Source organism: Gobio gobio, assembly GCF_949357685.1.
Source record: "Gobio gobio genome assembly, chromosome: 15".
NCBI classification, from domain to species: domain Eukaryota; kingdom Metazoa; phylum Chordata; class Actinopteri; order Cypriniformes; family Gobionidae; genus Gobio; species Gobio gobio.
This window is the reverse complement of record NC_137108.1, coordinates 16,619,416-16,691,504: the sequence shown is the minus strand read 5'-3', so window position 1 is coordinate 16,691,504 and position 72,089 is coordinate 16,619,416. Positions and strand designations below refer to the sequence as shown.

Here is a 72,089-nt window from a genome sequence, read left to right as displayed (position 1 = left end):
CACCGTTTCCGTTTAAAAAACGTTTTGCAGCGTTTTGTCGGGGCTGAACACATAACTCTCTGACACGCACACTTCTACTCCTGCCACAACAGCCACAAGGTGGCGCGAGTTTCGAATCCGAAGCGACACTCAGACCGAACCGACGACATATTCCACACAAACCGAGGCCTCGTTTGTCATTGGTCATGTGATTTCTCCATTAACAACACAAGCCTCGAATCGGAGGTTCATCTGGCATGCCCATTTATTTAAAAAAAAATGTAAAAAAAAATGTGCATGCCTCGAATTCAAAAAGACCCAGATTTAACCCTTAAAAAGACAATAGCTATTGCAAGACAAATTGAAAAGATGTGAATGCACAAAAATAAAACAAGGATTAAGTCAATGGAGGATAAGCGTGTGAAGGGACAGCAGCAGTTTTACCGCTGTGGTTCTGCTAAACACTTCGCAAATGATAAGTGTCACAATTCACCAGTGTGAGTGCCCGTGATCACCACCAGAGGGCACTCCAACCCAGACTGTCATTCTATCACAAACTACATTACCCATAATACTCTCTGCCCGGACTCATCATCCCTGATTACATCCACCTGTGTCTCATTACCCTGTTCACCTCACCCTCTATAAGCCTGGTTATCTCAGTCATTCATTGCGAAGTCTTGCTTGTTGTAAACGGCATTTCTGAGCTTTTTCCCTGGTTTCATGTCTTTAGTTTTGGATTAGGCTACTCGCCTGTTCCGTGGATTACCCATTTGCCTGTCTCTCCTGTCTTGTTTGCCTGATTGGACTGATTACCTGTTATGACCTCTTGCCTGTTTGTTGACTACGAGTGTGGATTACCCTTTAATAAAGCTGCGTTTGGATCCTCAACCAGTTAAGTCTCAGAGCAGTACATTACACTATATTTGTGTAATGAAGAAAATATAGAATCCATTCCGGTTAAATCTGTAGAGAAATACCTTTAACAATATCTAAAGATTCAAATACAAGAGAACTAGTAAATATAGAAGAGAGAATAGGATGAAAAAAATATCTGACTTATGAGAGATCTGTCTATTATGGGCAGAATCATTTTGACCCAAGCAGAAGGCATATCTAAAGTAATCTCATTATAATCTAAAACTCATTATATATATATATATATATATATATATATATATATATATATATATATATATATATATATATATATATATATATATATATATATATATATATATATATATATATATATATATATACAACCCAGATGTTTAAAGACTATAAAAATGGAGGACTGAAAGCCACTGAATTTGAATCAATGATTGGAGTACTCAAACTGAATTGGATAAAATCATATTCAACACAGCCTAATTCAATTTGATTTCATATACCAAAGTGTATATTCAAGAAAGTTGGAGGATTAGAATTTTTTATTACATTTTTTATGAAATTTGATGTGATTTTGAGATGTCTAAATTGCCTATTAAGCTTTCAAATTTCCACAAGCAGATATTGCATTACTGGAAAATGATATTCCCCCACAACTTCACACCTCACAGCTCCACCCTAGTAGTTTGAGAAAAATGTTGTATATGAAGCTGGTCAATTTATTCGATATAAGAAATTTGCGATAATATGTACTTTTAGAGAATGTAATAGTTTAAAGCAACCCCTCTTTCATTTAAACAACTAATACATAATACTCTTACATATTCAAATGTAATTGTTAAATAAGTTGAAAATTGGAGAAGTGTACATTGGGGACAAAAAGTGTAACAACAAATTAATTGGAAATACTAAAATTTTTATTATTTTATGATTTCAACACCCCAGCAAAAGTTTAAATATTTGATAACGAAACATTTAGAAACAATTATTGTTATTATCTTAAATGGCCAGTTGTACCTGAAATAAAGACATTCAGTTTAGAATTTTCAATAATGTTTATCCTGCTGCTAAAACGTTACGAAAAGATTCCGTTTTGAAGTAGAGTGTTGCAGATTCTGCTCAGAAGAGCCTGAAACCATTGAACATTTATATTTTGCTTGCTCGGTCACATTTCAGTTCTGGCAGGATATTAACAGCTGGATAAATATTGGTCTGAAAGGTTCAGGTTTTGATTTATGTAGACGGTCTCTCAAAAAAAGATGTCAATGATGTTAAATATCATTATTAATATGGGTAAATATTATATACATAAAAGCAAATGGAATAACAGTAAACCCTCTTTTACTTGTTTTAAAAATGAATTTAAAAATTATTTAGCATCCATAAAATACTTATCCAAAGATAACCAATCTCCTGGTGAACTGTATGAAGTTATGATTTAAGTATTTTTATCTGTTTCCTTCTTGCACCCCCCATAAATGTTTGAAGTTTATGCATTTGTTTGTTGTACTAAATATGTTGTTGTTTATTTTTTTTACACATGAACCTATCTAAGCATAGGCTTACATGCACAGATATTTGAATGTAGATTATTTAATTACATGTTATTTTGTATATTTTCATAAAACGTAACTCTTTCATAACTCTGGTGCTTTCAGTTTGGTAAACTGTCGAGGTTGCTGTGGCCACTGACTGTGTACAAGGTTTCTTTGACAACAGTAGAGAAGCTGGAAGCTTTAATCAGTTCATACATCAGGAAATGGTTGGGAGTTCCACGCAAAGGAATACTACAGCTACCAGTCTCCGCTCTAACCGAGGAGTTTAAATGCGCCAAGGTCAGACTGGAAATTACATTAGTAGAGTCACGCAACAAATGCGTAAGGGAGGCAGCACCTGTGTTGTAAACTGAAAAGAAAGCGGTGGAAGATGCAAAGGCTGCCCTTCGAATTGGTGATATCATGGGGCAAGTTCAGCATGGAAGAGGGGGTCTTGGTCTCAGTTCAGCTCCTCCTATATGGCACAAGGCAGCCCCAGCTCAAAGGAGGAAGCTGGTAGTCAACGAGGTGCAAAAGCAGGAGGAGAGGATGAGGTGTATAAAGGCCATTTCCCAGGCCAAGCAGGGAGAATGGATGAGATGGGAGAGTGTGGAACAACGCAAGATTGGCTGGCAAGACCTATGGTCAATGGAACAGAGCAGGATCAGTTTCCTCATCAGGTCAACATATGATGTTCTCCCATCACCACAGAACCTAAACCTCTGGGTAGGAGAGGATCCCTCATGTCCTTTGTGTTCATCACCTGCAACATTAAGGCACATTTTGACAGGATCTAAGGTGCCTCTTAGCTCTTAGGTGCTGCGATGTTTGGTCTTAGCATTGGAAGACAAGCGTAACATGACCAATAAGTTGCCACCTGTCCCATTAAAACATTACACACAAAAGACAACATTCCTCCGCCCAGGAGAGCAACCACCAAGAAAAGGTGTTAAAACCAATCCTCGCCCAGGACAAATGGAAGCTGCTAGAGACTGGAAAATGCTGGCAGATGTTGGTCAACGGCTTATTTTTCCACCTGAGATTGCCACCACTAACCTTCAACCAGATATTGTCTTGAGGTCTGGATCAGCACGCCTTGTTCACCTGATAGAGTTAACAGTGCCATGGGAGGATGCTGTAGATGAGGTGTATGAGAGGAAGAAACTGCGGTATGCTGAACTAGCCACTGAAGCGGAACAGCGAGGATGGAGAGTCCAGGTTTACCCAGTGGAAGTGGGTTGTCGAGGATTTGTGGCACACTCCACAACCCGGTTTCTCAGAGACGTCGGATTCAGTGGCCAAGAGTTGCGTCGCACAGTGAAGAACTTATCTGAAGCAGCAGAGAGGAGCAGCAACTGGCTGTGGTTGAGACGGAAAGATTCTGCCTGGGGATCTCAAGCACAATAGAAAGAAACACTGATGTACAGATAAGTAAGCTGGGCTGAGTTGAGTGGGGGACGGAGGGGGGTGCCGTACCGTCGAGCCTTCTTGAGGTGTCGTGGGCTAGTCGATGAAACACTGAGGATGGAAGGTGCCCACCTGAAGACCCCAGAGATGTACCCTACTTAGCTCAATCCAGACGCTTGTCATGCTGATGCGCTGGGGAGGCCGCACTATCGTTGATCCCTGGAGCCAGCATCGCAGCCATTGTGTGTGCTGATGCGCCAGGGAGGCAAAATAAGCTGATCCCTGGAGCCAGCATTACACTTCAGCCATTAACACCAGACAGAAGGATATCTACAACATCATATGGAAGGAAATGTAAATGGATGGAGACACATATGGATTACATTAGTTTACTGTAAAGCTACGTCTTAGTTGGTGCTTATCTTGGCGAGAGCCGAGTTCAAATCAGCATGAAGTTTTAACATCTACTCTCGTGTAATGGAAATCATATGCACAATAACATGTAATTAAATGATCTACAATCTAAATTCTCTAAAAGAACATGTTAACGCAAGCCAATTGAATAAATTGACCAGCTTCATATACAACCTTTTTCTCAAACCACTCTTGTTTGAATGTCTTCCTATTTATTGTAATGGTCCTATTATTCCACAGGGTGTCTCTATTTGTACAAATCACTGCACATTCATGTAATTATGTATTTTGCACACACAAGTTGATAGGCATTTGTTAGTGGATAGTAAAAAAATATCAGCAAAATTTATCAAGTTCATGGATAATTGTGCGTGCATTTATTACTTATTTTGAGACTAAAATCATCCCATAAGAATCTCATTCTCATCTCTTATCTCTATTTAGCTTTGCCTTATGAGTTTGTTAAACCATTTTGTTAAGCTTTTGTTAAATCACATATTCAATTAAATGCAACACCACAAGGCGCCTTTGTTTTCACTTTTAATTAGTGTTAATACTGTAGGTCAATCACTTTTATTTAATTGGGCATAAAGTGGTAAAAAAACAAAAAAACACGTGACTTTAAATGACTGAAACAGTTGTTATTTAATTTCAAGTATTAAAAGGGTATTTTGTACTACAGCTTGATTTGAAGGCCTGTTGCCCTGTTGATTACAATAAATAGGTCTAACAAATTATGTTTAGTGTGCTTAACTGTTCATATTTACATTTAAAAAGTAGACATAAAAAGTAATGTAAAAGTTATTTTCCCTAGTAACTAATTACTTTTGATATACAGTAATTGGTAAATTAATCCAATTACTTTTTAAAGAAGTAACTAGTAACTGTAACTAATTACTAATTTTCAGTAACTTGCCCAACACTGATCATCACTGGTATCAGTTTGTTTGTTTATTTATTTTAGAAACCATATAACCATGGTAACGAGGAGCATGGTTTTACCCGTGACTACCATGATCTTACTAATTCTAGTCAACAGTTAGACTAAAATCTGAGTTCTATGCAAGAACTATGGCAATTTCATAAGAGCAACTACAAGGGATGATTTAAAGCATGGATCCCATGAATTAAAGACGAAGCTTTCTTCTTTTTAAATATGTTCTGGATTAATTTATATAGTTAATAATGAATTTTAATTTAAGTCAAAGGTTATTTCAATAAGAGCCTGTTGAACGTATCAGTGTCTTGCTGTTACGACCCCATTATGGGTCATATTGTATGGGTTTGGTTCTTCTCTGTTTTTCTTGTCTCTTAGGTTGGCGTTAGAGTGAGTGACGTCATGATGACTGATTGTTTACACCTGTGCTAGAGCTGATGCCTGCAGATTAAAGCAGCTCCCTTCAGTCGGAAAGGGCGCTCTCCCCTCGTGCCATTTTGTCGTCGTTCCAGTTATTGTTTTGTTTCCATTTTGGTCTTTTCTCTTACTTTATTGTTCTTACTTTAAATAAATGTTATTCCTTTTTGCATTTCACGCAACGTGTCATCTCCTTCTTTGTCGCGGCTTGCGAGCCGGCCGTGACAAATGGGGGCTCGTCTGCTCGTCCGCTAACTTTTGAAAACTGGTTGAAACATGATTTGGAAGCGTTTTCGTTGCGTTCGGTTATTTTGTAATGAATTTGGCACGTTCATTAACTGAATGTAAACCGGAAGAATTTGGTTAACGCTATTGTTTGGGATGTTTTATACGTCATTTGGAAGGAAATGCGCGTTGAGGTTATTTGTTTTGAGGACGTGTGGCTGTATCCATAGTGAGCTGTTCTATTCTGTTTCTAAGAGGTAAGTGACTTTACAAATCTTCTCGTGGTGAGAATTGTGTTGGTGTTCCCTTGTTAGGTGTAGCTGCTTGGTCCCTTTTGGAACAAGTGGGTAATGTAATTTTGTTATTTTTGTGTGGTGACCGTGAGTAGAGCAGTTGTCTCGGGAGCATTGCCGTGGTATGAGTGAGTCGCCGGCGTGCCGGTTGCTTTTCTTGTACCAGCGGGAGTTGGTGCTAAAATACCCCTCGCCAGTAACCACACGAAGATTAGGAGTGAGTTACACTGCATGAAAAGTGGGATTTTCGTCAGTATGTGGCACTGTAGATTGCCGTGGAACTTCAGGTTTACGACTGTGCACGGCAATTTGCAGGCAACACCGAAAACTGCCGTAAATTGTCTGAAATTGACGTGGGCCTTGCTTGGCAGTTGTCCCCCCATGACCCCCCCTCCCTTAATTCTAGGGGAGGCTTTATCATGTAAATGAACATGCTGTGAGCTACACAAATGCAAATCGGAGTAGCAGCAGGGGGAGTTTTATCTAGGTTCTGAATTTTTTTAACTAAAACAAGTTTAAAGTTTAAGTTAAAATGTTAACTTAAATTTAAGTTAAATGTACTCGTTTTAGTTCACATTACTAAATTTTTAGGGCAACCAGTTTGCTCCAATTTTTTAAGTAGATTCAACTTGTCCGGGCTCACAGTGTAGATTAATTACTCTGTATGTCATTAGCAATAACCAATGTTATGTAAAAAAAAAAAAATACAGGACAGCAGTTCATGTCTTCAACCTTTAGAGAGGTTATGTGATGCAACAAGACAATGAACCAAAGCACACAAATAAATCAAGTAAAGCATACAGTTTACATACCAAAATAAATTTTTCCACCCTGCACTGTGAATGATTTTTTAAATGGCTATTAATCATAAATGTGAAAAGTACAAGTTTGTGTGTTTATAGTTAAGTCAGATTGTGTTTTTCTGTAATTGTCATTATGGTTTCCTGGTTTAAATTATGCCAAGAGTAGGCCTAATCTAGTAAATCGCGAGTTAAAAAATTGTTGCCTGGAACAAAGATTAAGCACAGATTACTAACACCTGGACTATGAGTCCTGAACTAAAATAAACTGGATTCATTTACAGTTTTATCTAATTGCTTACACACAATTTCTGAATATACGGCTCCATTTCTTGTAACTCTACACACAAAACACACAACATGCAAAACATCAGACATCGCTTGCAAAAGCAACACTTTGTGCAAAACTATTTTAACTCTTCCAAAAATGTTGTTTTTGCATATATCTAACTACACACAAATATGCACAACTGAGGAATTTACAGTTGAACTGAAATCAGCTGAACTGAATCAACACTGAAGTCACTTGAGCTGAATATTGACACTATATTGGCTTGTTAGAGCCGGTTTACAGCAGAATTTGTTTTGAACTTGTTACTGAAGCTGCTATGAAACAATATATTTTGTTGTATGCATATTCTTTATTTCTCAAACCTTAGTTTTGATTTCTAAGGCTGCGTTCACACTGCAGGGCTTAATGCTCAATTCCGATTTTTTGAAAAAATTCGATTTTTTTGCAAGGCCGTTCACATTTCCAATTAAATGCGACCTTTTGTGATCTCCTGTGTGAACGTGAAATGACCCAGAAGTGACCCGCATGCGCAGAAGAGTACTCAACGGTCAACGACGTCACTTGTTGTTTACGGCCATTTCGCTGGAAATGTTTTCAAAAACCGCCCGGTTCCGATAAGAGCCCTCGAGTTTGGCCTGAATAGAGCTGTCCCTCCAAATATTAATTAACTCCGAAATCTCGCTTCCCTTCCACTGACTGGTCTCAGCATCGTCCGCCATAGTTGTTTATCTTCTCATTCCCGCCTACTTCAACGTACAATGATGACGTTTGTCGCGTATCAACGACGTGCGGGTCGGATACATGTGACCTGGCAGTTCAGACTGAAGACGCATTTCAAAAGATCGGATATGTATCGGATTTGGACCACATACCCAAGTGGCCTGGGTCGCATTTGAAAAGATCGGATCTGTGTCGTTCAGACTGTCATGAAAAGATCAGATACAGGTCGCATAAGGGCAAAAAAATCGGAATTGGGTCGTTTCAGCCTGCAGTGTGAACGCAGCCTAAGTGATCAATTTATGTATAAGTGTTTTCACACATGATCATTGGCTGTATAGGTCCTCAGTAAATTAATGTGGCATTTAAATGGCAAAAGTTATTCTTGTCTCTATAACTTATGGCTTCCTAAAGACACGTTTATGGGTAAATAAAATATTAATAATATAAATAAAATGTATATCAAAACATATTTTAAATATAATGAAGTCATTTTATTATAGCACTCATCAGATGTTCCTGGAAACAAAACAGAGACAGAACAGTATAAACAAACTATACAACAAACTAAACACCAAATTACAAAAACATTATTATGTGAAAGTGAATAAAGTTGTGTGTGTGTGTGTGTGTGTGTGTGTTTTCAGTTATAAATATGTGCTGTGTAAATTAGCCTATATATACTTTTAGAAACAAACAATAACCCATATAGATAAATTATAATAATTGTATAATATTAAGCACTTACTTAATATACATTGTAACATTAGGCTACTTTACTCTAGCACAGTAGTCAGTTAAGCAATTAATTAATATCTTATATTAATATGTATGTAGCCTAGGCTACATCTAAAGGTAAGTCTGCTTTAAAAAAATATATATATTACACTTCGACATGTACAGAATGTGCACGTTAAGAAACACGTTCAAATGTGTCTTCTTAACATGTTAAAACTGTGCGTCGACTGTGCGTGTATGCCTGTTACACGACCAGAATGTGCGTGTCTACACATACAGAAGAAACACGTAAAAAATTGCTGCGTTGACGCGGAAAACAGTGCGTGTTGAAACCATAGACCATAAAAAACAGTCATAAGTCACGTGTTTTGTATAAAGAGATTTGGCCCCGGGCGCGTTCCATAGTAGAGCCCTAGTCCAATGACGTGCGAGGTCGAGGTCATGGCCATGACGCGTAGAAGACGAGCTTTAAACTTTTTTTTTTTACATTTCCTATGTTTTTTGCTGCTTTCCTTTTTCGCGATCAACTATGACAGGACGCCGTCTTCAACTCTGCATGGATGCGACCAACTTTTTCGACTAATTTTCAGGAGGCTGTCTTCGTCTTCACAACTCTGTGAGCTCTTATCTGCTTGGAGCGATTTCCGCGAGTCCAGATTTAACCGCTGATCACGACGAAATTGTGTGTAAGTAACTTCTAATGTGTTTCTCATTCCTTGTTTAATTTTACCGTGACTGTTTTTATTAATACCAGTCTCATGCAATTGTTTTCGAGCTGCCTGTAAGACGTATTATGAATCGACACGCCGCAGCTTCAGATACAAACAACCTGAACTTACATAGCAGGCGGAAACTGCGAAGTTTAGCTCGGAGTCGATCAAGAAGAAAAAGGGTAAGATTTATTATATTAGATCCGTTTTTTGTCAATGTGAGTATTTTTCAGGTTGCTTATTGTCTTTATGGATTGTATTACAGTTGCTGGAAGCGAGAGTGTGCTGGATGAGGTGGACATTTGGAAGTCCGCGACCATTGAACTCATATCTGACGAGGAAGACGCATTGTTGACGGGGTGTCTGGATGGATTGTGCGGCCACCGCCCTCTCGCAGCCTGGAGCACGCCGAACTTTACATTACATTACGAGACATTACTGCTGCACTGTACATAGTTGTGTGTTTAACAATAAAGCTCTTTCTTTGAATAAACAGCTGTGTTTTTTTAAATGAAGCCCTTTCTTTGAATGAACAGCTGTATGCTTATAAATGAAGCTCTTTCTTTGAATAAACGGCACGGTCCGTATAATTTTCCCATATATTCCTTGATGGTATGAATACTTCATAGCACAATAACATTAATATAAAACAAATTATTACAACATAAATTATATATTTATTATTATTATTGGGGTTTACATTTATAATGAGCCAGGGGGACCAATAATGATTGGTTTGCAGTGATCTGCCAACCAATCACGAGGGATTTTTCTTTTTTAAATGTAGTGGCTTCAGCCAATAGTGAGTGAGTAAATGCAAGTCTGGCCGTTGACTCTCTGGTTTCGCTGCTATTCATATGCAAATTAGAGGCGTCGCACCTCCGCGGGCTCTCTCAGCGGGGGGCTCTCCACCTACGTCATGGTTCGTTTACGACAATTTGTGGCACAGACGAACGCGACGTTCGCTGCCTCTAAATTGTCGAAAACTGCCGAAAATTAGGGAGATTTCCGGGAGTATACAGGCGTTTACGGGGTCGAAAATCCCACTTTTCATGCAGTGTTAGTTAGTTGTTTTCCTATAGATAGGAAAGGGAATTTTTTTATTTCTCCCACGTGAGGTTTGTGAATCACCAGTAATTGTAACGTGTATATTTTAGGGGAAGTATGTCTAATCTCGTAGAAGATTTTATTATTTCTCCTTCTGAAGCGTTACTTGAGTTGTCTACAAAAGATCAGTTGTTTAAAATCGCGAATCATTATGAAATCGAACTTGGGGATAAGAGATTAAAGGATAGTACAATTAGAGAAACGCTTAAAACAAAATCGATAGAACAAGCTATATTGGTTGAAATGTCTGATACAGCTACCGCTAGTCAAATTAAACCACATGTTGGCTCTTTAACTTTTGAACAACAAGAGAAGTTATTGATGTTACAACTTGAACAGGAACGTCTAAAATTAGAAATAGAGCGGGAGAGAACTAGAAATGAACAGACAAATATAGAACTGCAAAGATACCGTTTAGACATGATAAGAGAAGGCAGAATAAATGATGGCTCAGATAATGCTGTACATGGTCCTTCTAAAATGTTTGACACTGCGGGAAACTTACGATTAATGCCTACATTTAATGAACGAGATCCAGATACATTTTTTACATTGTTTGAACGGATTGCGGAAGCGAGAAGTTGGCCCAGTGAGGAACGTACACTGCTCTTACAGTGCGTGCTTACTGGCAGGGCTCAGGAAGTCTATTCTGCTCTTCCACACTCAGACTGTAATAATTATGACATCGTAAAAGCTGCAGTTTTGAAATCGTACGAGTTGGTACCAGAAGCGTACAGACAAAAATTTAGAACGTTAACCAGAGGTGTTAATGTTGCTCATGTTGAGTTTGCTAGAGAGCTCAGTACTGCATTCAATCGTTAGTGTATGGCATCTGAGGTAACCACGTTTGAAGAGTTGACTGACTTAATTGTGCTCGAACAGTTTAAGAACTCTGTTCCTGCTTGCATTGCAACATATATAAATGAGCAGAAAGCTGACACAGCTGCTAAAGCTGCTGAATTAGCTGATGATTATGTTTTAACGCACAAGAGTTTTGAGTTTCGGAAAAGGGACGAATATTTCGAAGATAAAGGAGATTGTATGTCGAGAAATTCATCTCTGATCTGTAATTACTGCCATGGTAGAGGGCACTGGAAAAATGAATGCCCTGTGCTTAAAAGCAAAAATAAAGGGGGAAAAGCTCCTCGCGTTAAACCAGCTGCTCTTGTGGCACCTGTGTTAAGTCCTGTTAGTTCATCTTGTGAAGGATTTCCTACGGCGGATAACCTTTTAAAAAATGGTGACTATGCACCTTTTATCACCTACGGACATGTGTCAATGGTTGGTACAGGGACAAAAGTTCCAGTTACACTATTAAGAGATACGGGAGCTTCTGAATCTTTTATATTGCAGGACGTGTTACCGTTTTCATCTTTGAGTGACACTGGTACAAGTGTTCTTGTTAGAGGAATTGGTTTGGATGTGTTGTCTGTTCCTTTACACAGAGTATCGTTGTCATCTGAGCTTGTGAGTGGTGAAGTGGTGATTGGAGTACGTCCATCATTACCCGTGGAGGGGGTGGATATAATCATGGGGAATAATTTAGCTGGGGATAGGGTTTGGCCTGATACCTTTTCACCTCCTGTGGTTTTATCTGTTCCTCTTCCAGGTCCTGATGAGAGTCACAAGAACTATCCAGAAGTGTTTACTGCATGTGCGGTAACTCGTTCCATGTCCTCTACTCAGCCAAGGGTAACCTCTGACTCTGCTGTAGTCAAGCCATTCTCTTTGCCTGATGACTTTGCTGTTTCTGCTTCAGAATTGATTCAGGAGCAGAAGCTTGATTCTTCTCTCCATCAATTGTTTGAGAAAGTGATGTCCTCTGATGAAATTAGGAATGTTGCTCATGGTTATTTCTTGCAGGATGGAATGTTAGTAAGGAAATGGATTCCTCATGGGAGTGATTTTGCTGGAGATCCTATCGTGCAGGTGGTAGTTCCAGAGAAATATCGTTCACTGGTATTGCAGATGGCCCATGATAAACTTGCAGGTCATCTAGGGGTAAAAAAGACCTATCACAGAATCCATCGTCCTTTTTTTTGGCCAAAATTGAAGAAGGATGTGTCATAGTATATCAAGACACGTCATACTTGTCAACAAACAGGCAAACCAAATCAGAAGATTAAACCTGCCCCATTGTTTCCTATTCCTGCTGTCAGTACGCCATTTGAGCACCTGATTATTGATTGTGTAGGCCCATTGCCTAGATCAAAGTCGGGTAGCATTTATTTGCTCACGGTGATGTGTGCCTCAACTCGATACCCTGCAGCCTATCCCCTCCGTACGATCACTGCGAAATCAGTGGTGAAAGCCTTGACTCAGTTCATTTCCATTTTTGGCATTCCGAAGATTGTGCAAAGTGATCAAGGTTCTAATTTTACTTCTCATTTATTTTCTCAGGTCTTGAAAATGCTGCACATTAAGCACAATAAAGCTAGTGCCTATCATGCCCAAAGCCAGGGAGCTTTGGAGCGTTTCCATCAGACGCTGAAGTCTTTACTGCGTTCTTATTGTACAGAGATGGAAGGTGATTGGGAACAGCAGAATGGAAGGAATGGAAGGATTGCCGTGGTTGATGTTATCAGCACGTGAGGTATGTCAGGAGAGTACTAGATTTAGTCCCAATGATTTGGTGTTTGGACATACAGTTCGGGGACCACTGTCTGTACTCAGAGATCAGTGGATCGAAAGTTCACCACCTAAAAACTTGATAAGTTATGTGAATGACTTTGAGCGTAGATTATATGAAGCAGGTAAGGTGGCAAAAGAACATTTGCATTCTTCGCAAAAGCGAATGAAGACAATTTTCGATCGACGAACTGAGGAACGAAAATTCATGCCTGGAGATCAGGTATTGGCTCTATTACCAGTGGAGGGATCGCCCTTCAAAGCTCAGTTTATAGGTCCGTATGTGGTCGAGAAACAAGTTACTGACTTAAACTATCTGATTGCCTCTCCAGAGAGAAGAAAGTCCACCCAGTTCTGTCATGTTAATTTGTTGAAGCCCTATTATTGCCGTTCCCACAAGACGTTAGACGATGAGGTGAAACCTGCATTTGTAGTTGAGACAATTTCGCCTATTATTATGGGGGAGGGAATGGATGAAGGAGTTTCTTTTCCAGAGGATACAGTATTGTTAGGACGTCTAAAAAATTCAGAGACTCTTCAAAATTTGCATAAAATATTGTCCCATTTGCCTGTTAATAAATGTGGTGATTTGATTGACATTATTAATCATCATGTTTCTTTATTTGGTGATGTACCTTCGCGTACACACTGGTTGGAACACGATATTGATGTTGGGGATGCGGAGCCCATTCGCCAACATTTTTATCGGGTGTCCCCAAATAAACTTGTACATCTTAATGCTGAACTTCAGTATATGCTGGATCATGATATTGCACGACCTTCATTTTCCAGTTGGGCTTCTCCCTGTTTACTAGTCAATAAACCTGATGGAACTTATCGGTTTTGCACAGACTACCGTAAAATAAATAAAGTAACACAACCAGACTCATTTCCATTGCCTCGTATCGAGGATTGTGTTGATCGCGTTGGGTCGGCGAAATTTGTAAGCAAGTTCGATCTGCTTAAAGGCTATTGGCAAGTTCCGTTGACCAAAAGAGCTCAAGAGATTTCTACTTTTATTACATCTGAGGGGTTATTCTCTTATAACGTTATGAGTTTTGGCCTTAGAAATGCACCTGCAACGTTTCAGCGACTTATGAATAAGGTTGTCTTTGGGTTGAAAGGAGTTGCTGTTTATTTAGATGACGTAGTGGTCTTTAGTGATTCATGGGAGCAGCACTTGAAGCATATCGCAGACTTGTTCTCTCATTTTGAAGAGGCTGGCCTGACCGTCAATCTGGCTAAGTGCGAGTTCGCCAAGGCCACTGTGACGTATTTAGGTAAGGTGGTTGGACAAGGATGTGTGCGACCAGTTCGGGCCAAGGTTGAGGCCATTGATCAGTTTCCTTCGCCTACTACTAAGAAGGAATTAATGCGTTTTTTAGGGTTGGTAGGTTACTACCAGGGTTTTTGTAGGAATTTTTCTACCGTGGTAGCCCCGCTCACTGACCTGTTGAAAACGAAAGCCGCTTTTGTTTGGTCGTCTGTCTGTCAAGAAGCTTTCGAGGCAGCTAAATCACTGCTTACTTCCACTCCCGTGTTAGCAGCGCCTCGTTTTGATAGTTCTTTTCAGTGGTGTGTAGATGCTAGCAATGTGGGTGCTGGAGCTGTATTGTTACAGGCTGATGAGGAAGAAATTTACTGTCCAGTTAGCTACTTCTCAAAAAAGTTTAATTCATATCAGTTGAATTATTCTGTGGTTGAGAAGGAGGCATTAGCGTTGATTTGGGCTTTGCACCACTTTGAGGTGTACGTAGGATCTGTGTCAGGCCCATTAGTTGTGTATACGGACCACAATCCGCTCGTCTATTTACATTCTTTGCGGTGCCCTAACCAACGACTGACGCGGTGGTGTCTTTTCTTGCAGTCATACGCACTTGATATCCGGCATATCAAGGGGACTGACAATGTGGTAGCTGACGCATTGTCTAGAGCTCCTTGTTCCTTTTAACTGATTGACTAACTATGCTTTGTTTTGCTCTACTTGTCATCTTAAATTGCTTCTACAGGGCCCGTGGTTGCTGAGGATATTGGAGAGTATTACAGAGTGGTGGGTCTTTCTAGTTTTGGGAGTTGTCCGGTGATGGGTTTCATAAAATGTTCACCCTTTTTCTATGTGGGGGGGTGTTACGACCCCATTATGGGTCATATTGTGTGGGTTTGGTTCTTCTCTGTTTTTCTTGTCTCATAGGTTGGCGTTAGAGTGAGTGACGTCATGATGACTGATTGTTTACACCTGTGCTAGAGCTGATGCCGGCAGATTAAAGCAGCTCCCTTCAGTCGGAAAGGGCGCTCTCCCCTCGTGCCATTTTGTCGTCGTTCCAGTTATTGTTTTGTTTCCGTTTTGGTCTTTTCTCTTACTTTATTGTTCTTACTTTAAATAAATGTTATTCCTTTTTGCATATCACGCAACGTGTCATCTCCTTCTTTGTCGCGGCTTGCGAGCCGGCCGTGACACTTGCATAAATAATATGTAAAACTCTTTACAGATGTTATTGATGTTTAAGGGACATTTCACCCAAAAATTTAAATTGACATAATTTCCTTGCCCTCATTCCAAAGGTTACCTGGGCAGTCTCAGGGTGCTTTTACACTTGGTTCGATTGCCTGGACCGAACTCGAGTTCGATTGCTCCCCACTCCCCCTACCCCCGCTGGACTGTGTTCATATTTGGGTCCGAACCGGGGTTCGTTTGCGTCATCAAAGCAGCAGCTGTTTACCCGGTTGCTTAGTAACGACAGCAAGCGTGAAGGCGGCAAAATGCATAGCGTTGCTCACCTCACTTTTATATTTTTTTCTTTCTTAAAGCTTCAGTATGTAATGGCACTTGCGTCTATCTGGCACGAATGTTCTGCAATGCTCTAAAGAACGCTGAAGGTGAGCAGAAATGAGATCTACAGCTCTCAGCTTGCAGTACACCAGTCACGCTCGCCAGGAAAATGAGTGAAACACTTTAATAATTTCACTTTTGGGCCCAAACAAGGGACGCCAATTATGTAGTGATTTTACCTTCGTCCATCCAAGGACATTAAGCAAGGTAGTGATTGGTACTCACGTCACCACTGACGTTGTGATTTTTGGATCACACGTCACTTAAGGTGTGGTTATGAGTACATCAGATGACCACCTTTGTTTGGGACACTAGTCAAGGTCTTTTACCTTGGCTCTATGAGAACACTCCAAATGTTCAATCATTTTAGATTGAATGTAAAGTGGGGAGAGTTGGTCAGCTGATTTATCTGAAAGATTCGGTGAGATTTCTAACTTGTAGAGCCTTTTCTGTATTATCAGCACAAGTAAGACACAATTGTAATAAAATAGATTTTATTAACAAAATATAAACAAGAATAACTTACATAACTACTAAGTGAATACAATGAATGATAAAGGAATAAAGTGCATAAGATACATAAAATACATGTGATTAAGTTGAGTGTGGCTATGGAAGAGTTGCGTTATCTTATGGAAAGATAAACTGTTGTTTCTCTGAAACTAAGGTGAAGAACCTTATTATGCATCAAACAAATAACAAAATATTATTTTTTATTAACTAGCATCAGTTAAATTACCTCTAATGTAAATTAGAAAATCATATACTGATAAGATACAACAATGCCAAGGTTTCTGGAAAAAGGTTTGGTTAAGTGATATTTACGTTCCACTTGGTTGAGTAAGCAGTCCGATGGAGGTGACTTCTTCCACTGGTTGTGCTGGGTGACAATGCAGTGGGAAAGGAGCTGGAATCCGTTTCAACAGTCTGGAACACGCAGATGAGGCCCTGAAGTAGGTGCAGAAGGTCCTTAATCTGGAACACGCATACGAAGGAACCTAGAAGTGAAGGTTTGCTCTCCTGAGCTTAACCTTGTTGCAAATGTCTCTGTGTGTCTTCTGACTCTGTGGGTCAGACATTCAGGACTTGGTCAATCCGCTTTGGTCTCTCTGGCATGGAGACTCGGGACGTGCTGTAGTCTCGCTGGCCTAAAACTCTGAACGTAGTGGTTGTTAATGTCTCTTTCCTCACAGGCTGGAGGCTCAGAACGTGGTCGTATCTGTTGCTGACTCACAAGCTGTAGACTCCTATCCTTGGATCTTTTGTTGTCTCTCTGGATTAACCAGAGGCTCAGAACTTGGTTGCTCTGTCACAGTCTTATCCTCGCCGGACAGACACAGAACTTGGTGAACTGTTTGTCTCTCTCAAGGAGAAACTCAGAACTTGGTGAACTGTTTGTCTCTCTCTCAAGCAGAAACTCAGAACAAGGTGTGTCTGTTGAAAGGGTACCTTTATCCTTTTCCGAAAATAGGAGGAGAATGCAATTTGGCGCTTCTTTAAAAGATTTAAATGTCATGCATTCATTGATTTGTTCATTAACAGCTGAATCTGTGTAAGATTACAAATAGCTGTCACTGAGAATACTTATTTCTCTGAATAAGTATGAAATGATGCTTTTACTAACAAAGTTCGGGAGGAACACATTTAAATGATCTATCCAATTTTCACGTCATTTAAACCAGCTGTCAGCAATCAGCAATCAACATGTCTACCCAATCAGCACAAGGGAAGGACTACATAAATACCCAGTCAACTCACCAAAGTTCTTTGACAGTTTCCCAGCATCCCTCCACCACCGCATCTTCCTCACACTCACCTGGTTACTTCCTAACCAGAGATACGGGGGGGAGTACTCTGGGTTCGGGCCAATTACCGAGCTCGGAGCCCTCTCCTCGGACAGCACACCAAATACGCATACTACCATACATACTATTATGTATACTATATTTACTATCTGATTATTTGTAAGTGTGAACTCGTGAAATGGATGTGTGTAGTTTACATCAGTCTTAAGTTTTCCAAACATAGTTATGAATGGATTTGGATGTGGTCTTTCTTTCACCCACTACTGCTAAGGTCCTGTGGAATTTTTATGGCAGTCATAGACCAGGACACTAGGGATTTGGGTGAAGGGCAGAAACTGCATGTGGACCAATGAGATGTCTTGTCCTTCCTGGGCTTGGTACAAGAATTCTTTGTCTTGCCCTCTAAGAGGTGTCTGGCTGTTGTCCTACCATTTTTATCTGATGGCGTTGGACAGTTTGTTTGTGTCAATCTACCAAGATCCAATCAAAATGTAGCAAACCTTTGTCCACTGTTATGGACAGAGAGGGACCCGGCCATAAACTGGGCCCTGGAATGTGCTGTTTACTACAACACACACAAATGTCATTAATAGCAGTTCACTTTTGCGATTTTGTACGATTGCATTCACATCAGCAGTGAACTGTACCAGAGTTCACATGAACCGTACCCCAGACCAGGGGTTTTCAAACTTTATCATGGCAAGGACCCCCAAATATGATGAACCTTGTATGAGGGACCCCCTTCCTAAAATCCATCTATATATCCATCCACATACATATATGAAAAAACAGAGATAAATAGTAAGTATGACATTATAAATACAACATATTGTTTCCAAACTTAAGGCAAGACACGGCAGGTGAAAACATTGTTTTTTCATGCAGTGGTCAATTTTGAGATTTTGGGCCAGTTTGCTCCCTTAACATGTAAGCTTTCATGTCAAAATAAAAAAAATGTCAACATTACACATTAAGGTGGTTATTTCATTATATTTTGTCACTGTGCGCCTTTAGATTTCTACCCGAAATCATCAAACGTTATTCTAGCGCGACCTCTCGTGCCGTCTCCATTCACAGAAACATGTCATGCTTGGTATCATTATAAAGCTCTCAGTCTCACAGACAGCGCTGTCTAATCCAAATATGGACATTTCCTTTGTAGAACTAACCAACCGCGAAAGTTTGCAGCCAAAAACCACATCTGATTGGTCGATCATTCCTATCCTGAGTTATAGGTCCTTTAACTCCAAAAAACATGGCGAAAAAATTGATTTTTTTAAGGCTACTGTCAGTATTCTCTAATTTACTAAAGCACAAAATAAGATATCCAGAATCCCCTCTGTAAAAGCCCTCTCATCTAACATGTCAACAAATAGAACCAAGAATTTTAAACATGGTCCTTTCCAATTTCCAGATTTTGTTTTTGGAAAAGTATGCAAATGAGCGTATATTTAAGTATATACAGCCTCATTTGCATATTAAAACATTAATTTACACAAAACGTGTAATACATTTTTTTCTTATGTTTATGCCAGTAATAAACTGGAGAAGTTTCACAGTGATATCTTGTAATTAAAAAAAATTCCCTATTCACCTGTAGTGTCTCGCCTTAAATTGGCTTAACATTATTACTTAATGTTGGATGTATAAACTCGAATTAAAACGTATTTTTTTAAGCAACTTTCACAATAAATGTATGTAAGCAGCTTACGTACTGTGTTAAAACAACCCCAGTGAGCAAGATAAAGGACTATAGTGAGAAAAACTCACTAGAAAGATACAAAGCAAACATACAATTCTGGAAAGTAGGTTTATGGCACGAAAGGAGAGAAACTTTTAGATTTAACATGAGATTTAACATGAAACAGGTAGAATGTTCGGTAGACTTTATCCATTTTTGATTTGTCTTTTTATTCTCTGAAATTTTCTGGGGACCCCTTAGAACCTTCTGGAGGACCCCTGGGGGTCCCTGGACACCAGTTTGAAAACCCCTGCCCCAGACCACCCTTTTTAAATGGACTCTGGTACGGTTCGCGGGTGTGCACCCGAGTTCGGAAGACGGCATTCACACCATCCAAACGTACCAAACTCTGGCGTCAATCGAACCCAGGTGCGCACCAAAACTGCTAGTGTGAAAGCACCCTCAGAAACATTGTTCATAAGAGTAGTTTCAGCATTTGAGGGGGAAAAATCAAATGGTGACAGAAAACAGAAAACCTTTGTAGTCCATTCCAGATAAACTTGATTGTACAGTTGCCAATGTACAGTGCATCCAGAAAGTATTGACAGCGCTTCACTTTTTCCGCGTTTTGTTATGTTACTGCCTTATTCCAAAATTGATGAAATTATTTTTTTCCCTTAAAATTCTACAAACAATACCCCAAAAGTTTGTTTGAAATCTTTGCAAATTTATTAAAAATAAAAAAAATGTACTCTCAGCCTTTACTCAATACTTTGTTGAAGCACCTTTGGCACCAATTACAGCCTCAAAGTCTCAAGTGATGCTACAAGTTTGGCACACCTATTTTTGGCCAGTTTCTCCAATTCTTCTTTTCAGGACCTCTCAAGCTCCATCAGGTTGGATGGGTAGTGTCGGTGCTCAGCCATTTTTCAGATCTCTCCAGAGATGTTCAATCTGGTTCAAGTCTGGGCTCTGGCTGGGCCACTCAAGGACATTCACAGAGTTGTCCCATAGCCACTCCTTTGTTATCTTGGCTGTGTGCTTAGGGTCGTTGTCCTGTTGGAAGATAAACCTTCACCCAAGTCTAAGGTCCAGAGCGCTCTGGAGCAGGTTTTCATCAAGGATGTCTCTGTACATTGCTGCATTCATCTTTCCCTCGATCCTGACTAGTTTCCCAGATCCTGCCGCTGAAAAACATCCCCACAACATGATGCTGCCACCACCTTGCTTCACTGTAGGGATGGTATTGGCCAGGTGATGAGCAGTGCCTGGTTTCCTCCAGACATGACGCTTGCCATTCAGGCCAAAGAGTTCAATCTTTGTTTCATCAGACCAGACAATTTGTTTCTCATGGTCTGAGAGTACTTCAGGTGCCTTTTTAGCAAACTCCAGATGGGCTGTCATGTGTCATCTGGCCACTCTACCATATAGGCCTGATTGGTGGAGTGCTGCAGAGATGGTTGTTCTTCTGGAAGGTTCTCCTCTCTCTACAGAGAAATGCTGGAGCTCTGTCAGAGTGACCATCGGGTTCTTGGTCACCTCCCTGACTAAGGCCCTTCTCCCCCGACCGCTCAGTTTGGCCAGGCAGCAGCTCTAGGAAGAGTCCTGGTGGTTCCAAACTTCTTCCATTTATGGATGATGGAGGCCACTGTGCTCATTGGGACCTTCAATGCTGCAGAAATATTTCTGGACCCTTACCCAGATCTGTACCTTGATACAATCCTGTCTCAGAGGTCTACAGACAATTCCTTGGACTTCATGGCTTGGTTTGTGCTCTGACATGCACTGTTAACTGTGGGAACTTATGTAGACAGGTATGTGCCTTTCCAAATAATGTCCAATCAACTGAATTTACCACAGGTGGACTCCAATCAAGTTGTAGGATGATCAGTGGAAACAGGATGCAGTGAAATCACCCTTCTTATATGGCTTGTTACCTGTTTGGGGGTTCTTGGCTTCAGTAAGGTATTTCGTTGTCTTGGACATAAGCTTCTTCCATCGCAACATAACTTGTTTTATGGTCCTATTTTGGCCAGACCCCATGGCATTGACATGATTGGTTATGTCCTCCCAAATGTTGTGTTTTTTCTTTTTTGGTCACTTCTCCACCCTTTGCAGAGCTGAAACCTCCTACTACTATCGAGGCAAAATCGTCCCGAACACCCTCCAGCAGTGCACAGGTGTCTGCCACAGGAACAGTGCTTAATCGCTTTGCACTTTTACGCATGTGGGACTTTCTACCAAGTAATTGGTGACAATATGGGAGTGAGAAAAGCAACAGTGAGTAATGTGGTGAAGGCTATGTCAGTAGCACTGGGCAGCAAGGTTATTATAGTTTTGCATTTTTAAATTCATTTTTATTTTATTATCGTTTTCGATTTTGCAACAAATTTCATTTTACTTTTAGTTCGTTTTATAAATTATTTTGCTAGTTTTAGTTTAGTTTTTATTTTGTTAACAGATTTCTATTTAGTTTTTATATATTTCGTTTCAGTTTTAGTTTTAGTAATTATAGTTTAGCAGAGTTACCAGATCAAAGTGTAGAGACCAAATCAATATCAATTTTTTTTTTTAATCAATTTTTAAATTTAGCAAAGTTTAATGTTTGCACCAATTAGAGTTTACTCTTATGCAGACATCTTAATAATATAAATACAATAATGGAATACAGATTTTTTTATTTAATGCCATGTCAGCAGCTAAGGCTATATTCATGGCAAAAATTAAATTACAAAAATACAAATATCATATAAATACAATAAAACCAAGCAAACAAACACGTCATATACAAGATTTTTTTTTTAATCAACTTATGATAAAAAAATCCAAAACCTTTTCATGTATAATCTTACTAAATAAGTTCTTAAGTGAAATAACTTGATAAAAGAGCATTCTTGTTTTAACCCAGGATAGTCCAACAAAAAATGTTTAACGGAGAGGGGAATCTTACAAAACATGCATAAAGTTGGGTCTTTACCTTTAAGCAAAAAATCTTGAGTCAAACTATGACCTATACGACAAAAAATGGTCTGAGATTGAACAAAGAACCAAATAAATGCGACGTAAAAATATGAAAGTAAAAATAATAAATTCCAGACAAACTCATTCATATTAAAGATGAAATATTGTTAAACAATTAAAAGCTTATTTATTTAAAGATTATTTATTTTATATTTATAATAAGGAGTTACATAAGTGAATACATAAGTGTTGCACCTTTCCTGCCGGATCCAATATAGAAGGCACAGCACTGTGTTTTAAAGGTCCCGTTTTTCGTGTTTTTTTGAAGCTTTGATTGTGTTTACAGTGTGCAATATAACATGTGTTCATGTTTCGCGTGTAAAAAAACACAGTATTTTTCACACAATTTACTTATCTGTATACTGCTGTTTTCACTGTCCTCAAAACGGCTTGAAAGATTTCCCTATTCTATGAAGTCCCTCCTTCAGAAATACGTAACGAGTTCTGATTGTGCCAGAGGTTCCCGTGTTGTGATTCGACAGCAGCTTAGGGCACGCAGAGCGCACGTTACCGGAAAGGTCACGCCTCTCACCATAACGGGGATGCATGCGCTCAATGATCTCTAAGTACAGCGTCCCTGGGAAAGCCAAACAAAGGTGACTTGACTCCGGGATGAAAATAACAGCGTCTCGACGACATGGCGACAAACAAACTATACGAACGCAACCGAACGCAACACTTCCTATTCTCCACGTGGGTGCAACAAGACCACGCCCCCTTTTTCGCGTGTTCTTGTGGGCGGAGGTTAGTCGACATACTGCTCTACTGACGTAATTAAAGCAGGAAATACCAGGATGTAGTCCTAACCAGCCATTCGCTGTAGGCTTTGAAAGGGAACTTCTGTTAAATAAAATATCTCGCTTGGCATTGAACTGTGAGCTTTATAATTTTACAGGTATTATAAATGCTCTAACAGCAACATTACACACTAACTAAAGTTTGAAAAATGGGATCACGAAGAACAGGACCTTTAATCTCAATCTGCCTGCAAATCCAGTCTTGACCTGATTCCTCTATGAAATGAAGCGAACAAACGTGCAATGTCTTACCGTGAGCTGGATGTTCATTAAAAATAAAGTTCAACCACACATTCCTAATTTTAGAATCTGAAGGAAGCTTATGCAGCGACTGTGTTCTTCCACAACCAGGCACAGCGCAATATCTTGCTATCTTCGGCATGTTTATTGCTCTGTAGCGCAATCCGTTTAGCTCCACTGAAAACCAATGTTTACGGAGTTTCTGTGACATTACTACATTAAATAACTATATATAATAATGAATATAATGTATTATTATTATTAATTAATAAAAAGAAGTTTAAAAAGTAAAAAAGAAATACCCTCTTCCTTACTATATTGCGATACATATCGTATCGTGAGTTAAATATTGCGATTTATATCGAATCGTGACACGAGTGTATCGTTACACCCCTAATTATGAGCAATATGAAACATGAAGCATGATAACCCAGGATTCCATTTACCCAATTTAGAATAGTGACCATCGGAATAGTGACAGGGTTAAAACAATTTAAGTGTGAAAAGCCCTCTACTGTTTTCTGAATGGACTTGTCGGACTATAAAGATAAGAATGAAATGGTCATGTTTTCTGTCACTATTTGAAATTTTTCCTGCTGAACTACTGTTTACACAATGCACAATTGCACTGTATGCTGTTTCCATGACTGTCCAAAGCATGTAAATATGAGGCTCATGATTGGTTGTCTGTTGCTAAGCATCTAGCAAATTACAAATGTGAAATGTTCCTTTACCCGATGTTAAAAGCGGTGTTTAAACCGATGATATCCTGGGCCAAGTTGTTTAAAAAGTTTAATCTGGATCAGAATGATCTGGATTTTGAAATCCCATGTTTTGCTATCCAGGACTTTTGTGCCAGTTTTTCAAAGCAAAATTGTATTATCACCCTGATCCAGATACACACCTTTTCAGATTACCAAATCTGGATTACTAGCAGTTGTGGGCTTTCAGGGCCCTGTCAAAATCTAAAATATTATATTTTTCATAATTAAATTAATGTGTGTCTGAACGTATCTAAATTCAATTACTCTCTATTTCAGTAAGTTACAATTATATTTCCAGAAAGAATGTGGTTATTTTTTGTGAGGCTGAGTTGTATTTTCATCATGTAAACGCATCACAGTTCCATGGAACAGCACAATTAGAATAGCAAGCCTTCAGTTGAACCTGCCATTTTCCATTGGATCATAACTTTGACTGACGTAGGTCATCAGCCAATCAAATTTTGATGTGTAGTTATACAACGCCCCAAAGGCCCAGCGATGTGTCGGCGCTACCCCCCGCTGATGTCATCTGCCGTTTGAACTTTTCGCGGGTTGTGAGCGATCTATGTGAAATAAGCTATGGCCACTGCGGATGACGGGCTGCAGCGATACATACATGGGCTGCGCGAGCTTTGTGTGCATCAATGTCAAACCGGTAACGTTAACTGACAAGCTGTGTTTATCTGTTTCTCTTTTGATGTTCTTGTTGTTCTGTGTTTTTGTTTGTTTGTTTAAGAGTATTTTGCCAGTGAGTTGATTTTGATTCATTTCACCAGTTGCCTAAACGGTGACACGTGAGTGCAGTGGTAACGTTATCAATAAATAGTTAAATTGCCTTTTTGTCTCGCGTGTCCTTTTATGTTGCTTGCCCCCTTCCCAACTAACACTTTGAAAGCGGGGTTCGTAACAATACATGTGCATACAGTGCATGATTGTATTGTATATGTATCGGTGTGTGTGTGGTGTTGTTATGGCAGCGGCGTGGGGTGTGTTGATCGTTAGTGAAGGCCCTGACTGAAACCCCACGGTACGCCACTGATTACTAGTGCTCTATGAGATGGGGGAAAAAAGTAGCGTTCCCTTTCAGGGGAACTCACGCTGCGTCACTGCTTTGGGAACGCCTCTGCATGATTGCGCCGTGAAGCACGTATGTCATCAGTCCAATAGAGAGACGGAATGTCATAGGCGGGTGACGTCATAGACCCGGAAACTATAAAGCATCCTGGCAAGCACACGCCTCTAGCTTCTGTTGCCTTCAACAAGCGCTCTGTGTCATTTGTCCCTGTCATTGTGTTGTGTCTGAGTTCAGACTTTTCTTATTTTCTCCCACAAAGTTTGCACTCACACTGACAGCATAAGAGAGATTATGGCGAGCGAACAGCACTTCAGACAATGTTTTCCTCCCTGCTCACGTTACATCACGAGCGGGGATACACATTTGATGTGTGTTGTTTGTCTGGGTTTGTCACTCGAGGGTGCCTGCTGCAAGCATTATGAGGCGCTGCCTCTTCGCGTGCTGCGATCCCGCCGGGCGCTCTTCGAGGAGGGCGTCCCCGTTTGTGCTCCCCGCGGCACGGGTCCCGCTGTTGCTGAGGCGCAGCGGCAGCTCATGACGTGGGGTTCACAGATGGATCTGTCAGAGGGGTCTGAGACGGGCCCCGCTCTATCTCAGCCTTCACCCATCAAATCCAGTGCCGCTTCTCTGGGTTCGGGAGCCTGCGCTGCGGTTTCTCCCACCCGGGGGGCGGCCGCGGCGCTGCAGCTGTCTTCCTCTGAGGAGGTTGATGTCTGCAGCGTCGATGCAGGGGTTTAGGACTCGCCACTTCAAACCCCTGCTAGTGAGGAGCTCATGGAGGTTTTGAGCAGAGCAGTGGCCAAGTTAAACATCGATTGGCCACAAGAGCATCATGATCGAGCATCTGTTAAGAGCAGGCTCGACGAGCGCTTTCTTCCCACTCGCTCTGTTCAGCCTCCGAGGTGGAGCTTGCCGTTTTTGAGGTGTTTTCACGGAGGTGTTGAGATTGTGGAAGTGGCCCGTGTCTTCCCGTATTTTCAGTCCACACACGTCCGTGTATAGTAACATCTCCGGGCTGAAAAGACACGGTTATGGTTCGATGCCTAGGGTTGAAGAGACGCTTGCAAGCCATCTCTCTCCCGAGTCTGCATCGTCCATAAACGTCTCTGTAATTAGTTAGAGGCACATTAAACGCAGTTAGCAAAGGCCTAATAATTCAGTTGTTCACTATATGAGACAATATTAGCAGGCAAGAGATGATTTATCACCTTGGCATAACAGTAGAATCATATAGTTGTTCAGAATCATCATCTAAGTCTACAAGATGGATATTTCTAGGTGGAAACCTACCAGTGATATCTTTGATTATAGAATGTTAAAATGAGCAGTAAGTCTAGAGGCGTAGACAGGTAATATTTATGTTGGATTATTTCAAATATCTCTTTGTACTTCTTATAATATTTTGTGTGTGTATTATCTATTCATTTATTTAACATTCAATTATTTGCATATGAATTATTACAATAATCATTTTCTGTTCTTGTGTTACATCAAATCTGTGGACACTGGACTGTGTTGTTCTAATATTTACATTATGTTTTACAGAGTTTTGCATGCATTTCTAATGCATTTTGCTTGGTAAACTAGTAGCTGATTTCCGATACTTTTTTCTTCAGATGCACTGAGGAAATATTTGAATACAAATATTTAAACAAAGTATATAACATAACAAAACAAGTAAATTATTATTACCTAATGCACTGTAAAACCTAACAGTTGTATGTACATAAGTACACTCACACCCATCGTCATGAAGTGCTTTGAGCGGCTGGTCCTGGAACACCTAAAAGACTCTCTACCATCCACATTGGACTCACACCAGTTTGCCTATCGCAGCAATAGGAGCACAGAGGATGCCGTTTCCATGGCACTGCACTCTGTGCTCACCCATTTGGACCATAAGAACACTTATGCACGGATGCTGTTTGTTGACTTCAGCTCAGCATTCAACACTGTCATCCCAACCAAGTTAATAGCCAAACTTGGAGACCTGGGCATCAATACCTCACTGTGCAACTGGATTTTGGACTTCCTAACTGACAGACCCCAGAATGTTCGTTCAGGATTCACCTGCTCCACATCCATCACACTCAACACTGGCGTACCACAGGGCTGTGTGCTAAGCCCGTTTCTCTACTCCCTCTTCACCGCCGACTGCAAGCCTGTGTATGGATCTAATTCTATCGTCAAGTTTGCGGACGACACTACGGTGATTGGTCTCATCAGCAACAACGATGAGACCGCCTACAGGGAGGAGATCCAGCACCTGGCCACATGGTGCGCTGATAATAACCTGCTCCTCAACACCACCAAAACGAAGGAGCTCATCGTGGACTTCAGGAAGGAGTCAAGAGGCACACACGACACCATCCACATCAATGGAATGGCTGTTGAACGTGTCTCCAGTTTCAAGTTCCTGGGGATACACATCTCGGCGGACATGTCGTGGACGACCAACACCTCCAGCCTGGTCAAGAAGGCTCACCAGCGCCTCTTCTTCCTGAGGACACTGAGGAAGAATCAGCTCTCCTCGGCTATCCTGGTGAACTTCTATCGCTGCGCAATAGAAAGCATCCTGACCAACTGTGTGGCAGTGTGGTATGGGAGCTGCTCTGTTGCGGAGCGCAAGGCACTGCAGCGGGTGGTGAAAACTGCCCAGCGCATCACAGGGACTCCACTACCTGCCATCGAGCACATCCAGAGGAAACGCTGCCTGCATCGAGCTCGCAGCATCCTCAAGGACTCCTCTCACCCAGCCCACAGACTGTTTTCTCTCCTGCCCTCCGGCAGGCGTTTCAGGATCCACCGGACCAGGACCAGCAGACTAAAGAACAGTTTTTTCCCCAGAGCTGTCTCCTTACTGAACTCTAACCCCCGTTGATCCACTCCCCTCTTATACTGATAACTCTCCTACCTCACATCCACCTTCACTTTGTTATTTGCACTACCGACTGTTTATCACAGTAACAACTGTTTACTTATTCATTTTGCACTACCACACCGTAACTGGATTATGCTCATTTGCACTGCCGACTGTTTACAGTACCTACTGTTTACATTTGTATTTTGCACTGTACTTCTAACTGTAATATGCAACCACTTTCCACTGCACTTTTACACTTTTTTCGGATAGCTTCTGTCCATAATTTATTGCACTACCTTAATCCACTGCCATATTCCTCATTTTAGCCTAACATATCATTGTATACCTCTATCTGTAAAATGTATATTATATTATATTCATAGTACATATCCACCTGTAAATTCTGTTTATAGTATTAACCATCTGTATATTATTCACCTGTAAATTCTGTTTATAGTAATAACCATCTCTCTATTTATAGATATATTTATATATACTCAGTACATATCCATGTCCTGCACTTATGCAAACGTTGTATATCCTGCACTTGCTGCTATTGCACTTCTGGTTAGACCTAAACTGCATTTCGTTGCCTTGTACTTGTACTTGTGTAATGAAAATAAAGTTGAATCTAATCTAATCTAATCTAATAAGACTCTGAGTGAGATCAGTGACTTAAGCCACTACATGATTATTATACCATCACTGTATAACCAACAACAACTAATCACATTTTCTCTAGGCATTCCTTACCATTATAAATGTGCTTTCTAAACACACAGTTAAAGCAGCCAGAGAAAAACCTAATGTTAAAGATTTAAGGGTCAAGAGTGCAACTAAAGCAAGCACTCATCTCCATCATGGTGACTTCAATTAAACTATTATTTTCATTAAAACAGAAATGACAGAAATAAAGTAAGTCTGGTTAATAATGTGTGAAGCTGGTAGTGCTGTATGTGGAGTTGTTAAATCCTCCTCTGTTGAGCTCTTCAGAGATTTAATGTCTTATTTTATCTTCTGTTATTTCATCTAAAGCTGTGGCTTAATTCAGTCGTAGTTCTTGTGTTTATCTTTCCTTCTGTGATTCTGCTCATTATCATCAGGTGTTCATCACTAATGCTCAATCATCACTTAATTTCTTGATTGCAATGAGTGTCTTATTTTAGTGAACTCAATTGAAATAAGTTCAAAGTACTCATAACTATTGTTTTCTAAAATTAAAAGAATTAAGGTAATCAGTGTCCTCAAATTTAATGAGTTAGCTTAACTTACTAGTTCTCTTTCATAGGTTAACTCGACGCTGCGTCACTTTAATGACGTAATGGGACGCCCTCTGGGTGTGCCGATTGTCTGAAGCCCTTATAGAATCACGCCAATTGATTGGCTGATGGCGCGCACGTCGCCCCACTTGACGTAGTCACCTATATTAGCGCGCGCGCGCCATCTGCTCCTCAGATTTCTCTGCCTTCACGAAGCGGCCATTTCATGCCCTTCAGTTTTCGATTTTTCTGGCCCAAATTCTAGGATTTCAGTCGATATCTACCTCAGCACTTCAGCGACCGCGGATTGTGGAACTTTGTTCTCCTTGTGGTGAAGTGCTATGGAATTCCGACGTTGCCCACCGCCGTGCACTCGCTTCATCGCGATCGACGATCCCCACAGTTAGTGTGTTACATGTCTGGGATTTCCTCACGCACGCGACGCGGTTCAGAGGTTCTCTAATTGTAAATACTGCGATAACCTCCTTCTCAAAACCCTCCGCTCGAGGCTGGCGGTTTTTGAGAAGGAGTCATCCATTTTTCCCCGTTGCGCTCCCGAGGCCGCGCAGGCCTCTCTTGGATCCGCGACCTGGGGTTCGGATGTAGAGCTCGAGGATGTGGAGTGCGAGCAGACGGGCCTCGCCCTTTCTCTCCCTCTCTCCCCCGAGCACGTGCGCGGGACTCCGCCTGTGGAATACTCGCATGATTATCTCTGTCCCAGCCCGGAGGCACGCGATGCGGTTTCCTTCGGTCTGGAGGATGTCATTTTCACTGCAGCATCCGACTCCGAGGATTTCGGTGCTGCAAATACTGACGACGCTCTCCTGCCAAGCGGCCAGGAAGCGCGGCCATCAGCGGCATATGACGAGCTTGTGGATGTACTCGCGCGCGCTACACAGAAGCTCGCCATCGAGTGGCCGGATGAACCCCGCGAAGCTCAATCTTCTCGGTTGGATGAGAGATTCCTCAGCGGCTCTAATTCTAGGCCTCCGCGGAGAAAGCTACCATTCTTCAGTGATCTACACAGTGAAATTTCCAGATCCTGGAAGCAGCCATTCTCAGCCCGCCTAACTAACGCGGCAGCCGCTGATTTCACCAACCTCGTGGATTTTGAGGAACAGGGCTATTCCGCCATTCCCGCGGTTGAGGACACGCTGGCCACTCACCTCGCGCCATCTTCAGCTCCCTCGTGGAAGTCCCGCCCCCTTCTTCCCACTAAGCCGTGTAGGACCACTTCTGCCCTGATTGGCAAATCCTACATGGCGGCTGGTCAGGCTGGCATGGCCCTTCATACTATGGCCATTCTCCAGGCCTATCAGGCGGATGTGCTTAAGGAAATGGACGAGGGCACCGGTTTGACACCGGAAGCAGTGAAGGAGCTTCGCAAAGCCACGGATTTGGCGTTACGGGCTACTAAACACACAGCTCGCGCTGTAGGACGCTCTATGGCGGGCGCGGTGACGGCGGAGCGGCTCAATCTCACTGAGATTCGTGATAGGGAAAACGTTTTCCTTATGGACACTCCGATTTCTCAGTCCGGATTGTTTGGGGAGGCGGTTAATACTGTGGTTGAGAAGTTCAGATCTGCAAAATCCCAGTCTGCCGCTCTTAAGCAGTTCATGCCGAGGAGAGCGAGGGACGCTCCTTCCCCCTCCCCCTCTCAGTCCAGAGATCGCCCCTCTTTCAGAAGAGAGTTTACCGCCAGGAGGAGCGACCAGAGTTATCCTCCACCCACCACGGTCTGGGGAGCTCGCGGTCGTCCATTTCCCCGTCAACGTCCTCACAGACGCATCGACCCAAAGCGGCCCAGCAAACCTTCTGCTTCGGCCACTTCGAGTCGCTCCTGACCCTCTGGTCAGAAAAAGGGGAGCTGCAGTTCACGACCGGGGCTGGGTCAGACCGCGCAAGCGTTTCTGCCCGCCCCCCACCAGCTCTCCCTACCCAGCTCTGTCATTTCCGCCGCCCAGCGCGCCTCGGTATACAGAACCGACTCTATCCTCGCCTATTCAGGCGTTGAAGGAAGGAGACGCTGTTTGCTTTCTCCCCTCACGTCTGATTGGCTTACCATCCGCCGCTCGTCCAGACGGAGACACATCCTGTCTTCTCCGGGAACCGGAGCGGCCCAGCCTTCCACTGCCTAATCCGCGCCAGGACGCCACGTGCTCTCCTCTGCGGATGGCCACACCCCCCTCAGAGGTCCAGCTCGACACCCTATCTCAGGTATGTCCACCGCACCTCATCATACCTCCCACTTTGTCAAATTTCTTCCACGAGTGGAAGCTTTTGCCAGGGATATCATCCTGGGTCCTCCGCACGATTCAGTCAGGCTACACGCTTCAGTTCTGTCGCAACCCTCCTCGCTTCGACGGGGTCACTCAAACGGTAGTAAACAGTGCCTCTCAGTCTTCTGTGCTACAACAAGAGCTCTCTTCTCTCCTCCTAAAGGGGGCAATAGAGGAAGTTCCGGCAACAGAGGAGAAATGTGGCTTCTTCAGCCGTTATTTCCTTGTTCCGAAGAAAGACGGCGGTCTGCGTCCCATCCTAGACCTCCGCCGCCTGAACTTCGCCCTCTACAAAGGGAAGTTCAAGATGCTAACGCTCAAGACTATCTTGTCTCAGATACGTGTGGAGGACTGGTTTGTCACTATAGACCTGAGAGATGCTTACTTCCATATTCAGGTTGTCAGACGACACAGGAAGTTTCTCAGGTTCGCTTTCAAAGGGAAGGCTTATCAATACAAAGTCCTTCCCTTCGGCCTTGCCCTGGCACCAAGGACATTCACGAAGTATGGATGCTGCTCTGGCCCCGCTGAGGCTCCAGGGCATCCGTATTCTCAATTACCTGGACGACTGGCTCATTCTGGCCCACTCCAGGGAGTTAGCCTATCATCACAGAGATGTCATTCTTCGACACGTTCAATCTCTTGGCTTGAGAGTGAACACCGACAAGAGCATTCTTACTCCGGCTCAGCAGACCACCTTCTTAGGCGTTCGTCTGGATTCCGTTCCGATGCAGGCCCGTTTGGCCCCTGCTCGGATTTCCAGTATCACAACATGCTTGGTCCACTTCAGGCTAGGCCATCATGTTTCTGTGGGTACATGTCGCAGGCTCCTGGGTCTCATGGCCGCAGCTTCCCCGGTGCTTCCCCTGGGACTGCTCCATATGAGGCCCTTCCTCTGGTGGCTGAAACGCTCAGGGGCTCGGTCAACAGGATCGGCCCTTCGCCTATTGAAGGTGTCACGCGGCTGCTTTCGTGCCCTATCAATGTGGCGAGACCCTCTCTTTCTTCAGAAAGGGGTCAAGATGGGGGCTGTTTTCTGTCGCCAAATGGTTACGACGGACGCCTCTCTTACCGGTTGGGGTGCGGTATTCGAGGGCAGACCAGCTATGGGTATCTGGCAGGGGGAAGTTCTCTCCTGGCACATAAATTGCCTGGAGTTGAGAGCGGTATCCCTGGCCCTTCAACATTTTCTCCCCTCACTCAGGGGGTATCATGTCATTGTCAGGACCGACAACATGGCAGTGGTGTCTCACGTAAATAGCCAAGGAGGATCACGGTCGCGCACCCTGGACAAGCATGCGCGCCGACTCCTCCTGTGGTCTCAGGACAAGTTTTTGTCCCTGAGAGCAGTCCATGTACCCGGAGTCTTAAACCTCGCTGCAGATTATCTGTCGAGACAGAAGCTCCGGTCGGGGGAATGGATGCTGAACCCTCAAACTGTGTCACAGATTTGGAAGATGTTCGGGAAAGCGGAAGTGGACCTCTTTGCCTCGAAGGAGTCGTCCCAGTGTCGGCTCTGGTTTTCTCTGAGCTCTCCGGCCCCGTTGGGGATAGATGCGTTCGCGCATCCAGGGCCCAATCTGAAACTCTATGCGTTCCCGCACATCAAGCTGATTCCGGCGGTTCTGTACAGAGTAAGGGAGAGTGGGGCCAGCCTCCTGCTGGTGGCTCCACACTGGCCATCCCAGACTTGGTTCTCGGAGATAGTTCTCCTCCTGGACTCCTCCCCATGGGAGATACCGGTCAGGAAGGACCTTTTGACACAACTTCAGGGCAGGATTTGGCACCCTCACCCGGAGATTTGGAAGTTGCCAACGACACTAAACACTGGTCTTTCTGCGGACGTTCAGGAGATCATTGCTAATGCGAGAGCCCCCTCCACAAGGAAGCTCTATTCCTCCAAGTGGAGGGTTTTTGAGTCGTGGTGCTCGACTCATGCAGTAGATCCAGTTAACTGCCCGGTTGGTTCGGTTCTGGAGTTCCTGCAGGAGAAGTTTGCTGCTGGAGCAGTGGCCACCACCCTTCGGGTCTATGTCGCAGCTATAGCTGCCGGTAGGGAGTCGGACGAAATCCCTCTAGGCAAGCATAGACTGGTTTCATCTTTCATGCGAGGGGTTAGGCGCCTGAGACCAGCACGCTCACCTGGTATTACCTCTTGGGACCTCTCTGTGGTCCTTGAAGGGCTAACTTTGGCTCCATTTGAGCCTTTGGAGTCAGCTCCTGAGCGAATTCTGACTCTCAAAGTTGCTCTTTTGTTAGCTCTGTCTTCTTTGAAACGAGTGGGCGATCTACAGGCTCTCTCTGTTAACGGGACCTGTATGGATTTTGCCCCTGGCCTAGTCAAGGTTACCTTAAGACCTAGGCCGGGTTATGTGCCCAAAGTTTTGTCCACGTCATTTCGCTCTCAGGTTATTACTCTTCACTCCTTTCACCCCCCTCCGTTTGACTCGGAGGAAGACGAGAAACTTAATTTGCTCTGCCCAGTTCGAGCGTTGAAGTGTTATGTTGACCGTTCCGACGGGTGGAGGAAATCTAACCAGCTGTTGGTGTGCTTCGGTGCTGGCCGCCGCGGGCTTGCCGCTTCGAAGCAAAGGGTTTCCCATTGGGTGACAGAGGCTATTTCCTTAGCTTATGAGGTGCGTGGTTTACCTTCACCTCTTGATATTAGAGCGCATTCTACCAGAGGTGTGGCTTCCTCTCAAGCACTTTTTAGAGGGGCTCTTTTGGAGGATATTTGTGTGGCGGCAGGTTGGTCCTCTCCGCACACTTTTGTGAGATTCTATAGTTTGGATCTCGACATGGCTCCGGGTTTGCATGTCCTGTCTGCTTAACCTAGTCATGCAGGTTATCTGGTGTTCTTTGAGCCAGATACGGCAGCGCTTTAGCTTGACGTGTTTGGTATATCGTTCCCATTACGTCATTAAAGTGACGCAGCGTCGAGTGAACCTATGAAAGAGAACGTCTCAGGTTACTTGCGTAACCTATGTTCTCTGAGTAGGGAACGAGACACTGCGTACGCTGCCAAGCTCCTTGCGCTGCCGACAGGCCTTCCTTTTCGGTAGAGAAATCTGAGGAGCAGATGGCGCGCGCGCTAATATAGGTGACTACGTCAAGTGGGGCGACGTGCGCGCCATCAGCCAATCAATTGGCGTGATTCTATAAGGGCTTCAGACAATCGGCACACCCAGAGGGCGTCCCATTACGTCATTAAAGTGACGCAGCGTCTCGTTCCCTACTCAGAGAACATAGGTTACGCAAGTAACCTGAGACGATTTGACTTTATGTGTGCTATTGTGAGCTAGCAGTAACTGCAAGCACTCTGAGTTAATTTAAAGTTTGTAATTTCAGCTGTTTTACTCAATATAGGGAAGGTTCAGCTATAAAAAGTATTTGAATGCAGTGCAAAGTTTAATTGTATATTAAGAAATATCCTTTTTTTAGTGGACTTGATTAAAATAAGTGCAGAGTACTCATAACTATTGTTTTTTATAAACCTAAATGGTTTGAGGTAATCGGTTTCCTCAAATGAAATGAGTTAGCTGAACTTGTTGGATTTTACAGTGTGGCACAAACCACCACTATAGGGGCACTTTAAATAAATCTTTTTTGTGTGAGCTAAGACAAAGTTACTGGGTGCACTAAACTTTGCAAACTGCAGCTATTTAAGTTTCATTTGTGATTTGTTTTGTTAGTTTTCTTATTTAGGCTATTGAATTGTATATTAGTCTTGTTATTTTTAGTGCTGTATCATACTTTTACTGTATTATTTCAATCATTGTTGTTTGATATCTTTTTACATTTGAGTAAATTATGATCCAGTTATTTGGATTTATTTTTAAAGTGGCTTTTGTTTATTTTATTGTTTTTTTTGTTTGTTTGTTTTTTAACCAAAAGTGTTGCACTTTTATTTACACTATTTAAACGTGAGTTTGAAACCCTTTTTTACAAAATAAATGAAAAAGTCAATGGCAAAATAATTTAGGCTCATGTTTTCTCATAAAGCGAATTTGGGTATCTAGAAAAGTGCTACACAAGTGTTATTATTATTTTTTATTATTTTGTCTAAATACTTGGTAATATAAATTGCAATATAAGGGGGCGCCAAAAAAAATCTTGCCTAGGGCGCCAAAGAGGCTAGGGCCGGCACTGCTACCAGTAGCAATGCAATATAGTACCTTAGCAATGCTCTCGCACCTATTTTTCTAACTGCTTATTTCCATCATTGGTATAAGTAACTGTGGGTGGTATTAGAGAAGAAATGTACAGTTTTACATCATCATGCTGATAAAGCTTCTTTAGTCATTCAATCATGCAGCCTGTAGTGTACAACCACTGTAGCGTAACCATGCACCCTTACATTATACGAAAGAAAATAATATGCATATTTTAAAGAAGACACATCACAATAAACATTAAAGTTTCAAATAGATTTTATTCATAGTAAGTATGGTAAGTAAACATTAACCAACAAAACGTTTTTAGCTTAATAACATTGTATTTTAAATTGCATGTATAATATTTGTTAATAATGTATTATTTTAACAAATAATCTTTAATGTTAAAGTTAATTAAAACACCACAATATAGGCTTTTTATGTGTCCCACACCTAACATCATGTATATATCAAACACACATTTGTTTCTAATATGTTTGTGAATAATCTTATATATAGAATCAGACAAAGAAAGAATCCAATGGAAATAAGAATATTTTTGGAAAACATGCTAAACTACATATACACGTTTAGTTTAGTTTAGTTTAGTTTAGTTTAGTTTAGTTTATAAAGCACATTTTAAAACAACAGATGTTGAAACCAAGGTGTTACCAACGGAAATATAAACTAAATAAAACTAGACAAAACCCAAAAAAAGGATCAATGAAAAAATGTACACCCTCAATTAAAACATAAAGAATATAACTAGGTCTTCAAAGAGGATTTAAACATAAAAACAGAATCGGAAGATCTGTGAAAGAGAAAACTATTACAGAGCCTAAGAGCATCCACAGAGAAAGCCTGGTCACCTTTAGCCTTAAAACATGAACTAGGAACTGAGAGTAGTAACTGACAGGATGATCGAAGGGAACTAGAAGCAGTGTACAGGGTGATAATATCACAAATATACTGAGGAGCAAGTCCATGCAAAGCTTTAAAAACAAAAAGCAACATTTTAAAATCAACACGGAACTTAACCGGTAAACAGCGAAGAGAAACGAGCACGGATGTGATGTGCTCATGTTTTTTTTTAAGTGCCAGTCAGTAATATGCCGCATTTTGTACCAACTGTAAACAACCTTCGGCTGTTTTAGGCAAACCCAGATGAGAGCCAATTACAATAGTCCAATCTAGATGTTATAAATGCATGAATTACAGTTTTGAGGTCCTTTTTAGAGAGTATCGTCTTGATTCTAGCAATAGATCTTAACTGAAAGAAACTGTTTTTCAAAACAGCACTTATCTGCTTATCAAAACACAGTGTGGAATCAACAGCATGTTATGTCATGTAAACAGTGTAACAAACTAGACACAGAGCAGCTATTATTTTTACCCAACTACATGATTGAGTCTTTGCAAAATGACTCTGAAATTATGATCTACTGTGTCAAATGCTGCACTTAAAGCAAGCTTAAAATACAGCAAAAGCCTGAGTCAAGAGTGAGTAAGATATCATTGGTAACCGTCAATAAAGCAGACTCAGGACTGTGCAGTTTCCTGAAGCCAGTCTGAAATGTATAAAAAAATAAAAGCACTGAGGTAAGAAGAAATCTGAGAATAAACAACTTTTTTCAAGACTTTTGAAATGAAAGATAGTTTGGAAATGGGTCTGTAATTATTTATGACATGCTGATCAATATGATGCTATTTTAACAGCAGTTGTACTATAGCATGTTTAAAAATGGTAGGCACCACTAGAGAACTATTATTAATAACAGGCTCAAAGCCTCTTTAAAAATATGCAAAGGCAGAACATTAGAAGGGCAGAAAGAGGACTTCATAATAGAAACAGTATCAGCTGTGAAGGTGACACTGGTTGAAAAAGAGAAAGAGAGCTCTGTCAAGGAGATGTTTCTAGGAGAAGAACTGTTATGTTAACCCAAAAAATAAAATGTGTTAAAAACTGATCACACAAGTCAGTCGTAATCACGAATGGAATACTAGGAGAGTGATTTAGAAAGGCATATACTACTCTAAAGCATGATTAGTCCTCCTCAGATCTCTCTTGGGTCTCATCAGATCAGATGCAGGAAGATGCTAAGAAGGCAAATTACAGCTGTAAGTCATAAGAAAAGAGAGAGTTATTTGAACTGTATACATTGAGAAAAGACCATATGTTATTGTTGAATAAATTGTGATTTAACACGTCATTGGAGAACTTTTGAGAAATGTATTTACCATGACTCAATAGGCTGGTGAGTGAGATGCTGGCATTTGACTTAGCTGTGGTGCTAACTTTGGTGCCAGCTATGGTGCTAGCTGTGGTTCTAGCTGTGGTGCTGGCTGTGGTGCTGGCTGGGGTGCTGGCTGTGGTGCCGGCTGTGGTGCCGGCTGTGGTGCCGGCTGTGGTGCTGGCTGTGCTGCTAGCTGTGGTGCTAGCTGGGGTGCTAGTTATGGTGCTAGCTGGGGTGCTAGTTAGGGTGCTAGCTGTGGTGCCAGCTGAGGTGCTAGCTGTGGTGCTTACAACATTAGTAGAATTGACATCAGCTAGATTAAGCAGAACAGAGGACTCAAGTACACTTCTCCGTTCTCCCAGCACAGTTCCTTTAAAACAAATTGCAAAATGGCAGTCTAATCAGCTCAGAGTTTATGCATGTAGTTGGGACCAAAAGTCTGAGGCCACTTCACGAGTTCACACTAACAAATTATCAGATGGTAAAGTAGTAGGCCTACATCATAAATCAGTAAATAGTATGCGTATGGCGTGCTGTCTGAGAAGAGGGCTCTGAGCTCGGTATTTTGGCCTGAACCCAATGTGCAAAACAATGGTACATCTATCTTATTATTTCTCTGCTCTTTTGTTTTGCTTGAATGTTATTTACTTTTAATTTATTGTTACTGAATTTCTTTCCTTTAGTAGGCATGAAGGCAGATGAGGATAGACGATTAAAAAAATGAGAAGCACCCTCCTGATAATGATGACATTTCCTGCTTTATCTTCAGCTCCCTTTATTAAAAACAGTTTAATAAGAAGATACTTTATAAAGACAGTACATTACGCATATTCAGACAGGAGCCATCTTGGAAAACAGTCTCGACAAGTCGAGCCACGAACGCTGTGCTAAGCTGCGATAATTCCTATCGACCAGCTCACTTAGCACAGCGTTCGTGGCTCGACTAGTCGAGACTGTTCTCTTTCATCATCTCGTGTTCGAGATCCACCTATGCCTATGGGAAGGGCATCCGTACCTGACCTCTGCAGAAGTATCCAATTGCACCAAGTCTGGCAAGACAGACAGGAGCGCGCAGCCAATGCCGGTAAGGCCCCGCCCCTTACCTGCGGGCATATATAGCCTGCACGCGCTACTGTACTCCAGTTGACATTCGCTTCTCGCGATCTCTGCGTGTACACAGCTCGGGTTGAATTGACGCTGCTCACTAACTGTCTGCAGGAGGAAATATCTTTTCAATCAGCCTCCACCAGAATCCGGAGAACTGCATCCGGAGAACTGCAGCCACTGCCTCGTGCTGCCTAGGAAACTCCTGCGACGCCGCCTTAAAGTTGCTGCTACCCAGTGCGGCGAGCTCGACTTTTCGGATTCGGACGTGGGACACGGTGACGACAGCGCGCCACCGGGGGCCTCCCAGGACGCGACTTCTCTTGTTTGGGCTGACCAGCCTAACTCTGAGTTCCCCGAAGAGGACATCTTCGTGGGCAACTTCCCGCTCGCAGACGAACCGGCCGGGTCCGGTGACGACGACGCGCGCCTTCTCTGGGTCTCCGAGGACGAGGAGGTCATCCCGCCCTCTGGTATTCCCCAGGCCAGCGTCCCCGCGGCCTCCTTGTCTATTCTCCTGGATGTTTGTGAGCGAGCGGCCGCTCGTCTCAATATTGAGTGGCCAGCTCCACAGAGCGCCACCGACCAGGAGAGAGACATTTATGATGGGAATGTGTTGGGCGCGCCTCCCGGCCCAAGAAAGCAACTCTTTCCCATCGTTCCAGCGTGTGCTAAGCACATGAAACATTACTGGAAGGATCCGCTTGCGGGCCTGGAGGTTAAGGACATGGCGGCTCTTGGCATGGGTGAGCCGCCCGCTATAGAGCCCTCTATCGCCAGGCACCTCATTCCAGCCCAGGGAGGGCTGCTCACCCCCCCCTAAACCGGTTCTTCCTAATAAGATGGACTGTTTTTCTGCCTCGGTGCACCAGGCCGCCTACAAATCGTCGGCCTTGGCTGTTAAAGCCCTTAACGTCTCTTCGCTCCTTTCTGCTTAACAGGCGGAAATACTAGAAGACCTGGGCCAACAGCTCGACAAGGGATCTCCCTCCCCTTCACTATGGAAGGAGATCATCACAGTGAACGATCTCGTCCTCCGCAACGCTCGTCAGGCCGTCCAAGCCTGCGGGCGCTCCATGGCGCTTTCTGTTGTAGGGGGTGTTCAAAAGCAGTGTCACCACACCGCACATGTTGTGTTCCCCTCACTCAGCTAATAAAGGCTTCGGCCCCATTGTTTCCCCGAAAACAAAACACACAAAAAAACACAAACACATTAAATCAAACGAATCAAATGAATTCGTTACAGAGGGATGTCCTCCTTCTGCAGGGAAATCACTTTTCTCTGCAAAGGGCGGACAGCTCTCTGAACCCACGCATGCAGTTCATAGTTTCCATTTCATCACAAAAAAGCCAGCTGGGCATACAAGAATCCGGCATCGCTCGTGTGGGTATGCTCGCGAGCCGTGCGTCAGTTTGGCGAACTGCAGCGGCACCAGAATGGGTGATGCGCACAATAGTGCAGGGATGTCATCTGCAGTTTGCTATGAAACCCCAGCGGTTCAGCAGCGTTCTCTTTCCACACACAGTAGAGAGCACTGCCCACGTTCTGAAGGAGGAAATCTCCTCCCTTCTGAGCAAAGGTGCGATTCAGGTGGTACCCCCCAATCTGATAAACCAGGGTTTTTATTCTCGTTATTTCCTGGTCCCAAAGAAGGACGGTTCTCTCCGTCCCATTCTGGACCTCAGAGTGTTGAACAAACATTTAAGGAATTACAATTTCAGAATGTTAACTCATGGTTCGCTCGCCCACGCCATAAAACAGAACGACTGGTTCACATCGGTCGACCTGAAAGATGCTTTTTTCCACATAAGCATTTATCCACCACACAGGAAGTTTCTTCGTTTCGCCTATCAAGGCATTTGTTAAGAATTCACGGTCCTGCCATTTGGTTTGAGTCTAAGCCCACGGTCCTTCTGTCTGTGCGCGGAAGCGGGGTTGACTCCCCTGAGATTGTCTGGTCTACGGATTTTGACATACATAGACGATTGGCTCATCATAGCCGACTCGAAGGAAAAGGTGTTGCAGGACACCTGCCGTGTGCTCGCGCACATCACATCCCTGGGGTTCAGGGTGAATGTGAACAAAAGCAATTTTGCACCCAGCCAGAATGTGATCTTCTTGGGCCTGGAGCTGAACTCAGTCTCCATGCGAGCGCGTCTCTCTCAGGAGCGCGTTCTCTCTCTGATGAACTGTCTATCGCAGTTCAGGGAGGGGGCGAAGGTGCAATATCGTGCATGCCTCAGACTACACGGTCTTATGGCTTCATCTATCCAGGTTTTGCCACTAGGACTCCTGAGGATGAGGGCGTTCATGAAATGATGTTTCAGTAACAAAGTTCGGGAGGAGCACGTTCAAATTATCTATCTAATCATCATGTCATTCCAACCAGCTGTCAGCAATCAGTAATCAACATGTCTACCCAATCAGCACAAGTGGAGGATCATATAAATACCCAGTCAATTCACCAATGTTTCTCGACAAGTTTTGCAGCATCCCTCCACCACCCCATCTTCCTCACACTCACCTGGTTACTTCCTAAACCAGACATACGGGGGGAGTACTCTGGGTTCGGGCCAAATACCGAGCTCGGAGCCCTCTCCTCGGACAGCACGCCAAATACGCATACCATTCTTTCTATCTGACTTATTTGTAAGTGTGAACTCGTGAAATGGGTTTCGTCACTACATTTCAGCCCGTTACACGATCTCTGCCGCTCGGTAACAGTGACGCGCACCTGCGCCGCAGCTCTGCGCCACTGGAGGAGCACAGACTTTTACGCACAAGGCACCATCCTGGGGACGGTAATGTTGCAGAAAGTTGTGACGACGGATGCGTCCTTAACAGGCTGGGGTGCCACCCAAGAGGGCAAAACTGTGAACGGTATGTGGCCGAACAAACTACGTTCAGAGCACATACATTTTTTAGAGCTTCTGACCATTTGGAAGGCTCTGAATCATTTTCTGCCTCGTCTGCAGGGACATCATGTGCTCGTACGCTGCGACAATACCACGGCAGTGGCTTATATCAATCGTCAAGGCGGCGTGCGCTCGTCGAAACTTCATGCCCTAGCTTACAAGCTGCTGGTATGGAGCAGATGTTTTTTCCTGTCGTTACGCGCGACTCATGTTCCGGGAATCCTGAACAGAGGCGCGGATCTTCTATCGAGGGGGAACCCGCTCTTCAGAGATTGACGCATTCACCCTCAGATAGTGAGCATGATATGGATATGATTCGGGCAGGCGTCCGTAGATCTATTTGCCTCGCGCGAAAACAGCCATTGTCCTATGTTCTTCTCGCTAAAGGACTTGGACGCGCCCCTCGGGGTGGATGCACTGGCCCACCCGTGGCCCAAAGTGCTGCTGTATGCCTTTCCTCCCCTGTGCTTGATGATTCCTACACTGGCCAGGGTGAGAGAGGGGGGTCTGTCTCTCATCCTGATACCTCCCAGGTGGCCTAAAGTGACATGGCTGGCGGAGATAGTTCCTCTGTTACATGCTCAGCCGTGGCACCTCCCCCCCGTTAGGGCTTCCCCCGTGCGTGGTGGCTACTATACAGAATGCCAGGGCCGTTTCTACACGGTCCTTATATGGCTGTAAGTGGCAAGTGTTCGATGAGTGGTGTGATGGGCAGGTCCTCACGTCATATCAGTGCTCAGTCTCTGATGTTTTGTGTTTCCTCCAAGACCTTCTGAATAAAGGCAGGTCCTTTTCCACTATTAAAGTCCCTGTAAAGGCAATTCTGAGATTTTTTTCTAAACACATTATAAATGTTAGAAATGTATTGCTGAAACAAATTACAAAGACTGTGAACTATGTAGTACTGAATTCAGAAGTTAGACCGTTAAACAGTTTTTCACCGTTGCTGTGTTCAGGATTTTCTGGGCGGGGCTAAAACGGTGGCTCGATGACGCACTGGAGCCACCGAGCCTGGCTCCTCCCCTAACACGATCATAACTAGAGCACATTCGCATCAGTTTGCCCGCTCGATCGCGAGTTACTGTCAGTACTGTTAGTTACTATAGTCTACAACTTACAAAACAGCTTACAAAACAAACACGATGATCGAGAAGAGGTGGATTAATTTTGTGAACAGCCACCTTGATGGAGAGCTGAGGATAACCACCGACGCCTGCCTCCGAGTGTGCAGTGACAATACACCGGATCATTTTACAAACTTTCACCGGAGACAACTGGGATTCACTGATAATCCGCTGCAGAACCGACTATCCCCCGCCCCGGCCTTAGTCCTCCCGTCCCGCCGACATCTGGTGCGTCGTGATCATAGACGGTCGTGATCAGTGAGTGTTGTCTTGTGTGCCACTACAGCTTTCAAGCGAGTGGGCGTGGTTTCGGCGCCAACAGCGGACACACCCGCAGCGTTTGAGAGCTGAGAATGCTGCTCATTTTTTCAAGTTTTTGATAAGCTATTTTATGTACTTGGTGGATTTTTTAATGATTAAAATTTGGCTGGGTGGTTAATAACACATTTATCTGTGGTGTGAGAAACTCAGAACACATGTTTAGTTTTGACTTTACAGGGACTTTAAGGTCTATCTGGCAGCTATCTCTGCTTGTCATGTGGGCTTTGAGGGCTCAACGGTTGGGCAGCATCCTCTAATCCGCAGATTTATGAAGGGTGCCCGCCGCTTGTTGCCAGTTATTAAGGGAATGATCCCTGAATGGGATCTCTCCTTGGTGCTGGAAGCTCTGTCTCAATTCCCTTTTGAGCCACTGGGGGATATTTCCCTAAAGTTGCTGTCTTTTAAGACAGCTTTGCTCTTGGCCTTGGCGTCAGCCAAACGTGTCAGTGAGTTACATGCACTCTCGGTTCACCCCTCGTGCACTAAATTCTCTCTGGGTGGAAATAAGATTTCCACCCAGAGAGAATTGCCGAAATGTTTTCCTGCGTTCACATCGGGGGTATTGGAGCTGTCCGCTTTTCACCCTCTGCCCTTTTCTTCCGCGGAGGATCAAAGGCTGAATGCCCTGTGTCCGGTCCATGTGTTACAGACGTATTTGGCTAGGACCAGTGCATTCCGGAAGAGTGACCAACTCTTTGTTTCATGGGCTCCTCCCCACAAAGGGGATCCCCTGTCTAAACAACGCCTTTCGCATTGGCTTGTGGACGCTATCATTTTGGCTTACGAATCAAAGGGAGTGCAACCTCCAGGGGACATCAGAGCTCATTCCACGAGGGGCTTAGCCGCCTCTTGGGCTCTGTTCAGGGGAGTATCACTGCAGGATATCTGCTCTGTTGCCAGTTGGGCTTTTCCCCATACGTTTGTGCGTTACCATAGGCTGGATGTTACCAAAACTCCGGTAGCACATTCGGTTTTGGAGGTGGGGTCTTCCTAACCCTGCCTTCTCTTGTGTTTGCCACACACATTTCATGCCCTGCTTGTACACCGCAGTTACGTGTATGCGTCGGTGTGGCGGGTTCATGAGTATGAGACGTGTCAAGCACCGCCCCCTTGGGGGTGACCGTCTTTTTCTGGCTAACAGAACCTCACTGTGAGTATATTGGGCAATCGGGAAGCTGTCCATGTTTCTCCCATAGGTGGATCTCGAACACGAGATGATGAAAGAGAACAATAGGTTACTGTCGTAACCCCGGTTCTCTGAAACATCGAGTGGAGAGATCCACCAGCCTTGCCCCGCTTGCTGCACTAGAAGCGAATATTCTTACTGGAGTACAGTAGCGCGTGCAGGCTATATATGCCTGCAGGTAAGGGGCGGGGCCTTACCGGGCATTGGCTGCGCGCTCCTGTCTGTCTTGCCAGACTTGGTGCAATTGGATGCTTCTGCAGAGGTCAGGTACGGATGCCCTTCCCATAGGTGGATCTCTCCACTCAGTGTTTCAGAGAACCGGGGTTACAACAGTAATCTATTGTTTTCCAAGATGGCTCCTGTCTGTATATGCATAATGTACTGTCTTTATAAAGTATCTTCTTATTAAACTGTTTGAACACTTACAAAGTTCTCAATACTTCGGTTTGCATGTAGGGACCCTCATTATGCTACCGTGTTAGTGTGAGGCTATTTTGAGCCTTGTTAGTGGTATTAACTAGCGATTAAATTTTTCTTATTCTGTGCCCCAGATACTAGCATTATAAGCTTATCTTTTTTTAGAGATAAAACTCTTTACATTCGATTTTCATGAAAACACATCTCAGAGAACGACCTACTCGGTAACCATGTGTTAATTACTCCTAGGTTCATTTTTCACCGGAGTTGTCCTTTAATCAGGTAATCATTCATGTTCCCGAATCTGTATTACATTAGAGGAATGTAACCGACCTCCATTCAGTTTAGCCTGTCCCCACTGAAACATAGTCTACACCTTGTGTTTATGAGAAAGTAACATGGCTATTTTGTGATATTTAAGGCTCTGTCCACACGAACACGGGTATTTTCAAAACCGCTGCTTTTTCGATGCGGTTTGCCCGTTAATTTGTCCCCACACAAACGCAGTATCCTTTTTTAAGTTTAGATTTTCAGAAACTCTGGTTGCAGTGTTGTCGTGTAGACAGTGAAACCGGAGATTTTGACTTGTGATCACGACTTCAGAAGTGGGAAGTAGGACATTTCTGATAGCACGTGAAGGCAGCATTATACCTTCTGATTGGCCAACATGGCTTTATGGTTAGGGTTAAATCACCACCTGTTGGTTTGGCATGCTCTTGACAGCACTTCATAGTGTTTTTGCGTTTTCATGTCGATGGAGATTTATTTTAAACCGTGCTTGTGTGGACAAGATTTTTTTTTTAAACGAGGGAGGAAAACATTTTATAAAAATAAAAAATAACTGTGTACATGTGGAATTGGCCTAAATGAGGTGAATCTGCAGCTTTAAAGAAATTTTCATTGAAAAAAAACCCTAAGCTCTTTTATAAACTTGCCACTTAAATGCTGTGTAGTTTCATGGAAAATGAATTGGGATTTATAGTAATGGCCATAGTTCAAAGGTCTTTATTCCTCATTGTGAAGAGTTTATCTCCTACACACTTTCCCGGAAGTTTTTATTGATCCTATAATGACCTTGATTAGCTGCTTCAGGTGTGTTTAATTAGGAGATAAACTCCAGGGGCACGTTCAAAGCTCAAACCGGTGCGCAACGTTTTGCTACGGTTTCCGGTTGAACGTCATGTTTCCTGGAAACGGTGCGCACCGGTGTGCAACGGGTTTGAGATGCGTTTTTTCTCGTTTGGTGGGTGTGTCAAATATGTCAGTCCAATCAGCAGCAACATGTATATAAACCACGCGGTATTAAAGAGACAGCTCACACAATGGGTCCAAGTAAAGATGTTTACAAATGTGTCCGCTGCAGCTCAGTATACACAACAATTGAAGATATTAGAAGACATGATTGTCGTAAGAGTTTATATATATATATATATATATATATATATATATATATATATATATATATATATATATATATATATATATATATATATATATATAATCAACATGATGATGTATTTATTTATATATTTAGCTTCATTGCAAGGCAAGTTTATTTATATACCAAATTTCATATATGGTAATTGCTTGATATAAAGTGAGAAAGAAATTACAAGCTATTAAAAAAGTAAGAAATAGAAATAAAATGATTTAAATTAGAATTGATTACCAGGAGATTAAAAAGTTAAATAAATGTGATTGGGATGTTGTCTTTTATTCTGGATGGCAAGGGAAGTGATTGCATGTATTTTGCAGTATTAAACACGTATTTACATCAATTTTATCAGGCTCCGAAAATTCCTCAAAAAGAACACAAAGAATGGCCTTCTCGGCTGCCATAGTTACAACTCTTGCGTCAACAGAACAGGGTGTTCAACGCAGCACCGTTTCCGTTTAAAAAACGTTTTGCAACGTTTTGTCGGGGCTGAACGCAGCCCTGGATAGAGAATACCCATAATGCACTGTGAGAGTCATGCGGTGAATGAATTTCCCCGTCTGACCAGAAGATGGCAACCGCAGCTGAATCATAAAACCATCCATTTTCCAAACCATGCTGGTCCAGCGTAATATAATACAGGTATAGATCCCTTTTTTAATCGATTATAAAGTGTTTAATTACAACTGGAGCTACCAGTTTGCTACGTTTCAAATGATTATTAAAAAGCAAGCACAAACTATGCAAAAGCGGGAGCCCGTCCGGCACACTCGGTGTCCGAATTCGCACACTCATTCAAGTGGACTATATTAGTGAAGTAATGTAGGGAATAGTGAATGAGGGTATATGGGGCGATTTAAAACGTTTTGCAATTTATTGCAATAATTGTTGAAGGCCATTTCGTGATTTCAATCATCAGGTCTTGGGGGCCCTCTGGTGGCCAAGGGTGCCCTAAGCAGCCGCTTAGTTCACTTATGCCATGGGCCGGCTCTTGGTTTAGGCCAAAACTGCTGTGATTGTGAATATAATTAAATAAACCATTTTATCACTATTCACTAGAAAATGTTCAATTGGAGACCTGATTTTTTTTTTTTTTTTTTTTTACAGTGCATCAGACTTCTGAAAGTAGGCCTAATGTTTTTTTTTTTTTTTAAATGTTGTTGTCCTTTTTGTCCCAGTTTTTTAATATATCTTTTTTTGTCATTGATTGTGTTTAACTGTCAAATAAAATTAATTGACTCAACTGCTGTAAAGGTGTCATTTATATTTTAAAAGGTTTTCCCCAAACTTTGAAATGGTCAGGAATTTGCTGACGTAGGCTACCTTTGAAATGTAGCTGAAATGTTAATGTTTTTAACATTAACTTGGTACATCAGATGGCAACATTGTTTTATGTTCAAATTAAATTTCAGTTGTATTTTCAATGTTTCAACAAAGGTGACTTAGCATCAACATCACATTGTAACATTGATCAAACACTATTACCAATTTTTGTGTGTGTGTGTGTGTGTGTGTGTGTGTTAATTTCAATGTCGATTCAACAACAGTGATGTAGAATCAGTCAGTGTAATGTTGATTCAATGGCATTACCATTGTTTTTTTTTTTTTTTTGGAAATCTTACTTTTGTTTCAACATTAATTGAGGGTGCACAAAGGATGACATTATCACATATTTCTTTGTTGAAATATCACCATTGTTTCAACATTATTTGCAGGTGCAAAAGTGATACTGAACTGTATCTCTTTGTAATGTTAATTCAATGCAATTAGCGTTGATGCATCAACATTGACTCAACATTGCCTGCTATCTGTGTAGTCTGCTCCTGGTATAATATAAGTGTAGTGAAGTGCTCCTTTAAGCCTCACTCCGCCCCATTATTAGTTAGCGCCCTTATTTGGACTATATAAAGGGCATCCCCAGAGTGGTAGGATATTGCGTCATCTTTGTATTCAGATTGGTGTCCTGTTGCCGGTGCTCGATTGCCCTGTGTGGGAGCTGGTGTCTGTTTGGTTGGAGGTCCGGGTTGTACTGCTGAAGGGTTCTCTCTGCACATCGCCGCTGTAGTTCCAGCTTATAAACGAGTCGATCGCACGTAACACAGCGTGCTGTGTGTGACTGCTGCTCTCCTGCGCGTGAATGGGATAAGGGAGTGGTCTGCCGGATATTTGAACGGAAGTCCTGCTGATCGGCCATTAAAGTGGGCGTTTGATCGCAACGTGGTTTGACCCCGACGCTGCTGTTTTGCTTCTAGTAGTTTTGTTTACAGTGTCTCGTTTTCATTTGTGTTTTCTTTTGTTTGTTCCTATTCTGCTGATAGCTGTTTGACGGCTGTTCTTACGGGCAGCTGTGTGGTATACAGCTGGGCTGCTGGGTTTTTGGTTTGTTTTCTTTCTTTTATTGTAATATTTGGGTTATGGTTTGATTTTGATATAATTGATTTATTTTGTTTTTCTGGTATTAGTCCTTATTGTCGGTAAGCAGCAGTATCTTGGTTCTGTGTGTTTATTTGGCATTAACTAAATTTGACTAACTTCATCATACCAATGACAATTAATGCTGTTGCTGTATTTATATCTTTTTGTTAATTAGTTTTCTTTCTTTTCCAGGAGCAGGGGTGATCCAAAAGCGGGCAGGCTAGCCATCCGTTGCATGGTGAACAGATTGACGTTCTCCCTTGAGTGTGCGGTAGAGGTGTTATTGTAGTGGATTTCACAAGTGAGTGTGCTGTGGAAGTTTTGGGCACGGTGTATTCCTTGGAGGCTGATTCGAGGCCTACGGCTCAGCCTGCCCAGCTAATGGTGCACCCCAGCTCCGTTATGAGAGTGACATGTCTGTCTATTGAGTGAACTGTGTTGCTCATATACAAAGTAGTGGCCTGGCCATCCAGCCTCATCATTTGATTGCTTCTAATATTCTATTTTAAATTATTTATGATATTAAATAAAGAAATATAAATATATTTTTGTGCATATTCACGTCTCAGTGTCTTGTGATTGTGGGAGGGAGAAACGAACTTGTGAGCCTCTTTTTCTTAGGGGTATTTCCCCAGCTGGGTTAAGGCTGGGGTGGCGTAGTCGTGATTCATTATAGCTCCGTAGGTGAGCGCGTGTCTGTAACCATCTACAGTTCATCTGCATTGCCACATAAGCATGGATGAACTTTTTGCAAATCATGAAAAGTCAGAAATTATTTAAGTTTTGAAATAGTTTTCAACTGGTAAAAGCTATTTTAACAGCAAAACGTATTAAATATCATGTCAGAGATCTGAATCAAATATAACATCCAGATTGTTTTGCATTTTCCATTGCATATGGCCTACTTGCTAGCGAAACAGCTAGCATTTTCAATGTCTTACCTCCCCACTGTATTATTACAGATCTTTTTATGAAATAATTTTTTCTGTCAGCATTAGCTACATATCCTATAACAACCTGTAATGTGTTTGAAATATGAAAAACTCACCATTGGTTGAACCCTTAAAGATGTTAAAGAATATGGGAATTTGGGAATTATCAATGTTGCTGTTGTTGAAATCTGTGTCGTTGACATTGCTTTGGAACCCTGTGACATATCCATCAATTGGGATGCTGAAAACACACTGAATCAAGCTTGGCTGTATCGAACCCTGGATAATGCGTACATTAGTCTGAAAAAAAAAGGATATTGATTCATATATAAAAATCTGATCATTTTATAATTTTGAATTATTGTAAAATCGTAAAGGGCCATTGGTCTGTACAAGTGCTCAAACAATATGCACACAAATGTTATCCTTACTGAATTTGTGATCTCCAGTGTATTGTTGTGCATTGCATTTTGGAAGAAAAACATGCCATTATTATCGCCACAGGTAAAGATGAAATAAAGATCCTGCAAAAAAAAAGGTTGTGAAAGGAGATTTTGTTGATAATGTTGTCATCTGTACAAAGAAAAAGTTTTCCGTTTTAAGTACATCATTGTCGTGTAAACGTTGTGTAAACTATAGGAAATAAACACAGGAACTGGAAACATCTAAAACTAAACCAAAACGGGCTCACACTCTCGCACATTCTCTGCGGTCGAAGGTGGTAACTTTGGCTCTGGGTTCTGAATCGGGGCGGTACGCTCTCCAGACACCTCGCGATGGCTTTCCTCCAACTCAGTCTGGTGGTGTCTGGGAGGTTGATGGGGTTATGAAAGTTGGCCCCGATCCAGAACACTTCTTTAGGGTCTCGTCGTCAAGTGGACTGGTGAAAGCAAGAGGGAAAAAAACTCACAGTGAAGGAGAAAAAGTGGTGGCTCCCCTGAGCCAGGACGATAAACTTTGCCCGATCGTTCATATTAGGCAGTGCGGTTATCTGTCATAGTTGGCTTGCAGGAAGACAGACGAAGACAGACAAATAAAGTTCTGAACATTTAATCTCAGGAAATCCAAAACAGGCAGACAGGTAAGCGCACAGCACAACTAAACGTAAAGGTGATCGGACAGAGAATGACTGTGAGGGACCAACAAAGCACCCACCACAAATGAGGATGATTAATAGAACAGCTCACACAAATGAACTAATAACAAGGAACATGAAAACTGAACAAAGGAACACATGATGAACATAAAAACGATACTGCACGTAACCAAGGTTATTTTCGTAAACGAAAACTGAAACTAAGACTAAAACTATTGGTCAAAAAACATTTTCGTAAACTGAAATAAAATTAAAAAATCATAATAAATGAAAAACTAAAACTAAACTAAACTAACAACTCATACTGAAAAACTAACTGAAATAAAATAATAATTAGCAAAAATAAATATTCGTTTTCGTATTTAATAAGCTCTCTTTACTGTGGCGGAGAATGTAGCGGTTGAGGGAGTGTCTGTGGAGCTACAGCGCGTGAAGTGGTTGAGGAGATTAACCGCTGTCCTGAGACGCAACGCGTGCAGTGAACACACATCGCTAGTCCCGTTCAACAGCTGTTCACAAAGAATGCGTTCGTGGCAGTGAAATGGGAAATGACACAAGGTAATGAGACGCACGTTGAACTTAAACTCACTGCTTTTAGAACGCCGTTACATACGCGCCGACGAGAGACGCAGGTGCAACAGAAACTATAGTAGCAAGTGCTAGGGGAGAGCAGGGACGAAAGTAGGCTACCATTTTTCATAAAATCGTAATTTTAAAAGATAATGTTTTAGACCGAGATTTATTTTTGCTGTGGTAAATAACTCACAAGTGTGGTCTATCAATAGCAGGTGGTATTTTGTACAAATGTAGAACGACTACAGTATAATTTCACTTTGAACATAAGCTGCACATTGTTACTTTTGACCCCATCAGGTGGGACGAAAGTAGCCTAACACACAGGTGGGTCAGTAACACAACAATACAAGTTAGATTTTTTTTGGTGCTACTCTTGTTTTTATTAAACATACCTGACTATGACCATGTTAATATGTAACTGCAAACATATTTTGTCCTTTATCTTTGCAAAAAAAATTATTAAATTACATTTTCATTTTAAATGTTAAAGTTCATCAAATGTTTCAAATGTAATATGACAGTACAAACTTGAATTGTTTAGAATATTTTTTATTTGCAATGTCTGTATCTATTTGATAAGTTTTTTTCTTCAACAGAATGAACAATATGAAAATTAAATAAAATTAGCATAATATGCATTATATATTTATATAATAGCGGGACAAAAGTAACAAGTGTTACTTTCGTCCCGACAGGAAGTCCTGACATTTAAACACGATTTACTTTTATACTGAAAAACTCTGAAAAGACAAACCTTCATGGTGTGTAACAGCACTAAATAACCTGTAGATTGATCATTACTGTGACACATGAAACAAGAAACACAACTTGTAATTAGAAAAAAAAGTACCGCTTCATTAATTTACTTTCCGTACTTGAAAACTGCATTTCGGACCTAACCGCGGGAAACGATGGCGGAATCACTTGATATTTGGCAGATCCATCAAGGGTTGTGTGCTGAACATGCTGTCATAGCTTGGAATGTAGATGTAGTCAGGGCTCGGAGAAAATCGCTTTGTTACTTTCGTCCCGTGTTACTTTCGCCCCGGTTCTCCCCTACTGTGTGTTTGAGATTTCATGTTCGCATAATATTGACAGGCTCAAAGGTGTTATCATTGTTTTTACAAATAATTTACTACTAATAATGTTATCATCCGTGTGGAGACATTTCCCCACAAAGTAGGGAATACCAGGACACACACACACACACAGACAGACACACACTTGCACGCACGCACACACACACACACACACACACAGACAGACACACACTTGCACGCACACACACACACACACACACACACACACACACACACACACACACACACACACACACACACACACACACACACACACACACACATTCGCTAGATAAGACCCTTATTGATCGTCTGGCACCGTTTGATGTGGTTTAAAGCCCTTTTGAAGCTGTACTAAACCTCTCATTTGGACCTTGAACCATATGGAGTCTATTGACTTCCATTATATGGAGAAATATCCTGAAATCTTTTCATCAAAAATCTTAATTTCTTTTCGACTGACGACAGAAAGACATGGATATTTTGGATGACAAGGGGGTGAGTAAATTATAGCAAAAGTTTATTTGAAAGTGAACTAATCCTTTAAATAAAACAATCTTTATTACATTATATTATTTATATTATTAAGATGTCTGCATAAGAGTAAACTCTAATCGGAGCAAACATTAAACTTTGCTGAAGTTAAAAATCTTGATTTGGTCTCTGCACTGCGTTCTGGTAACTCTGCTAAACTATAATTACTAAAACTAAAACTGAAACGAAATATATAAAAACTAAATAGAAATGTGTTTACAAAATAAAAACTAAACTAAAACTAGCAAAATAATTTCTAAAACGAACTAAAACTAAACTGAAATTTGTTGCAAAATCGAAAACGATAATAAAATAAAAACTAATTTAAAAATGCAAAACTATAATAACCTTGCACGTAACAGAACATAATGGTGACAACAAGTCAGTTTAAATACATGTGTTTATTGCCACGGTTGGTTAAATAAGTTGCCAATTTCATTAGTCATTACTGCAAATAGGTAATTCTGATACATGCAATGGCAATCCATTATGACATGTATGAGACTGTGAGACGATGGCAGCTCTGGCTGTTGAGCCTCACAGTGCCGTTGGACAGACTGTCTCTGGCCTGGCATGCAATGGCTGTCCTTGCATCCAATCTCCTTCCAAAATCCTTGAATCTCATTACACTCCCATATACATATGTTCCCCAGGCGCCGCAGCAATATGGCTGCCCACTGCTCCGGGTGTGTGTTCACGGTCTGTGTGTGTTCACTACTGTTTGTGTGCACTTGGATGGGTTAAATGCAGAGCACAAATTCCAAGTAGCCTATGGGTCACCATACTTGGCCACACGTCACTTCACTTCACTTCACTACAATGATAAAGGGTACCCACCCTTACTAAAAGGATTAGCATACTTCTTTTAAACTAAAAATAAGAAAGTATACTTTCAGTCTACTTTTTATGTAATTCTCAGAAATATACTTGATGTAATTCTACTTAAAATTGCTTTTAAGTATACTTGACTTATACTGACAGAAAGGTCTAAGTATATTTAGACTATACACTCTAAAAAAAAAAAGGTTCTATATGGCACCAAAAATGGTTCTTGGCTCGTAATCATAGGGGAACCTTTTTTAGTGCTATATAGCACCAATTTTGGTGCTTCAGTGGTTCTTCAGAGGTGCTATATAGCACCTTAGTCAAAGAACCGGTGAAGAACCTCTGAAGAACCGCTGAAGAACCACTGAAGCACCAAAATTGTTGCTATATAGCACTAAAAAAGGTTCCCCTATGATTATGAGCCAAGAACCATTTTGGTGCCATATAGAACTTTTTTTTTTTTAGAGTATACATGTAGGCTTCTCAATCTTTTGATCAAGATTAAAAGGATAATTAAGTATTCTTAATATACTTGGCTTGTAGTTGTGTTTACCATTTTGATTGAGTGGCCTAATAAATACGTTTTCACATAGTTTTACATACTGTCTTATAAACTTAAATTTTTTGAAAATATTGATTTATAAAGAAAGCAGATACATTCCTAATTCTGAGTATCTGAATTTGTGTGCAGGCTAGTCCACTGGTAGTCTTGGAATTTACATCAAATACTTTACTCTATCCGTCATTTTAATTACAAAATGACAAAAAAGATCCAAAGCTGGTTTTACATATTGCTATATGTTACGGGGTTTCACCTTTTATATTATTTATGGGTTTTCACCTTTTTGTTTAAAATTGTCTCCAAATGTTTTTATATACTCATTTTTGTAAATGGTCTGCTGCTAGCTTCCTTGTTGTGGATTCATATTGAATAGAGGGCAGGGTTTTACTTCAGTGCTCCTCCTCTTCATCTCTCGCTCATATCAGACTAACGGTTGGAGGGGAGTGGTTAAGGATATGGATATGGCGGATATGGCGTCACTGGAAAGGGAACGCCAATCCAGATCAGAAGTTACTTTTCAGATTTTGATTAAAGATTACCAAGGCAAACAACAATTTTTTTTTGCTTCTGTGTAATTAACTTGCACTGATTAATTGTTCACCCTATAATGTCTGTAATGTGTGCTAACAAAGATAAGATATTAGTGCTGTTCTCAATGAAAGAGGTTCAAATGATTCATTAAATGTCCCATGGTATGAAAATTTCATTTTATGAGGTTTTTTAACATTAATATGAGTTCCTGCCTGTATATGGTCCCCAAGTGGCTAGAAATTTTGATAGGTGTAAACCGAGTTCTGGGTGTCCTGCTCTGCCTTTGAGAAAATGAAAGCTCTGATCTGGAATCTTCCCTGTATGTCGACATACGGGGAAATGTTACCTCCCCTTCCTCTGCTTTGCTCGCCCAGAGAATTAGGAGAAAATGGATTCCGTTTCGCAATATCAGCACAGGCTTTTACGATATGGATTCGACAGCACCGCCACAAACAGTGAGTAACAGTGTTCATTAATGCCTGATCTGTGATCAGTGATTTCTGATGTAGCTAATTATTCAAGTTCACACAGACTTTCTTTATAAATCTTTTATGCATCCGTGAATCAAGCCAGTGACTAAATGATCAACGTTTCTCTTAGTAGCATGAAACAAATCTGTTATTTAAATTGTGATTAGATGCTAGATTAGCGATCAAAGAACACCCTCTTTATAATGTTTGGATCTGTCAATCACACGTTGCGAGTGTATACACTTGACCAAACTGCCGTTATAATGAATGACGCTGTTATACTGCACAACGAAGCTCTTACTGTATCACTTAATATAGATGTCGTGTTTGCTGTTAGTTGTGGTCAGAGCATTTTGTGAGAGAAAACATGTTGCAATGACAAGATCACTGCATTCACGCGATAAACAGTCTGTGTAACATTACTCAATGCTTCTCACTGCAGCTTTTCATGTGATAGGAAAAGATCTAAAAATAATGCTCGACAGCTGTAATGGTAAAAAAACTTAGTAAAAGTATTCGAGAGTGGTTCCACATGTTACAAAGTTCGTAGAATAAGGAGGAAGAAGACAGGGTCGGCGTGACTGGGACTTGTGTTTATTCAGAACTCACAGATACAAGCAAAATAAACTTGCGCTCACAACAACTCAGTACAATAAAACTTTTTTCAGCAATCTTTCTCCAGAGCTCTCCGTCTGGTCTACGATTCCGTCTCTCTCTCTCTCTTACCCCTTTTCCACCAGAATGAACCGGGTGCTAGTTCAGAGTCAGTGCTAGTCCCAGTTCATAGTTGGTTCGACTGTGGAGCCTTCTAAGAACCGTTTGCTTTTCCACATGCTGAGAGCCACAACAGAGCCAGGTCTTACGTCACTGTATACGTCTCATCTTTCTCAGCAACGCGAGCGAGGCAGCGGGAAACACAAACACACCAGGCTTGTTCGAAATGCATCGGCGCTGCGCAGACCGATCCACGTATGATATAAAAAAAAAAACGCATGAGTGAATCAAAAGCGTAAGGAGTCATATGCTCTCGCTGGACGCGTTGTCATACGGTGATCAGTCTGCACAGCACCGCTGCGAACAAGCCTTCCATCAACAATGCAAACGTTGCGTTACTATTGATTCACATGGCTTTACGATCCTACATCGGCATCAAAACACAATGAATACACAGCGAATCCATCGCATTTATGCAATTCGCCGTAATTTGTATAGATGGAGATTACAAATGAGCAGCAGGTGTTAGCTGCTATTTCAAAAATGCCGGATCTCAAGTTTGTGTTCGTCTTGTTGACCCCGCTCCCAGTGTCTGATGTAATCGGTTCTTACTTCTAGCCCAGCAATGTTTTGGTGCTACTTAAGAACCACTTTTCCTGGCTCTGAGCTGGTGCTTTGGGTGTGGAAACACAAAGAACTGATTTGAAACTAGGCTCTGGCTCCGAACTAGCACCAGCACTGCCTTGGTGGAAAAGGGGTATCTGGCACTGGCAGTGTGTGCAGATCTCGTTAAACCACGACCCCTTCGCCACAAGATCTAATAGTCATTTCAAATGCAAAGATGTCAGCCAATCACAACATTGGGCATTTTCACTAAAGTCTCACAGCAGACACGCCCCTTCAAACAGAGCATTCAAGCCAGAGGGCTAATATCAGATTTTATGATGTAAAAATCATACTGACAATATAAGTACAACTCAAGAAACATTATAAAATAATAATAAAAAAATCCACGCCTTGGGACCTTTAAACATTTCAAGTAAGTGTGGTAAAAGTTTCCCTGCAAATGTTTTATAGATTTCCATTGGGAGGCCATCAGGCCTGGAAGCTTTTATACTCATCCCCTAGTGCCTCTAAGAGCTCTTCTATGCCAATCTTCCAATGTTCTTCTCCCCATTCGCTAAGGTTAATGAATTTTTTTTTTTTTTTAATTCTCCAAGCAAGCAACAAAAGCATTTGTCAGTTGTGTATTGCTCCATGTTCACAACAAATATCAGCCCTTTCAATATAAAAAGCTACTATTGCTTATAGTAAATTGGTTTCCTGTAGAAAAATTAGCCTATGATTGATCCCATTTGTTTCAGTCGATATAATACTTGTTATAGCTTTACCAAATTATATTTATCATATATTTATCATATAGATTCCAGAATGTATATTATAATATATATTCCAGCTAAAGATATTTCTCTATATATATTATCTTGTGATGCTTAATATACCAGACAAAAAAAAAGTTTGGATTAATCAAAATGTGTTTTTTTTTTTTTTGAAGGATTATTTTATTTTATTCTTTTCTTTTCTTCCAAGAAAGTACTCACCAAGGCTGTATTAATTTGATCAACAATACAATAAAAACAATAAATAATATTGTACAGTTTAATTATAATTTAAAATAACAGTTTCATATATTTTTTTCCCTGTGATGGCAAAGATACATTTGTAGCGTTAGAACGCAATCCAATGAAAGCACCGATGCAAGTTGAAAGTTCTGCATGTGATCTATATCGACAAATTGCAAATGAAAGAACACAGACGCATTTCCATAATGAAATTCCAGATTATTTCCATAATGACTAACGCAATCTACCAAGGCATTAGCATAGAGTTGAAGCAAATAAAGAATAACATGCTTGATATGTTCGGATAACGTCTTCCTCTGGCATTCTAAATAAAAATAAACATTGCATGATTAACTTAAATAAACTCCTCACATAAATGTTGCATCTGAAAGGGAAACTTCTAAATGCATATGCAATTAAGGTCAGCCAAAAATAAATAAATAAATAAATAAATAAATAAATAAATAAAAAAAACCTGCCCACGCTAATTTTTTACTGTGCGTCTTAAAGGAACTGTATGTAGGATCGTGGCCAAAACTGGTACTGCAATCACTTTCAAATTACTGTAGGAGCTGTATCCCCTCTCCCCCTCCCCCCTGACTCCCCCCTGACTGCAGCTTATCTGCTGCAACCAGATAGGCTGCAGCAGAGCCGTTGAAAATTATTATATGTTATTAATTATTGGTGCTCAATTAGTTGTTGTTTATTAATGGTTCTTATCATCAATGTTGATGATCTTGTGGGATCCTCAGGGAACGAGGGTTACATACGTAACCGAGACGTTCCCTTTCGTTCAGTCACTACGACGTACGTTAGTGACTAACGAATGGGGGATCCTATTCAACAACGCCACTCGGCTGTCATCCAGTGCCCTGCGTAAGTGTGAGACCCGCCACTTAAGGCCGTAGGACTCCCACTTAACACAGGATTACCAAGGTACACTGGGAAGCATATCCCAGTGAGGGAATGCCAAGATGCCTACCGTAGGGAGGACTTAGAGAATACACATATGACCCGCTGAGGGCTGCATATGGAAGATCTCTAGGGTACCAGCCGAAGGTGGATTTTTAACCCTAGGGGTGGCAGGGACTTGCCAAGGGAAAGACACCTGCTCACTGAGGAGGCTTACGGTGGGAATACTCGTGTGGGGGTCGCCGGAGGGGAACCATGCACACGGAGCACCTGGCCGGACATGAGGGTCTGGGCTCGAAAGGGCAGACTGAACTGATGTCGGCGTAAGCAGTGCTGGTGGAGCTCAGGGCTCTCGGGGAGCTCACCTGAGGAAAATATCGCACGTATCCAGTCCTTGGAGTGGAATGGCGAGCAAGCGAAGACACCTGAGCCTGGCCCATTACCGGCCACCCGTAGGGGCGAGTACATAGTCGGACACTGGCTCCACTCGGAGATTGTAGAATCTGGCGAATGTGTTGGGTGTCGCCCAGCCTGCAGCTCTGCAGATGTCTGTTAGCGAGGCGCCATGCGCTAGAGCCCAAGAGGAGGCCACACTCCGGGTGGAGTGTGCCCTCACACCAAGGGGACATGGTCGGCCTTGCTGCTGGTATGCCAAAACAATGGTGTCCACTAACCAGTGAGACAACCTCTGCTTTGAGAGAGCACTTCCCTTCCGCTCTCCACCATAACAGACAAAGAGCTGGTCTGAGGTCCTGAAACACTGCGTCATGTCTACGTAGGCGCGGAGCGCGCGTACTGGACAGAGCAATGCCAAGGCTGGGTCTGCCTCCTCCAAAGGCAGCGCTTGCAGGTTCACCACCTGATCTCGGAACGGAGTGGTAGGAACCTTGGGCACATATCCGGGCCGGGGTCTCAGGATCATGTGAGAGTTAGCCGGCCCGAACTCAAGGCACGCTTCGTCAACCGAAAATGCTTGCAGGTCCCCGACCCTCTTAAGCGAGGCCAATGCGGTCAGCAGAGCTGTCTTCATAGACAAGAACTTAATCTCGGCCGACCGCAAAGGCTCAAAGGGAGGCCTCTGCAGAGCACTTAAGACTACTGAGAGGTCCCAAGAGGGAACGAGAGGAGAGCGAGGAGGATTCAGTCTCCTCGCCCCCCTCAGGAACCTGATGATCAGGTCGTGCTGACTTACCTTTTTGTCTCCCAGGAGATCGTGGTAGGCAGATATTGCGGCCACGTACACTTTAAGGGTGGAGGGAGACAGCCTTCGCTCCACCCCCTCCTGGAGAAACGATAGCACGGACCCGATCGGGCATTTCCAGGGGTCTTCTTGGCGGGAAGAGCACCATGTGACGAAGAGGTTCCACTTCAACGCATAGAGACGTCGTGTAGACTCAGCTCTAGCGGAAGTGATGGTAGCGACCACCGCAGGTGGAAGGCTACTCAAACCTACCGTGTCCCGTCCAGAAGCCACACGTGGAGCTTCCAGAACGCTGGACGCGGGTGCCAAAAGGTGCCCCGTCTCTGAGTAAGGAGGTCCGGTCTCAGAGGAATAGGCCAGGGAGGGGCTGTCGCAAGGAGTAAGAGTTCTGGGAACCAGGTCTGGCCGTGCCAAAGCGGGGCGACCAAAATGACCTGCTCCTTGTCCTCCCTGATCTTGCACAGTACCCGTGCAAGAAGGCTCACTGGGGGAAACGCATACTTGCGTAGCCCTGACGGCCAGCTGTGCGCCAGTGCATCCGTGCCGAGGGTGCCCTCGGTCAGGGAATAATACAGGGAGCAATGGGAAGAGTCCTGGGAGGCAAACAGATCTACCTGTGCGTCGCCGAACCGTTCCCATATCAGCTGGATCGTCTGGGGGTGGAGTCTCCACTCTCCGGGGAGAGGCTGAAACCGTGAGAGCTCGTCGGCTGCACAGTTCAGGTCTCCAGGGATGTGGACAGCACGAAGGGACCTCAGGCGCTTCTGACTCCACAAAACGAGATGGCGGGCGAGTTGAGACATACGGTGGGAGCGTAGACCGCCCTGGTGGTTGATGTACGCTACTACGGCCGTGTTGTCTGTCCTGACTAGCACATGTTGACCCCTCAGCAACGCTCGGAAGCGGTGCAGGGCGAACCGTACTGCCAGTAACTCGAGGCAATTGACATGCAGAAGGCGCTGGGGTCCTGTCCAGGAGCCCGCGGCTGCTTGTCCATTGCACATGGCACCCCAGCCCGTGGATGATGCATCTGTTGTCACAACAACATGCCTGGAAGCTCGTTCTAAGGACACTCCGGTCCGTAGAAAACTGAGGTTCGACCACGGGGTGAGTGTCTGTAAGCAGGCCCGAGTCACTTGTACCCGGAGCGTGCCAGACCGCCATGCCCATCTCGGGACTCGATCGCGTAGCCAGTGCTGAAGCGGTCTCATATGAAGCAATCCGAGCGGCGTGACCGCGGCTGCAGATGCCATATGCCCCAGGAGCCTCTGAAAGTGTTTCAGTGGAACCGCACTCTTGCCCTCGAGTTGTCGAAGGGAAGTCAGCAGAGACTGCGCGCACTCGCTCGAAAGCTGCGCGCACATGGCGACCGAGTCGATATCCATACCGAGAAAAGAGATCCTCTGCGCGGGGCAAAGTTTGCTCTTCTCCCAGTTGACCCGAAGGCCCAGACGGGCTAGGTGATGGAGCACCAAATCTCTGTGTCCGCAAACCTGCTCTCGAGAGTGACCCAGTATGAGCCAGTCGTCGAGGTAGTTCAGGATGCGAACCCCGTGCTGCCGAAGGGGCGCAAGGGCTGCCTCGGCAATCTTCGTAAAGACGCGAGGGGACAGAGATAGCCCGAATGGTAGAACTGCGTACTGATATGCCCGCCCCTCGAAAGCAAACCGTAGGAACGGTCTGTGTCGAGGCAAAATGGAGACATGGAAGTAGGCGTCCTTCAGGTCGATCGCTGCAAACCAATCGTGTGGACGAACGCATTCGAAAAGGCGTTTCGCTGTCAACATCTTGAACGGAAACCGGTGAAGGTAACGGTTCAAGGCGCGCAGGTCCAGGATTGGCCGTAGCCCACCGGTCTTTTTGGGTACAATGAAGTACGGGCTGTAAAACCCGCAATTAATCTCGGCTGGAGGGACAGGTTCGATCGCACCCTTCGCCAGTAGGGTGGCAATCTCCGCTCGCATGACGGGGGCGTTGGCCCCGATCATGGTGGAACGGACTCCCCGGAAGCAGGGAGGAACCTGCGCGAACTGAATCGCGTAGCCGCGCCTGACGGTCCGCTCGACCCAGCGGGACAGCCCTGGAAGCTGAAGCCAGACATCCAGAAACTGCACCAGCGGGGTCATACGGTGTACAGACGTACCCGGTGTGGGCTTGCAGCGATGCAGCGTCACCGGCCCGGACATGGGAGGCTGTGGGGCGTCCCGGTGCGGGGGCACGGTTGACAGCTGCGTCCTGACAGAGGAGACCAGGGAAGGACGCACGTTCCACTGGGGTCTGCTCTGCCAGGAGGCTGGCGACAGAGTGGGATGCGAGTGGCGGGACCCGTGGGTGGCGCGCACCGTCTTCACCGGACTCTGTGGGCTCAGGGATGGGAGTGTTAATTCTTTCTTTGACCAACATAGGGTGCTGCTGACCCGGGGGCCAGCAGCTGAACAAAGGATTCTCCCCCGGCCCTCCACCGGGGGAAGGAGTGGTCCTGCTACCATCTCCTCGAAAGAATTTCCCATCCCTGAGCCGTCCGTCTCAGGAGCGCCGCTTGGCCTGGCGTTTAGCGGGGCGCGGGGCGCCCTGAGGGGACTTGGACGCCTTCCTACGGCTTCCTCCGCGACCCGGCCCGGGTGAAGGCTGCTGCTTGGACCGGGTGGGAGGGGCGGGAGCCTTAGGAGGGCGTCCTCGGCGTGGAGCAGACTGAGGCGACTGTGCCGGCGGCTGGGTGGAGGCAGCAGCTGGCCGCCGGGGCAGTACGTGTTTTATAGCCTCAGTCTGCTTCTGGGCGATTGAGAACTGTTGGGCGAAGTCCTCAACCGCCCCGCCGAAGAGGCCGGCCTGGGATATGGGGGCATCGAGGAACCGGGTCCGCTCGGTGTCCCGCATATCGGCCAGGTTCAGCCATAAGTGACGCTCCTGGACCACATTTGTGGACATCACTTGACCCAGGGAGCGTGCGGTCACCTTCGTCGCCCGGAGAGCGAGGTCGGTGCAACTCCACCCTCGTTCATGTCCTTGAGGATCCTGGCCTGGTAGACCTGGAGGATCGCCATGGCATGCAGCGAAGCGGCAGCCTGCCCCGCGGCTCTGTGCGATTTCGACACCAAGGTTGATGTGAACCGACAGGCTTTGGAGGGGTGCTTAGGATCACCACGCCAGGTTGAAGCGCTCTGAGGACACAGTTGCATCCCAACAGAACGTTCAACTGGAGGGATCCCAGTGTACCCTTTAGCTGCCGCCCCATCGAGGACGGAGAAGGCGGAGGAAGCCACCGAACGGTCGCGGGAAGACAACGGGGACTTCCAGGACCGCGTGAGTTCCTCATGCAGCTCGGGAAAGAAAGGTATTGAGGGCGGGGACTGACGGTTGTCAGCGCGGGCCCCCAAAAACCAATCATCGAGCCTTGAATGTTCGGGACAGGGCGGAGGGTTCCACTCTATCCCTAAGCTCGCGGCTGCCCGAGACAACATGGCTTTCAGCTCTGGATCTGACTCGGGCAATGCTGGCACGCCCGAAGGCGGCAGCACAGCCGAGTCATCATCTCCAGAGGACTCGAGCCCACCTTGTGATGCGGTGATCGACATCGCATCCTCCTCCGGAGCGCCAAACGAGATGCGCGGGGGGGCCGGAGCCGGCCCCGCGATCTGCATCTGAACGCTCGCGGGTTGCAATGTGCAAGACGGGGGTGTGGCCCGAGGCATGAGCGTCGGGGCTTTGTTCCACACCGTAACCGTCAAGTCACCCTGACCACCAGCCGAAGTACTGGGCCTCTGGGACTCAGTAGATCGGGGTGTGGTAGAGGGGACTCTCACTTCAGTACGAAGGTCATGGAGTCTTGACCGCAACACTGCGATGGTCATGTTCCCGCAGTGAGAACATGACGCATCCACGAACGCTGTCTGAGCATGCTGAAAGCCCAAACATACCAGACAGTGTTCGTGCCCATCAGAGGAGGAAAGCAACCGACCACACCCAGAAGTACACGGACGAGACATCCTGAAAAGGACGCGTCACGTGTAAGCTCTTTTATGAGAGGAAAGCCTCGCAGAGAACGCCGAAGCGCCCAGGGACCACACACCAGCTGTCTAGCGGACCACTGCGCAGATCAGCAGGCAGGCAGTATGATGATCACTGGAACGCGCCGTAACACCAACGCCTCTGGAAAGCTGCTCGTCTCGAAAGCTGTCGAAGACTCAGATCAGGCTTGTAGGAGTGAAGAGATCCTCTTGGCTCCAAAGCAGAAACATAATGCGATGTTGCCAGCGTACTTCCTGATATACCCACGAGGTGGGGCGGAGTTACGCATGCAAATTCCGCATGCCCATGGCATTGGCACTGCCATTGGGCGCTGTTGAATACGAAGAAGATGATTGGCTTCTAAGCGAAACCCCCCATTCGTTAGTCACTAACGTACGTCGTAGTGACTGAACGAAAGGGAACAGCATTTATTTGAAACAGAAATCTTTTTTAACATTATAATGGTCTTTACTGTTACGTTTAATCAATTTAATGTGTTGCTGAATAAAAGTGTTAAAGTGTAAAAGTCTTTAATGTAATGTAAATAATGTAAATTTATAAAAAATGTTGAAGTTATACGCTACATGTATTTTCTTTGCTTTAAGGAATTATATGGTCCACAGAGGCATTGAAGCGTGAATGTGTGTTGTTAAATGTGCTTTGCATACCTGAAACACATTTGATGTTTTTCCAATTGCTAAAGCGATATAACCAGTAGAGTTGCCACTGAGCTCAACTGTGAGGCTGATGTTGGATAAGGCAACTGAGGTGAAGTAACACTGAGAGCTACCTGAAGGATCACATCCTTTAGGGTTGTCCACACACTGTTTGGTTTTTCCACACTCATCGCGGGTGATTCTGGACTATGAATAAGAAAAATCAGAAAGAAAAAGCCAGGGATGCCTTTGTCAATATCAATTCCCTAAATTTCTTTCATCCATCATTGTTTAAAAGGAAAAAAATAGTTCTCTGAACCGAGTAAGCTAATTGTAAAAAAAGAGTAAATGGTATTCTTACAGTCCGATTTGTTGGTGTTGATAGGTTTTCATCAGCCTTAATGCAAGATACTGCACAGCAAATCACGCAAACCACCAAAAACATCAGCTTACTCTCCATGACTGAAGGAAAAATTATACATGAATTTAATTAAATGAATCTGAATAAAAATTATAAATCTGATATCATGTATGCATGGGCCTATTTACTTAATGGAATTAATTGGGATTACAATTAAGATAAAACATTTTATATTTAAACTAAATGTTGTAAATAATAAACAAATATTTTACAAGCAAGTATTTTTAACTCAACAATTAAAAAATTAGTTTAGGGTAGAGAGATCTGATTAAAAATCTAACTTAAAATAAAGTTTTAGGGACCTATTCTGGAATAGGTCGATTAAACATTAGAAGCAAAATACCCTCTCTTAAGTTCTAATTCTGAAATTCTTGTAAATTTTTCAGTTCAATTTCTCAAATGTTTATGCAGATAATTCAATTTATAAAAACAAATATTTCTTATATATTATACTGTAATTAATTTTATGTTTATTAGTATATTAAATTGCAAAATATAAAAATGCAGTATACTATTCAATTCAAAAAAACTTTAAGTACACTAAACTTAATTTAGTGTGTTTATCCAATTAATTTGTAATTTTGTTGATCCAAAGTATTTGTATTGACAAAGTTAAAAAAGTTATATATAAGTTCAAATTCAAATAAAATCATATTTAATATGATTAATCATATTTATGAATTCAAATCATAATCTTGCTTTACATTACCTATCTGTAGATGTGTCTTAACTAGTAGATATGTTGATCTTCACACCCTTGGAAATGAGCAGGGAGTTCATTCCTGCTCATCTTTTAAATGTAGAACACAAACCCCTGCGGAACCAGACTGAGAATGAGCACACCCCATTCACTGCATATGGAAATACAACTGTGGTCAACTCAGCAAAAAAGAAAAAAAGAAATGTCTCTTTTTCAGGATACTGTTTTTTTTTAAGGATATATGACCTCTGGAAGCATATGAGAGAAATTATACCAGACACTTCACATTATACAAAAGTATGACAGATAATATAAAACTGTATTTAAGCCATGGGTAAACCAAGAATTTAGCAATCTGTATAAATATCAGATTACCTGAACAATGATATCTGGGAGAGATGCTGTCATCCTACACTGTAAAAAAAATCAGTTCTCCAATTGAACATTTTCTAGTGAGCGATCACATCTAAAATTTTCAGCTGGCCAAATTGAATGTGAATTGAATTAAATTGCATCAATTCACAGAAATTCAATTTGGCCAACTGAATAATGTAGATGATCGCTCACTAGAAAATTTTCAATTGGAGACCTGAATTTTTTTTACAGTGTAAGATCGCCCCGCAACGCCAGCATCCTGGTCCAGGCACGTGCAGAGGGGGGGGGGCTTTGGGTGCTCGAGCCCCTGCCCTTTTTCAAAATTAAGCAAAAGTGCCCCTCTCAGACAAATATCAATGATAATATCGTGGTCAATAAAACTAAATAAATGTGATTATTATAACATGACATTGATGACAATGTATACAATAGTAATGAACGGCTCAAAAGTCGGACAATTTCCGTTGAGGCGTTGCCATAACGCGTTGCTATGGGTTGCGTGCTTTGATTGACAGCTGATTTTCCTCTGTTCGGAAGCGGCTCTCGAGCCAAATATGGTCCTTTCAGAGAGCGTGTGGCCTTACGGGAAAAAAAGTAAACCAATATTTTTTTTCATCCAGAGCTAATGTGTTGATTTAATTACAAATCTATTTATTATATATTTTAAAGTATTACACAATTCACCAATGCCCGTTTGTCATGTATACACCAACCAATCGTGATCTGGCAAAGCAAGTTCAAATTCCATTGGGCATGTGAAGTGGAGCGGTAATTTTCTGTTCTTATTCATAAATCGGTTGAAAACAGACGAACTAACGTTTCGGGCTTTCGGTACGGTGCGCGCGTGTACAGAACGGTTATGAATGTAATCTATAACAGTTAACAGTCGGCTTGTTTAAAGCGCGGAACACACTTCAATCCGAGTTCCAACACGAACATATTAAGTATTCAGTCCATTTTATCACGAAATTCAAACGATAAATGCCGTTTTAACGCTCTATTATGTGACGTGACTGATACGCGTATCTGTTCAACTTCAAGCGGCAGCGCGCGGCGCGCGAGTGAACGCGATCATCTCTTCTAAAGAAATGAATATTTAAAGGTATGTTGAGGATACATTATAACTTCCTGAAACGTATCATATGTTGTGTAATCGCTTCATCGGTGTTTCAACCGCGGAAAGACAATAAAACAGCTTGTAAACAAACAATGTCATGTAGAATCACATTTACCTCAGAAGTCATTCAGTGTCCACAGCTGTGAGTTCACTAGAGAGATTAACTCTTTCACTGAATACATGCACTAGATATATTCGTTATATTAGCCTATATATATTCATTATATACCACTTAGCCTGTTAGTGATGTCTTGTTTATTTAATGTATGTTTAAATAAACCTGTCATGAAAATTACAGCCACTAAATGATTATATTTCAACAAATAAATCAAAAAATAATAATAATTAGATTTAGATATTAATGCAAAAACTGCCTTATGTGAAGCTTATGAGTGTTGATTATTATATCTAAAAATAAATAGCAAATTAATTTAGGCTAATAGTTTGGGCTCTGTTGTTAATCTTTAATAGCAATATGTAAGGGCTCCCTATATAGTTTACAGCATTATCTTTAAGAAACTTTTAGTTATAACTGAATTAATTTAAGGACAGACACAATTTTTTTTTATTAAACCACTGTTGAATAAAAATTAATAAAACGCAATTTTGTAAAACTGCTGTACCGAATCCGTACCGAACCGTAACTTCAAAACCGAGGTACGTACCGAACCGTCAGTTTTGTGTACCGTTACACCCCTAATATAATATATTTACATATTGCCCCTTTTTTACATTTGAGCCCCTGCCTCTGAAGAACTCTCTGCACGGCCCTGTCCTGGTCATTATATCTCCAGAGTTAGTAACACTAATAGAACATGATATAAGCACGATCAGATGATGAGTAAATCATTTGTAACTCTAATGAGAGCAGTCTCAGTAGTCTAAATCCTGACAGGAAATCCTCACAGATATCATTTATTTCTAAAAAAAAGGAGCATAGTTGTGAAGACACTGCCTTTTCTAGTATTTTTTACAGAAAGCATAGATTTAAGATTGGCCTGTAATTGACTAATTCTGTAGGATCAAGTTGCAGTTTTTTTTAATAAATGGTTTAATAATAGCCAGCTTAAAAGTTTTTGGTACATATCCTAATGACAAAGATGAATTAATGATACTAAGAAGAGAACCTATGACCTCTGGAAGCATCTCTTTTAGTAGCTTAGTCGGCATGGGGTCAATTATGCTGCTGGTCTTCAAGAGGCAACCCTCGGCACTCTGTATTAATAATTGCCCTAACAGTGTCATTTTTTCTTTTCTTCTCTGATCCAGCCTAACTTAAATTTGGGCAAAATGACTGTAGCCAGGAGAGCTTCTTTATCGTCCATCATAGAAAAAAAAGCGTAACTTGATAGCATATGAGAGACAAAAATTACATCAGACACTTCACATTATACAAAAGTATGACATATAATATAAAAATGTATTTAAGCCATGGTATTTTTGGCACAGAAATACTCCAACTAATTATTATTATTATTATTATTATTAAACTTTGGCCATGTTTAGCATGGAAACTTTGGCATGGGAACTTTGGTTAACTCTGGCCATGTTTAGCATGGGAATCCAACTCTTTAACAGTGAGCATCTGTGGGATGTGCTGAATAAACAAGTCCGATCCATGGAGGCCCCACCTCCAAACTTATAGGAAGTAAAAGATCTGTTGCTTACATCTTGGTGGCAGATACCACAGCACACCTTCAGGGGTCTAGTGGAGTCCATACTCGACGGGTCAGGGCTGTTTTGGCAGCAAATGAGGGACCAAAACAATTTTAGGAATTTTCATAATGTTATGCCTAATCAGTATATATTTCCATATATTTATGATCCATATATTATATGGTGTAAATATACTGAAAAATATACGAAATCATATATTGCATTAATATATTGTGTTATATATTACACTATATTGAATAATAAAAGGAATTTCTGCTTTTCATATATTGAAAAATATATTTACAATACTGTAAAACTCATCCATGGTTCCCGGTATGCATTGGCACAGCAGCGTTTAATCTCTTGTTATAGTTTCACAGTGTTCATAATACAATATATAAAATGCACTTAATGATCCAACATATTTTTGATCAGTGAAAAATTTTGGGATGTGATATGTGACTCAGTATAATCAATGATGATTATGGCACCAACAGATTATCCACAAAATTTCTCTTGGCTTTTTTGCCATAACAGCTGCATTATATAAACACACAGATACAGCAGCCAGAGAAAAATTAAAACTAAAAATCAAGAGTCAAGAGCCCACCTAAAGCAAACACTGATCTCCATAAGGGTTTAATTTATATATTATATATATATTTTTCAATAAATCATCAACATCTAAACCTCTATTAATTTTCAAAAAGAACTTCTTTAGGCGTCTGACAGAAATAAAGTCAAACTGGTTTGTAATAAGTGAAGCTGGTAATGCTGTTTGTGGAACCCTCCTCTGCTGAGATCACGAGAGATCTGTTAGTGTTTAATGTTCTGTTGGGATTTGAAGGGCTTCTGTTGTATTGAGTTTTGTGGGTTACCATTGTGCTGAAGATTAGAGCCTGTATATATATATATATATATATATATATATATATATATATATATATATATATATATATATATATATATATATATATATATATATATATATATGAAAAGTGGCATTTCTTATGTATTATTTAATATATTGTATATAACATATTATATTAACACAATATATTATTTAATATATTTTTCAGTATATTTAATCCATATAATATATTGATCATAAATATATGGAAATATATTTTTGTTCCATAAGGGTCCGCATTGTGCTTTGTGTTAATTTATGTCCACACATGAAATTAGCACTGACAAGGGTTGCTATTACTGATGATGACAAAAAGTGGAGGCTAGTTTGGAAAATAAAAATTATGTTAATGTTTTTCAGAACTCTTTCAGAACTCTGTTTTCCCCATGATATTTTATTATATTGAGTTTTAAAGGCCAATTTCAGTTTTGATTACCACTTTGGAACCAGTTCCAGGAACTTATCTGTTTCCTTCAAACACAATTTGTATTCCACAAAACTCTTTAACTTCCTGATTCTATCCTCTGATATATAAAGGGTTTGCATAACATTTTCTTCTTCCTGCACAGTTTACACGAACAAAATCAGTTCCTTGTTGAACTACATTAAAACGTGTTGTCTTTCAACTGAAAAAACAAGGAAGCTAATTTGGTAGAACGTTGTGCAGATAGGAAAGACCAGGAAAAAAACCCTAAAGTAACAAGAGTTTGATTATATTGATGAACTGAAATAGAAAGAACAAGGAACACCACACCTCAGTACTACGCCACCCCCACCTATAATTTGTATTCATATAATATATAAGGTTTTTTATCAGTCGGATATAATCTGATAACACTGTCAAACAAGCTACAGTTCAATTGAAAAAAGTTGGTATGGTTTGCAATTGGGTTCTTAAGGACAACATGTTTTTTGTAAAAAAAAATTTTTTTAAAAATTGGTAAGCATAAAGCAATTTTTTTATTTTGCAAGGAACAAAAAGCAAATTGTGTTTTCTTACAGGAGACTCATTCTGTTTTGAATGATGAAAAATGTTGGAAAATACAATGGGTTGATTTAGCCTTGTTTGCACATGGATCTTTACACTCGGCTGTAGTGATGTTATTATTTTACAGATTTGAAGGCTCTATAATTGATCATGAAGGGTATACGGTCACTGGTTACATAATGGTAGCTGTGGAAATAAATGACATATGTTATATATTATTATGTATTTTTGGTTATAATAACTGGCTAATAGAGAAATTTTTGAAAAACTTGGTAATCTGGTTAAAGAATGGAAAATAATTCAGAAAGTCAGAAAATGTGATAATGGGGAGAGACTTCAATATAGCCCCTGATTCATGGTTAGACCGGAAACCACAAAGAAGTTTGCATTCTGTGTATAATGATACTATACTGAATTTGTGTACAACAAAAAATGTGGTTGATTACTGGAGGGTATCTAACCCAAATAGCATTCAACATACATGGTTTAAACCCTCAGGAAATGGACAATGCTCAAGATTAGACCAAATCCTCCATCCATCCATCCATCCATCCATCTTCTTCCGCTTATCCGGGGCCGGGTCGCGGGGGCAGCAGTCTAAGCAGAGATGCCCAGACTTCCCTCTCCCTAGACACTTCCTCTAGCTCTTCCGGGGGACACCGAGGCGTTCCAAGGCCAGCCGGGAGACATAGTCCCTCCAGCGTGTCCTTGGTCTTCCCCGGGGCCTCCTCCCGGTTGGACATGCCCGAAACACCTTCCCGGGAAGGCGTTCAGGAGGCATCCGGAACAGATGCCCGAGCCACCTCAGCTGTCCCCTCTCGATGTGGAGGAGCAGCGGCTCTACTCCGAGTTCCTCCCGAGTGACTGAGCTTCTCACCCTATCTCTAAGGGAGCGCCCAGCCACCCTGCGGAGAAAGCTCATTTCGGCCGCCTGTATCCGGGATCTTGTCCTTTCGGTCATGACCCAAAGCTCATGACCATAGGTGAGAGTAGGAACGTAGATTGACCGGTAAATCGAGAGCTTCGCCTTACGGCTTAGCTCTTTCTTCACCACGACAGACCGGTACATCGACCGCATTACTGCAGAATCTGCACCGATCCGTCTGTCAATCTCCCGTTCCATCTTCCCCTCACTCGTGAACAAGACCCCTAGATACTTGAACTCCTCCACTTGAGGCAGGAACTCTCCAC

General features: G+C 42.4%; 1 protein-coding gene across 2 annotated transcripts; it reads right to left on the bottom strand.

Moving 5' to 3' along the window:
- Window positions 1-36,121: 36,121 nt before the first annotated feature.
- Window positions 36,122-65,951, bottom strand: LOC307138868 (uncharacterized protein). 2 transcript variants are annotated; one of them, XM_079837538.1, is made up of 7 exons: window positions 65,862-65,951; window positions 65,093-65,193; window positions 64,744-64,938; window positions 50,377-50,469; window positions 50,062-50,245; window positions 38,100-38,465; window positions 36,122-37,977 (listed from the first exon to the last, which is right to left on the bottom strand). In XM_079837538.1, exons 2-7 carry the CDS (start codon window positions 65,189-65,191, stop codon window positions 37,937-37,939), a joined length of 978 nt encoding a protein of 325 aa, XP_079693664.1. In that variant the 5' UTR covers window positions 65,192-65,193; window positions 65,862-65,951; the 3' UTR covers window positions 36,122-37,936. The 2 variants fall into 2 exon arrangements, with proteins under 2 accessions (XP_079693664.1, XP_079693665.1); XM_079837539.1 differs by having other exon boundaries at window positions 64,866-64,938.
- Window positions 65,952-72,089: the final 6,138 nt, after the last annotated feature.

Bases quoted from the DNA above. Each gene is read 5' to 3' on its own strand.
- LOC307138868 (XM_079837538.1), bottom strand. From the start codon at position 65,191: ATGGAGAGTAAGCTGATGTTTTTGGTGGTTTGCGTGATTTGCTGTGCA. The intron at 50,470-64,743 runs GTATGCAAAGCA...TTTTTTTTGCAG, and splicing joins AAACATCAAATGTGTTTCAG to GATCTTTATTTCATCTTTAC. The intron at 38,466-50,061 runs GTGAGTTTTTCA...TTTGTTTTAAAG, and splicing joins CTTTAAGGGTTCAACCAATG to GAACTGTGCTGGGAGAACGG.